The following is a 72,089-nucleotide window of genomic DNA, read 5'->3' as shown; positions in this document are numbered from 1 at the left end:
ACTACATAGAAGGAGAAACTTTTAGACAATGATTTATTCTAGATTTTTGAAAAGTATATACTGAGGGAATTTAAGACTGACAGATGTTTAGTTGGGTGATTAAGGTTATTCCAAAGGTTATCTAAAAGACATTGTTGACTCAGATCTAGCTAGATTCCTGTTAAAGGTTTGAACTTGGCTCTGCCCTCATAGATGAGAAGAGCAAATCCTCCAAAATTCATTGTCTTGTTATTCTCCATTATCTACACAAAAATTAAACTGGTTATTTTCTTTGTCTAAATATATTTTTCTGCTTAGCCAATCTGTTAACTTATTATCAATCCCCTTAATATGTTCAAATTCTACTTTATATCATTGTCCTACTATATAATCTAAGAATTTTCCCATCTTCTACTACCAAGTTTACGCTCATTAAGTTTATTGTGAAATTTGAAAATAGCCTCACAATTAGTTCTAATTGTGAAAGGCTTGTGTAAAAATAATCTGAATTTATTTATTACATAAACTACCCCAAATATTTCAAAGTCTAAACTAGTCATAGTTGTACCTTTTTCTTTAAATTTTCCAAAACTATATCTGCAAATACGCTCTTTATTCTTACTATAATATTTATTAGGTTTAGCTAGTAGTACTGTTCCCCATCCTTACTGGCTTGCATCCATTTCTACGACTATATACTTTGATTCTAATGGGAGTTGTAAGTCGGGTAGCTTCCTATATATATATCTTTAATTTTTCTTACGAAAACTATATCTTGTTGGTTAAAATACTTTTATCCTATGTGTGTGGTCTTGTAATATAATGGTCCTATAATCTTACTTAGGTTAGGTATGTACATTCTTACGTAATTTAGAATTCCCAAAAATGACTGAAATTGTTTTGTATCTTCTAATTTATCTGGATAATATAAATTTTTCTTCACTATATGTGGTTGTAGTCTTGTTTTTCCATCTCCTAACTCCATTCCTAAAAATTCGATATGAGATTTATTTAAGACCATTTTTCTTTTACTAATTATGATTCCATTGCTTATAAACTCTTCTAACACTGTATATAAATGATCTATATGATTATTTTTATTTCGACTAAATACTAATATATCATATATGTATACCAACACAAACTTATATTCATTAAATATACTATCCATATTACGTTGAAGTATGGAAGGTGCATTTTTAAGTCCAAAAAACATGACTAGCCATTCATATTGTTGTTGTGGGCAACAAAAGATTGTCCAAGGTATGCTTTCCTTATCAATTTTTTTCTGCCAAAATCCTAACTTGCAATCAAATTTATTAAATATTTTAGCTATTTGTATTCTATTTATGAGTTGATCTTTATCTGGTATATTGTACGTATCATCTTCTGTATTATCATTTAATCTGCTGTAATTTATAACCACTCGAGCTTTCCATTTTTTTATCTCTGCGTGATTTCTTACCATAAATGTAGCACTTCGATGAGGGCTATTACTGGGTCAAATTACTCCAAGATCTAATAATTATTCAATCTGTATTCTAAATTCTTCTATATCTACTAGCATATGATCTATTTGTGCTGATGTAATCCTGTAGTTTTTATTTTTTATATCTAAACTAGTTAATACTTTATTTCTTTCCCAATATTTCATGAGTTGTTCTCCTAAAATTTCTATTGTTTCAGCTAATCTTATTATTTCTGATGGAAAATTGGTTTTAATAGGCTTATTTTTGGCCAACTTTGAGTCCAAAATTGAGTGGGTCCCATACGTCTTTTAGGGTGGGTCCAAAGAGGTGACGTGTTCCTTACCACATAGTAAGTCACACGGTGAAGACGGTTCATCAAAACCATTTATGAGTGAATGTGAACTTGACATCGTTTTCGGGTTCGTGGAATAGACAATTAACGAATTAAATGTGGGTTTTCTTGTAATGCTTGTCCCACATTGAAACTTGAAGAGAACTTATGTGTGTATATAAGTTCTAGGTGACAACACTTGGGTTGGGCCCCAAGGGCACCCCAAGTTTGTAGAAGGGAAGAGTTATAGACAAATGGAACCTTGGCTCAAACCACCATACACGCGCGCTACCGCTGCTGTCCATCCGGCTGGGCCGTGCAGGGTGCGGGTGTGGGTCAGATCGGTTCAAATATTAATTTTTTGGAGAAAAATTTATTTGAATTTTTCCAAAAATTCTTAATGAAATTAAATTCTAATTTTGTGCCAAAATCGAGTTTAATTTTCTGTCCAAATTTTACCTCCTTTAGTCTGAATTCCTAACAGAAATTGTTAGATAGATTCAGACAGTTTTATTACAGAAACTGCCAAACGGATTCAAAATAGTTGTATAACTACAATAGTTAGCAAATCTGCCCAGTTTTCAAATTTCAATCTGTTTAAGGGTTTTGCACCTGTTCAAGTTCAAAAACATACCTGTTTGGGCAAATTGTTAGCTTATAAATAGAGGCCATTTCCAGCAGTCTTTGGCATCCGAAAACAATATGAAAAATGTCTAAAAAAATCTGTGCCCTTTCCATTTTGCTCTTTCTTTGCATAATTCTTCATATTAAATTTTAGGGAATACTTTGAGAGTATAGATCACATGTTTTGTTCGTTGTACAAATTGTTTGGAGTACTGCTACAATTTGTGAAGATCATTGTATCCTGGAAGACAGACGCCATTTGTCCGTAAGCACCGTAGCAGGGCGAATTTGTCTTAAGGACAGAGTGTCACACACTCGACTTGATCTTTTAAATATTTATTCGGTTCGGTAAAATAAATTCTGTAAGTAATTTATTTATTTTTTGTTTGATTTGTTTCAAGTTATTTATTTTACACAGAAGATTGATCCAACAATCTTAAGACAAATTCGAATTATTCTGTTTACAGAATTTTTCATTTGTTTCCTTTTCTTTTTCTTCTTCTTACAAAAATTATTTTCTGTGGTTTTACAAAATAAAATTCTACTTGGAAAAACAAATAGTAGTAATATACTGTCTATTTTCTTTTACAACTAGTAGTAATATACCAGTGTCATTAACAATTCAAAATATTTATTTGTGAAGTTTATCATTAATTAATTTTGATTTTTAGAAATAATTTATGAGTGTTCATTAATTAAAATTTTATTTCAGTATTTTAATTATTTAAGTGTTACAAAAATTTAATTTTCTACGTGGAATTAATTTGTTTAAATAAAATTTTATTTTTATTTTCAATTTAGTTGAAAATAAAAGTTACAATTCATGTTTCTTTTATTTTTACAGAATTTAATTCTGTGGTTTTGGTTTAAATTTTTTGTGTAGTATAAAATTCTAATTATAATTTTGTTTTATAATTTAGAATTCATGGCTACTGAAACTGGTCAAACTAATGCTCAAACAAGTACTAGTGTGGTGGCTGCAATTGCTCCAACCCCTCCTGTTGTGACTGTACCAGTCAATCACGGTGAAAAGCCAGAGAAGTTCTCAGGAACTGATTTTAAAAGATGACAACAAAAAATATTGTTCTATCTTACTGCTCTCAACTTGGCTCGTTTTCCCCTTAAGTGTGCTCCTACTTTGAAAGAGGATGAAACTGATCGGCAAGTGGTTGCTGCGGTCGATGCTTGGAAATATGCTGATTTCCTTTGCCGAAACTACATCTTGAACGGACTTGACAACACATTATATAACGTCTACAGTCTTATCAAAACGGCAAAGGAACTTTGGGAGTCTTTGGAGAAAAAGTACAAAACAGAAGATGCTGGCTCAAAGAAATTTGTGATTAGCAAATTCCTGGACTTTGTGATGGTTGATCCTAAGACTGTGATAAGCCACGTTCAAGATCTCCAACTCATTCTGCATGACATTCATGCAGAAGGCGTGTCTTTCAGTGAATCTTTCCAAGTTGCGACCTTAATTGAGAAATTACCACAAGGCTAGAAGGAATTCAATAACTACCTCAAACACAAGCGCAAAGAAATGTCTTTAGAGGAATTAATTGTGCGTTTGAGGATTGAGGAGGACAACCGCAATTCAGAAAAGCGGGCTGGTAAGCATCCAATGGAGTCAAAGGAAAATGTGGTGGAACATGCTCCAAAAGCCAAGAAACATAAGTTTTTTGGAGAAAGTTCCTCACAAGGCTCTAAAGGAAGGAAAACTAAAAAGTACAAGTTTAATGACAAGTATTGTTGGAACAATCTTCTATGTAAAATAAATAACTTGAAACAAATCAAACAAAAAATAAATAAATTACTTATAGAATTTATTTTACCAAACCGAATAAATGTTTAAAAGATTAAGTCGAGTGTGTGACACTCTGTCCTTAAGACAGATTCGCCCCGCTACGGTACTTACGGATAAAAGGCATCTATCTCCCAAGATACAATGATCTTCACAAATTGTAGTAGCACTCCAAACAATTTCTACGGCAAACCAAACTTATGTTCTTAACTCTCTGAATTTTCTCTAAATAACTAATATGAAGAATAATGCAAATAGAGAAAAATCTAGACAGTAAGAAAATGATTTTTTCAGACTATTTTCAAATGCCAAAGACTGCTGGAAATTGCCTCTATTTATAGGCAAACAATCTGTCCGAACAGGTGTGAATATGGATGAACAAATTGGTTTTGAATTCAACATGTGTAGTTTTAAATTTGAACAGATAACTGCAGCAGTTGTGAATCTGTCCAGAAACTGCTAGTAGATTTAAATCTATCTGGCAGTTTTGAATCAATTCGGGTTTCAACAGATCTAGAAAACTATTTGGACTGTTTAATCTGCTTGGAAAAATTAGACTGGAAGAGGTTATATTGGACAAGAAATTAAATTCAAGTTTGAATTAATTTCGTTAAGAATTTTGGAAAAAGCTCAAATAAATTTTCTCAAAAAAGTTAGTATTAGAACCGACCCGACCCACGCCCGGCACGGCTTGGCTCGGCTGGCCGGTCGAACAGGTGACGGCGGCGGTGCCTACGCGCATGTGTGGTGGTTTGAGCTAAGGTTCCATTTGTCCATAACTCATCCCTTCTACAAACTTGGGATGCCCTTTGGGGCCTAACCCAAGTGTTGTTACCTAGAACTAATATACACACATAAGTTCTCTTCAAAATTCAATGTAGGACAAGTCTTACAAGGAAACCCACATTTATTCTTTAATTGTCCAATTCCACGAACCTGAAAATTACGTCAACTTCCCATTCACTCATAAATGGTTTTGACGAACCGTGTTCACCGTGTGACATGCCATACCGCAAGAAACACGTCACCTCTTCGGACCCATCTCAAAAGACGTGTGGACCTCACTCAAATTTGGGCTCAAAGTTGGCCCAAAATAAGCCTATAAAAACCAAATTTTCCAACAAGTGTTACATTTATGACAAAGAGGGATATCGGGCTAAAGATTGCCGTAGCAAACGCAAAGGCAAAGGAAGATCAAGCAAAAAGCATGCTCAAGCCAATATGACCGAAATGAACAAAATTTCCAATGGTGTTGATAACATAAATCTTTTTGCGGTTGTTTTCGAGGCAAACCTTATTGGAAATCTAAAGAATGGTGGGTGGACACTGGTGCTACTCGTCGCATCTGTGCCGACAAAAAGATGTTCACATCTTATTCTATAGTGGACAACAATGAACAACTTTATATGGGCAACTCCTCAACTTCCAAAGTTAAAGGACAAGGAAAGATTTTTCTGAAGATGACATCTGGAAAGGAACTCACTCTTAACAATGTGCTGCTTGTATCGAACATTCACAAGAACCTTGTTTTCAGATCTTTGTTGAGTAAAAATAGGTTTAGGCTATTTTTTGAAAGTGACAAGTTTGTACTTACCAAAAACGGGATGTATGTAGGAAAAGGTCACATGTCTGATGGCCTTTTCAAAATGAATGTAATGACTGTTGTATCCTCTGTTATTAATAAAAATATATCTTCTTCTTATTTGCTTGAGTCTTCAAATTTATGGCATGGTAGACTTGGATATGTTAATTATGGATCTTTGCATAGATTAATTAATATAGAATGTTTACCTAAATTTGACATTGATTTAAATCATAAATGTGAAATTTGTGTTAAAGTAAAATTATCCAAAACTCCTTTTCATACAATTGAAAGAAGTACGGAATCACTTGAATTAATTCATAGTGACATTTGTGACTTTAAATCAATTCAAACTAGAGATGGGAAAAAGTATTTTATCACTTTTATAGATGACTATACTAGATATAGTTATGTTGATTTAATTCGAACCAAGGATGAAGCTTTGGAAACTTTCATTCAATTCAAGAATGAAGTTGAAAATCAACTTGATAAGAAAATTAAGAAACTTAGAAGTGATAGAGATGGTGAATATGAATCACCTTTTGATGAATTTTGTAAAGAATATGAAATAATTCATCGAACTACCACTCCTTACTCACCTCAGCAAAATGGAATTGCTGAAAGGAAAAATAGGACTTTAAAAGAAATGATGAATACCATGTTAATAAGTTTTAGATTACCTCAGAACTTGCAGGGGTAAGTAATACTTTCTGCTAATTATATTTTAAATAAAGTACCTCGAAAAAAAGTGAATCAAACACCTTATGAATTGTGGCATGGAAGAGTACCATCCAACAAATACTTAAAAGTGTGGGGGTGTTTGGCTAAAGTGCCTATTCCTAGTCCTAAAAAGACTAAGATAGGTCTTAAAACCATTGATTGCATTTTCATTGGTTATGCCAAAAATAGTAATGCATATCGGTTTTTGATTCATAAGTCAGTACATTCAGAAATGCATGTAAATACTATTATTGAATCTCGAAATGTGCCTTTCTTTGAACATGTGTTTCCAAATAAAACTGAACAAGAGACTAGTACTAACAAAAAATCTTATGATGCTATTACTAGTCATGATCAAGAACAAGAGCAAGAAATAGATCAAAATGAGGAAGATAAACCTAAGTGTAGTAAACGTGCTAGAATCTCAAAATCTTTTGATCTAGATTTTCTAGCATTTTTGTTAGAAAATGAGCCTTTAACTTTTAAAGAGGCTATGTCTAGTCCTAAAGCTCCTTTATGGAAAGAGGCTATAAATAGTGAAGTTGAATCCATCCTACAAAATCACACTTGGGAATTGGTGAATTTACCACCAAGTTGTAGACCTCTTGGGTACAAGTAGATTTTCAAAACAAAAATGAAAGCAGATGGATCAATTGACAAATACAAGGTAAGACTTGTGGTCAAAGATTTTAGATAAAAAAAAAAAAAAAAGGTCTTGATTACTTTGACACATACTCACCGGTTACTAGAATAACGTCCATTAGAATGCTAATTGCTATTGCATCATTGTACAATCTAGAAATTCATCAAATGGATGTGAAAACCGCTTTCTTAAATGGTGAGTTAGATGAAGAAATTTACATGGAACAACCAAAAGGATTTTCTGTTCCAAGAAAAGAAAAGAAAAGAAAGTGTATAAATTGGTTAAATCATTATATAGTTTAAAACAAGCGCCAAAGCAATGGCATGAGAAATTTGATAAAGCAATGATGTCAAATGTATTCAAAATTAATGAATGTGACAAATGTGTTTATATTAAAAACACTAGCAACGGTTATGTTATAGTGTGTTTTTATGTGGATGATATGCTCATCATAGGTAGTAATAATGACATGATTAAAACTACCAAGAAAATGTTGAATAACCATTTTGACATGAAGGACATGGGGATTGCTGATGTAATACTTGGTATTAAAATTACCAAAACATCAGGTGGTTATGCTTTGTCACAATCACATTACATTAAGAAAATACTTGACAAATTTAGCAAAGATGATGATCATCTTGCTAGAACACCTGTGGATGTTAATTTGTTTCTTTCTAAGAATGTACAGGAAAATATTTCTCAATTAGAGTATGCCCAAACTATTGAAAGCTCAATGTACTTGATGAACTGCACTCGCCCAGATATAGCTTATGTAGTAAGTAAATTAAGTAGATATACGAGTAACCCAGGAGTAGAACACTAGAAAGCAATTATAAGGGTTCTAAGATACCTCATATTTACTCATAACATTGGGCTAAATTATACTAGATATCCAACAGAACTTAAAGGATACTGTGATGCAAACTGGATATCGGATATTAGAGACTCAAAATCCACCAGTGGTATGTCTTTACTCTTGGTGGTGCGGCTGTATCTTGGAAATCTTCCAAACATACTTACATTGCTAGGTCTACTATGGAATCATAATTCATAGCTTTAGATAAAGCTGGGGAAGATGAAGAATGGCTTCGCCACTTCCTTGAAGATATTCCAATGTGGCCAAAACTGGTGCCTGCTATATGCATACATTATGATAGTCAATCAGCAATTGGTAGAGCACAGTCATATATATAACGGTAAGTCACGACACATTCGTCGTCGACATAACACCGTGAGACAACTACTCTCTAATAGAATTATTTCTATTGAATATGTGAAGTCTAAAAACAACATAGTGAATCCACTAACCAAAGGGTTAGCAAAAGAGTTAGTTGAAAATTCATCGAGAGGAATGGAACTTAAGCCTATTAAATAAGAGTTACCACAACGGCAACCCAACCTAGTTTACTGGAGATCCCAAGATCTAGGTTTAAGGGACAACCGAGTTGTGTATGACTCAGAAGGATCACTGGGGAGTCAAGCTCCTACCCATTTCTATGATGAAATAGTGATGTCTGCAGCGTTTTAGGTTAAGTAGTACTTTTAATGATTCTTATATCTAGGTATACCTAGTGGAGTATGGTAAGATACTCTTAAGAATCACCTATATAAGTGTGAACTAGGCCGGTTCTATGAGATTTGTGAAGGGCTACAAGTCTTTAGAGAACTCATGAAACACTAGGTTGTTCAGGGCCAAAATGAACACAATAATGAAAACTAAATTGTGTCTGGTAATATACTGTGTGAGTTCTATTGTCTTGGTTTACACAAATGGCTGAACAGTTCAAGACATCATGTTCACTGATTAGCTAGTAAATTTGATAGTGTCTCACAAGGGAAAGTTTAAAGCCAAAAGCTACCTATCCTTTGTAGAATATTTCTAATTTCTGTACTCTCTATAATTAGATCATGTTGTTGCATTTTCTCTCCATCAAATTTCATTCATGTGGGAGATTGTTGGAAAATTGGCTTTTATAGGCTTATTTTGGTTCAACTTTGAGCCCGAAATTGAGTAGGTCCCACACGTCTTTTGGGGTGGGTCCAAAGAAGTGACGTGTTCCTTGCCGCATGGTAAGTCACACGGTGAAGACGGTTCATCAAAACCATTTATGAGTGAATGGGAACTTGACGTCGTTTTCGAGTTCGTAGAATAGACAATTAAAGAATTAAATGTGGGTTTCCTTGTAAGGTTTGTCCCACATTGAAACTTGAAGAGAACTTATGTGTGTATATAAATTCTAGGTGACAACACTTGGATTAGGCCCCAAGGGGCACCCTAAGTTTGTAGAAGGGAGAAGTTATAGACAAATGAAACTTTGGCTCAAACCACCATACACGCGCGCACACTGCCGTTGCCGTCCATTCGGCCGGGCCGTGCCGGGCATGGGTGTTGGTTGAGTCAGTTCAAATATTAATTTTTTGGACAAAAATTTATTTGAATTTTTCTAGAAATTCTTAATGAAATTAAATTCTAATTTTGTGCCAAAATCGAATTTAATTTTCTATCCAAATTTTATCTTCTTCAGTTTCAATTCCCAACAGAAATTGTCAGACAGATTTAGGCAGTTTTATTACAGAAACTGCCAGACAGATTCAAAATAGTTGTATAACTGCAGTAGTTAGGAAATCTGTCCAGTTTTCAAATTTGAATCTGTTCAAGGGTTTTGCACCTGTTCAAGTTCAAAAACATACCTGTTCGGGCAGATTGTTTGCCTATAAATAGAGGCCATTTCCAGCAGTCTTTAGCATCCGAAAACAATCTGAAAAACATATAGAAAAAATCTGTTCCGTTCCCATTTTGCTCTTTCTTTGCATAATTCTTCATATTAAATTTTACGAAATATTTTGAGAGTATAGATCACAGGTTTTGTTCGCCGTACAAATTGTTTGGAGTGCTACTACAATTTGTGAAGATCATTGCATCCTGTGAGATAGACGTCATTTGTCTGTAAGCACCGTAGCGAGGTGAATCTATCTGAAAGATAGAGTGTCACACACTCGACTTGATCTTTTAAATATTTATTTGGTTCGGTAAAATAAATTTGGTAAGTAATTTATTTTATTTGTTTGATTTGTTTTATTATTTATTTTACACAGAAGATTGTTCCAAAAGTTTCATCTAAATCTTTTTATGTTCTTCTATATATTGGTTTTTGCTTCAACTTTCCTATTTTTGCAAAAATTAATTCTAAATTAACAATTTGATTAAATTCTTCGAAGCTCCAAGAGTCGGTTTTTCCCAAAACTTCTAATTCTAGATCTTCTATTTATAAATCTTCTAAATAATTATTAGCTATCTTCTCACCTGATATATATTTTTGTACTAACTCAGGAATAATATTTCTACTAGGAAATAAAAGACTAACGGGAACTAAATCTACTCATATTGTACCACCACAGTTCGCATGCAACTTTGATGAATGGGCGATTGTGCTAAGGGCATAAGCTGTGGGTGTATGCACAGTTTGTTTGAAGGAACTAATGCTATTATGGCTGATGAACATGCCACCTTGTAGAATGAGTATAAAATTAAGTCCTAAGATGAAAGGATGATTTTGCCGAGTATTCCCAATTCAAATCTGGGGTAAAGGGAACCATTCGATATGTTGAGTTTGATATCCTATATAATGGAAACTAATTTGTGCTCCATTAATATAATGTACATATGTTTTTCCCAAAACTTCTAATTCTAGATCTTTTATTTCTAAATCTTCTAAATAATTATTAGTTATCTTCTCATCTAATATTATTAATATTATTTATAATTTACCAATACAATAATACCATTCGAGTGAAACCAACATGGCATATAACGAGTTGGGATTAGATTGGTTCCAGTTGGGCTATAGCGATCCCGGTTGTCCCTTTACTGTTCTGTTGTATTCCGGACTCGGTTCCGTGATGTTGGTGGTGGTATACCTTGTTGTCATCCTTTAATTCCACTTGATTGAGTTTTAGGATGTATTAGGCAGAGTTGTTACAGGTTGGCTAGGCTTTGGTTTCAATTCTTCATTGCCCAGTTTTTAGGAGGTCCGCTCAAGCAGGTCTTCTTACGCTCGAGCGGAGATTAGACGCTCTCAGTTTTTCGTGTCCCTGTAAAACTTCTACAAGTGTGATTTTTACGCTCGAGCGGGTTTCTTTACGCTCGAGCGGTGGCGCTCGAGCGGGTACTTTGGTGCTCGAGCGGGTAGTACCTTTGGGTGTAAGTTCTGGGAGGGGAAAATCTACGCTCGAGCGGACTGGTTTTCGCGCTCGAGCGGATGTACTTTGTTCTTGTGTCTTGGCGCTCGAGCGGACCTAGTTTTTTGTTCTTGACGCTCGAGCGTTGTGTTCTCCGCTCGAGCGGGAATGTCGTATATCAGTTGGCAGCTGGGCATTTTAAAATCACTTTTTACATTCTCTCTCTCTCTCTTACTTTCTAAAAAGACATTTTGAGAGTTCCTCTCTCTAGAAACTCCCTTCTCTCTAGGGTTTGATCTAGTTAGAGTGTTTCCTTTTCCTTCGGCCTTTGTAAAAGTTGGGTTGATCGTCGAGGGCTACACTTTGATCCGAGAATATTGAGTTTTGGAGCACGTTGAGTTTCTTCATCTTCTTTCCTTGAGCTCTGAATTTGAGGTAGGGGTTCCTACTCACTCCTATGGTCTTTGACATAGATTTTTGGTTGTTTTGATAAAGTGTTGAAGTTGGGTAATTTTGGGACTTAGGGTTTCAAAATGTTGAAAAAGGGTTTTGTGATTTTGATTTCAAGAATGTGTATTTTGAGTTTCAAAATAATGATATTGTTGTTGGTTGTTGAAATATAGACCATTGGGTCAATATTGGGAAATGAGGTAGAAAACCCTAATTGGTTGTATAAATTAATTGGTATGATTAATTTGAGAAAATGGTGGTTATATGGAATTGAGTTGAAAATAATGAAATTGACTCATTATATGGTTGAATAGTGGAGTTAGATTTATTAATCGCTCACTTTTGAAAACATTGATATTTTATCTGTTGGAGCTTTTATTATCTGTTTACAAATAATTGCTTGGGCTACCGGTGGAGGGTAGTTTTGATTGTTGTAGACAATGCATGATGATTAGGCAAACTAAAACTAATCAATTGGATATGTCATAGAGTATGACGGTTGATAGAATACATTAACGTTATGTATTGATTGATTGTGTATATGACCTTTGTGTATATACGTTGTGTGTGTGTGGGAGGAGATAGGGGATGTACTCCACGGTTTAGGGGAAGATAGGGGATGGACCTCTAAACCGGATGTTATTTGGGAGGAGATAGGGGATGGACTCCACTGATACAGCTCATATGCTTGTCAGATAATGTGTTGATATAGCTCATATGCTTATCTTGGAAGTGTTGATACAGCTCATATGCTTATCATTGGAAGTGTGGATATAGCTAATATGTATATCGGTTGAAATGTGGATACAGCTTGTATGCTTATCTATTGAGATGTTGATACAACTAGTATGTTTATCTATTGTAAAAAAAAATGGGAAAGGTTTAATATGAGTCACTGTCTCATAAAAGTGGTTGGCCAGGTTCTGAGCCATTGATGTAAATTGTGAAATTGATAAGAAATGGAAATTGAAATGAAACATGAACATGGTGGTCATGAACATGGAAATGGGTTATGAATTGGTTTATGGAAATTGAACATTTATCAATTGCTAATGTCTTAGTCATTGCTCATACTATGTTTAGCATATCTCTACTGGGCGTTGGCTCACCCTTTATGGGATATTATTTTCAGATACAGGTAGTATGCCACCTCCAAGGACATAGCTTGGATGATGATAAGAGTTGAAGACTCCTTTTGTTTATTTTATTTGTATTACATGTATATCAAGTCAAGGGCTTATTTTGTATAGAGTTAGTACTCTTCTTTTGTGTAACCAAGTGTTGACTTGGAAAGCTGTAAGCCCATAGGGCATTTGCTTTTGTTGTTAACATGTAATACAGTGTAAGAATTACTCTGATGAATAGAAATGGTTGGTTTCCTTTATATCAATGCATGTCTAAAGTGTTGGGTTTTATGTATTATTTTGAGGGCGTTACAACTTGGTATCAGAGCGTACTGGGTTCGAATACTTTGGGTACGTGGGAAGTGATTAGTATCACAATGGGTTTGTCTCGCTTGTTAGAGACTTATGTGTGACATTATGTGTTTATTTGATAACATGTTTATGTGACTACTTGGGTATGGGATTTAGTTTCTAGGATGTTGATTGGATCCTTGGATTTCTGTGAGTCTTGTTGGAAAGGTACTTAATCAATGCTGTTTCTAACCGGAACTCTAGTAACGCCTCGGGACTATCATTATCCGGAAATGAAATTCGTAAGTGCTTATATGTTTATGTGCTTACGTGGAGTGAATTACAGTTGTCCATGTATTAGGACGCGAGTGTTTAGTTTTGGCACATTTATGAATGTGCTAACGTTCTTCGTTACCTTTATTAGGATGTCAGGACGAGGACGTGGTAAACGAGGCAGACTTTGAAGGCAGGAGATGCCTTTACCGGATGATATTCCGACACAGCAGGAGGGGGTTGGCCAGGCTAATGTGGCCGAGCCAGTAGGTCAGGAGGCTATGGGCGCTTTAGCCCGAGGGATAGCCGATGCTTTGAGGGAGTCTGTGGGTATTTTCCGAGCTGAGAATCCAGTTCAGGCTCCAGTTCAGACCCAGGTTGTTGAGGCAGGGCCTTCCTTCTTAAAGAGGGAATTCTTCCGGTCCAATCCGGACGAGTTTGTTGGGGATCTGAAGGAGCCACTTAAGGCTGACGAGTGGTTGGAACAGATGGAGAAGACATTCGAGATGCTTGGCATCGAGGACGGGGCTTTAAAGGTGACCTTAGCATCCTTCCAGCTGAAGGGAGATACGGGTCAATGGTGGAAGTACGAGAAGGGCAGTGTTAGTGGTGCATGGGAGGCGTTTGTGAATGCTTTCCAGGAGAAGTTTTTATCTTCAGCTGCTAGGGAGAAGCTGAGGGAGCAATTTTGCCAGCTTAGACAACAGGGCTTGTCAGTGGCCGAGTTTGAGGCTACTTTTACTAGTCTGTCCAGGTTTACACCTGAACTTGTGGCGTCCGAGGAACGCCGTTGTTTTGAGTTTGAGCGGAAGTTGAGGCGTGGACTCAAGTTGAGGGTTGGAGGGTCCTTTATCCGAGAGTACAGACGTTTGGTTGATGCTGCTGCTCATATGGAGATTATGATGCAGGAGGAAGACGAGGGGCAGAGAGGCTTCAAGAGGAGCCAAGATGGTCAGGGTGACGGCCGGAGACAGAGGGGTTCTAATCCTCAGCAGTCTCACGGTGGTTCGGCTAGATCGACCTTTCCAGTGCCGAGTGCGGGCTCTGGGAGAGGTAGTCAAGGAGGCTTGACTTGTTTTGCGTGTGGCTACCTGGGTCACAAGTCTTCGGTTTGCCCGCAGAAGGGAGGGGGTCAGCGAGCTGCTTCTTCTTCAGCTAGACCTCAGGGCCAGAGTCAGGGCAGGGGCCAGCCTTTGTCTTGCTATCAGTGTGGTCAGCCTGGGCACCTGAAGAGGTTTTGCCCACAGTTGAGTGCCACTTTAGGAGCGTCTGGTTCTAGGCAGACGCAAGGTTTTCAGCCAGCTCAGTCTGTGCAGGCCTCGAGGGCCAATCCGGGAGCTTTGTCATCCCAGTCAGTGCAGCAGTCTTTTGCTCCTAGAGGTGAGCAGATAGATCAGGGGCCTACAGGGCGCGTGTATACTGTTACCGCGCAGGATCTAGTACCGGCTCTATCAATAGTGAGAGGTACCTTTCTGTTTTGCAACTCGGTTGCTAGTGTTTTGATTGATACGGGTGCATCTCATTCTTTTGTGTCTGCTGCATTTGTATCTGTTTTGGAATTGGAGTTGGCACAGTTAGCATCTCCTATATGTGTGGTATCGCCTATTGGTGGTGAGTTGATCTTGAAACAAGGTGTTAGAGGTTGTGATATAGAGGTCGCCGACCATAGGCTTCATTTTCCCTTTGTGGTCATGCCCATGAAGGGTTTTGACGTTATTTTGGGTATGGACTGGCTATCGTCATACCGGGCTGTTATTGATTGCTACCGCCAGAGGGTCACAGTTTGTACCTTGAGCGGGGAGTGTTTCCATTTCTTGGGGGATCGGGTTGGTAGTGTGTTGCCACCGATGTATGATCCGCGAGGGCGGAATAAACTTAGTGGTCTATTTGCTAGTTTTATGAGTGGTGAGTGTGATGAGACCCAGATTGTATTGCCGCGGGTGGTTTGTGAGTATTCGGATGTTTTTCCCGAGGATCTCGTTAGTTTGCCACCTCACCGAGAGATAGAGTTCTCTATTGATTTAGTGCCCGGCACAGCGCCGATTTCTATGGCACCTTATCATTTTGCCCCAGCCGAGTTGAGTGAGTTGAAGATTCAGCTCCAGGAATTGCTAAATAAGGGTTTTGTTCGCCCTAGTGTTTCACAGTGGGGAGCACCGACCCTCTTTGCTAAAAAGAAAGATGGTGCCTTGAGATTGTGTATAGACTACCGGATGTTGAATCGAGCTACGGTGAAGAATAAGTACCCTATGCCCCATATAGATGATTTGTTTGACCAGTTGAAGGGTTCTCGTTGTTTCTCTAAGATAGACTTGAGATCGGGTTACCACCAGTTGAGGGTCAGGGAGAAGGATATTCCAAAGACGGCATTCCGTACACGGTATGGCCATTATGAGTTTCTGGTGATGCCATTCGGGCTTACCAATGCACTGGCAGTCTTTATGGACTTGATGAACCGGATCTTCCGGGAATTCTTGGATCGATTTGTAGTCGTTTTCGTGGACGACATTCTTATCTATTCACCTTTTGAGGAGGTGCACGAGGAACACTTGAGAGTGGTGCTCGAGTTGCTTAGAGCCCATAGGCTGTATGCCAAGTTTGGGAAGTGTGAGTTCTAGCTAGGAGAGGTCAAATTCTTAGGCCATGTGGTATCCGGGGAAGGGGTGTCTGTTGATACATCCAAGGTAGAGGCAGTGCAAGATTGGGCACAGCCTAAGAGTGTGTTTGAGATCTGCAGTTTTCTGGGATTAGCTGGGTATTACCGTTGGTTTGTGAAAGACTTCTCCAGGCTAGCTTCGTCGTTGACTAGATTGACGCGAAAAGGGGTCAAGTTTGTGTGGAGTGAGACTTGCGAAAAGTCGTTCCAAGAGTTGAAGGTTAGATTGACCACCGCTCCGGTTTTGATTATTCCGGAGAGAGGGTTGGGTTATGCGGTTTATTATGATGCCTCACGAGAGGGTTTGGGTTGTGTGTTGATGCAAGAAGGGAAAGTGGTAGCTTATGGCTCACGTCAGTTGAAAATACACGAGAAGAACTACCCTACACACGACCTAGAGTTAGCAGCCGTGATCTTTGCCTTGAAGATTTGGAGGCACTACCTTTATGGTGAGAGGTTCGAGGTGTTCTTGGACCACAAGAGTTTGAAATACCTGTTTACACAGAGAGACTTGAATTTGAGGCAGAGGAGATGGATAGAGTTCATTGAGGACTATGATTTTGAGTTACACTATCACCCGGGAAAGGCCAATGTTGTGGCCGATGCCCTTAGTAGGAAATCCATTAGTGGCGTAGCTTGTATAGCCATCCGGGAATGGGAGATGTTGGGTACACTTGGCGAGTTTGACTTGCTTCTGGGTGAATCAGCTGAGGCTGCGGCCTTGTTTTTTGTTGTTGCGCAGCCTACACTTGTGACCCGAGTATTAGAGGCACAGAGAGGTGACCTTGAGGTAGAATCCCTCCGAGAGAAGATCTCAAATGGGAAGGTTGAGAAGGGTTTGACGGTGTATCCCGACCTGAGTGTGAGATACCGAGACCGTTTGTTTGTGCCGGAGTCTTGCCGAGAGGAAGTACTCCGAGAGTTCCATCATTCACGTCTTGCGGTGCATCCGGGAGGCACTAAGATGTATCGGGATTTGGGTCACCAGTTTTGATGGCGGGGTATGAAGAGAGATATGGTTGTTTTCATATCGAAGTGCCTTACTTGCCAGCAAGTGAAGGCCGAGCATCAGAGGCCAGCAGGTTTGTTGCAACCCTTGCCTATTGCCGAGTGGAAGTGGGAGCATGTCACTATGGACTTCGTTGTAGGTCTTCCAAGGACTCAGTGGGGTAGTGATGCCATTTGGGTGGTTGTAGACCGGTTGACCAAGTCGGCGCACTTCATTCCTATGCGCGTGCGAGATTCGGTAGATCATCTCGCCAACTTGTATATTCGGGACATAGTGAGATTGCACGGGGTCCCAGTGACGATCGTCTCAGATAAAGATCCTCGTTTTACTGCTAGGTTGTGGCAGAGTTTGCAGAGTGCCTTGGGCACTAGGTTGACCTTTAGTACGGCTTATCACCCTCAGACTGACGGGCAATCTGAGCGTACTATTCAGATCCTTGAGGATATGCTTCGAGATTGTGTCCTTGACTTTAGTGGGACGTGGGAGAGGCACTTGCCCTTGGTGGAGTTTGCCTACAACAACAGTTTTCAGTCTAGCATCGGTATGGCACCGTTTGAGGCCTTGTATGGTTGACTGTGTAGGTCTCCAGTGTGTTGGGCCGAGGTGGGTGATGCACCTTTGTTGGGTCCGGAATTGGTTAGGGAGACGACGGAGAAAGTTGAGCTTATCCGTAGAAGGCTTGTTACAGCCCAGAATCGCCAAAAGAGTTATGCCAACCGTAGGAGAAGGCCTTTGGCGTTTGAGGTAGGTGATCATGTCTTCTCGAAAATATCACCTAGGCAAGGTTTGATGAGATTCGGGAAGAGTGGAAAGTTATCCCCTCGGTTTATTGGTCCCTTTGAGATCCTTGAGAAGGTTAGCGAGGTTGCTTATCGTTTAGCCTTACCACCGCAGTTGTCCGGAGTGCATGACGTGTTTCATGTAAGTATGCTTCGGAAATACAAGCCGGATCTGTCCCACGTGTTAGATTGGACCGACTTGGAGGTAGATGAGGATGCCTCGTATGAGGAGAGACCGATTCAGGTCTTGGATAGGCGGGATGAAGTCCTGCGTGGCAAGACCATTCCTTTGGTAAAGGTTTTGTGGAAACATCACGGAGTGGAGGAAGCCACTTGGGAACGTGAGTTGGAAGTCCGCGAGAAATATCCGGACTTGTTTGTTGATATGTAACCATGTATTGGTAATTTTGTAATATTATTGAACTTTAAGAACATTATATGTGTCTTAAGTTGTAAAACATTGTGAATGTTTTGGTTAATGGAAGTTTGTTTTAACATTGCGCATGTTAAGTATATTGTGGAAATGCAAGTATGAGGATAATGTTGCATGTATTATGGAATTGTGGAAAATGAGTTGAAATTGATAAATTTCAAAAGAATGCATGTTGATAATGCAGGTTGTTATGAATAATGTGATATGCCTCTTGAAAAGAGATGGGATTGACCGGTAATGGGTCGGGTTGTTTAATATTATGTTGTAACATTGTTGAAAATGGAGAAAACCTGTTTTTGAAAAACTTGTGTTTAATTTCGGGGACGAAATTCTTTAAGGAGGGGAGGTTATAGCGATCCCGGTTGTCCCTTTACTGTTCTGTTGTATTCCGGACTCGGTTCCGTAATGTTGGTGGTGGTATACCTTGTTGTTATCCTTTAATTCCACTTGATTGAGTTTTAGGATGTATTGGGCAGAGTTATTACAGGTTGGTTAGGCTTTGGTTTCAATTCTTCGTTGCCCAGTTTTTAGGAGGTCCGCTCGAGCGGGTCTTCTTGCGCTCGAGCGGAGATTACACGCTCTCAGTTTTTCGTGTCCCTGCAAAACTTCTGCAGGTGTGATTTTTACGCTCGAGCGGTGGCGCTCGAGCGGGTACTTTGGCGCTCGAGCGGGTAGTACCTTTGGGTGTAAGTTCTGGGAGGGGGAAATCTACGCTCGAGCGGACTGGTTTTCGCGCTCGAGCGGATGTACTTTATTCTTGTGTCTTGGCGCTCGAGCGGGCCTTATTGCGCTCGAGCGGGCCTTATTGCGCTTGAGTGGACCTAGTTTTTTGTTCTTGACGCTCGAGCGTTGTGTTCTCCGCTCGAGCGGGAATGTCGTATATCAGTTGGCAACTGGGCATTTTAAAATCACTTTTTACATTCTCTCTCTCTCTCTTACTTTCTAAAAAGACATTTTGAGAGTTCCTCTCTCTAGAAACTCCCTTCTCTCTAGGATTTGATCTAGTTAGAGTGTTTCCTTTTCCTTCGGCCTTTGTAAAAGTTGGGTTGATCGTCGAGGGCTACACTTTGATCCGAGAATATTGAGTTTTGGAGCACGTTGAGTTTCTTCATCTTCTTTCCTTGAGCTCCGAATTTGAGGTAGGGGTTCCTACTCACTCCTATGGTCTTTGACATAGATTTTTGGTTGTTTTGATAAAGTGTTGAAGTTGGGTAATTTTGGGACTTAGGGTTTCAAAATATTGAAAAAGGGTTTTGTGATTTTGATTTCAAGAATTTGTATTTTGAGTTTCAAAATAATGATATTGTTGTTGGTTGTTGAAATATAGACCATTGGGTCAATATTGGGAAATGGGGTAGAAAACCCTAATTGGTTGTATAAATTAATTGGTATGATTAATTTGAGAAAATGGTGGTTATATGGAATTGAGTTGAAAATAATGAAATTGACTCATTATATGGTTGAATAGTGGAGTTAGATTTATTAATCGCTCACTTTTGAAAACATTGATATTTTATCTGTTGGAGCTTTTATTATCTGTTTACAAATAATTGCTTGGGCTACCGGTGGAGGGTAGTTTTGATTGTTGTAGACAATGCATGATGATTAGGCAAACTAAAACTAATCAATTGGATATGTCATAGAGTATGACGGTTGATAGAATACATTAACGTTATGTATTGATTGATTGTGTATATGACCTTTGTGTATATACGTTGTGTGTGTGTGGGAGAAGATAGGGGATGTACTCCACGGTTTAGGGGAAGATAGGGGATGGACCTCTAAACCGGATGTTGTTTGGGAGGAGATAGGGGATGGACTCCACTGATACAGCTCATATGCTTGTCAGATAATGTGTTGATATAGCTCATATGCTTATCTTGGAAGTGTTGATACAGCTCATATGCTTATCATTGGAAGTGTGGATATAGCTAATATGTATATCGGTTGAAATGTGGATACAGCTTGTATGCTTATCTATTGAGATGTTGATACAACTAGTATGTTTATCTATTGTAAAAAAAAAATGGGAAAGGTTTAATATGAGTCACTGTCTCATAAAAGTGGTTGGCCAGGTTCTGAGCCATTGATGTAAATTGTGAAATTGATAAGAAATGGAAATTGAAATGAAACATGAACATGGTGGTCATGAACATGGAAATGGGTTATGAATTGGTTTATGGAAATTGAACATTTATCAATTGCTAATGTCTTAGTCATTGCTCATACTATGTTTAGCATATCTCTACTGGGCGTTGGCTCACCCTTTATGGGATATTATTTTCAGATACAGGTAGTATGCCACCTCCAAGGACATAGCTTGGATGATGATAAGAGTTGAAGACTCCTTTTGTTTGTTTTATTTGTATTACATTCATATCAAGTCAAGGGCTTATTTTGTATAGAGTTAGTACTCTTCTTTTGTGTAACCAAGTGTTGACTTGGAAAGCTGTAAGCCCATAGGGCATTTACTTTTGTTGTTAACATGTAATACAGTGTAAGAATTACTCTGATGAATAGAAATGGTTGGTTTCCTTTATATCAATGCATGTCTAAAGTGTTGGGTTTTATGTATTATTTTGAGGGCGTTACATGGGCTTCCCAATTAGAAGGTGTTGTTGACTCTCTGTTGGCCAATTACAGATATTGTATCTATAATCCAAACCATGCAATGTATAAAACTCATCGAATATTTCATCTCTGCAAAAAATTACAGTAATTGGATATCGATAATCACTTGATCACATTATATTTTTATTAACAATTTATTTTTAAAATTATATTTGTCGTCAATAAAAATATGATTTGATCAAGTGACTATTAATATCTTATTAATATAATTTTTTATAAAATAAAATATTTGACAAGATCTATACATTAAACAGTCCAAATTATTGATGCGGATTCCATGGTGAGTCCATGGAAGCCCGACATCTCTCTTCAGTCTGATTTGACGAGAGAGAATGCTCTCTCTAATGTATTTTTGTTCGGAAGGGGAGCAAATTTGCCCTGGTTCGGTTTATATCGGGTCTCGCGAGCTCTCGTCAAAATTCGGGCGGGGTCACAGGCCAAAGATTAGGCTCAGGCCCAGAGAGTATTTGAGCCTTGGACGGGCCGGGCCTAGCCTCAAGCTTGGGTAGGCCTGAATATTTTCTTTTTATTTTTTTTTTATTTTTTTATCAAAATTTTATTATTTTCCACAAGAAAAGACATTGGACATCTAGCGAGCGGGACCGACGGACTGGATGTTGAGTGGGCCGATGAACTGAACACACGGGCCGAATTAAACATTAAAATGATAACCCAATCAGACTGAGCTTAGACCCGAACCCACCCAGGCCGTGGGCCATTTTTACAGTCTAGGAAGGGAGGCTTTTCCCATATTAAGCCTAATTTGTAGCTTAATTCCCAAACTAGGCCTAGTTTGGACGGAATTTCCAAACTAGGCTAAAGCGCTATTACAAATCGCGCTTTCACTGTTTGGAGCCCAAAATGTGATAAATAGTGAAAGCGCTATTGCAAACCACGCTTTTAATTAAGAAAGCATGGTTCCAAATCACGCTTTTAACAAAAAAAAATTTTCTGAAGAAAACACTATTTGAAATAGCGCTTTCAATGTGCATATAATTTTTTTTTCTGAAGAAAACGCTATTTCGAATCACGCTTTCACTGCATTGTTGAGAAAACGCTATTTCGAATCGCGTTTTCACTATTGATTAATGAAATCGTGGATTGAAACCACTCTTTTAAACCCCATATAAAACACCAAGCTTCCTCATTTGCAATCACATTTTTTACACTTTGGAGCCTTTCGACTCTGCTCTCAGACTCCCTCTGCTCTCAGTGAAGCCAAGCTCTCGCTCTCGCTCTCGATCTCCCACTCTCTCACTCTCAATCTCGCTCTACTCAACTCTCACTGTCGCTCTCGCTCTCCCTCTGCTCTCACTCACTCTCTGTCTCTGCTCTCTCTCTCTCCGTGGTATGCCATCTAGCTCTGTTTGTATAATTTGAATTTTATGTATTGATTTATTGTGTTTGTGAAAATGTGAAAATGTGAATGTGTGTTTGTGAAAATGTGAATGTTAGGGTTTTATCAGTGTGGTTATGAAATTATGAAATCATAAAATGTTAGGGTTTTGAATTGTCAAATCAGAAATTATGCTTGTGGTTTCAGAAATTAGGGTTTGGAATTGTTTGAAATCAAAAATTAGGGTTTGGAATTTTTTGAAATCAGAAATCGGGGTTTGGAATTAGTGTTTGGAATTTTGTTTCTGAATCAGAAATCAGAAATTATGCATGTGAATAAACTAACCTATATTTGTTGAATTGGAATTATGAAATGTCTATATTTTGAAAATTGAAATCAGAAATTGGAATTTTGAAATTATGCTTGTGAATCAAAATGTCTATATTTTTTGAAATTAGGGTTTGGAATTTTGAATTGTGCATAAATCAACCTATATTTGTTGAATTGGAACTTTTATTTTTTGCTTATTAAGAGGAATTAAAAGGAAATTAGGGTTTAAAAGGAAATTAGGGTTTGAAATTAATTTTTTTTGAAATTAGTTTACAGTCTTAAAAGTAATTTTTTTTAATTATGAATAAAATTAAAAAAAAATTGAAAGGAAATTAGGGTTTGAAATTAGTTTATTAGGGTTTAAAAGAAAATTAGGGTTTGAAATTAATTTTTTGGAAATTAGTTTACAGTCTCAAAAGTAATTTTTTTTTAATTAAGAATAAAATTTAAAAAATTGAAAGGAAATTAGGGTTTGAAATTAGTTTATTCAAAGGAAATTAGGGTTTAAAAGGAAATTAGGGTTTGAAATTAGTTTTTTTGAAATTAGTTTACAGTCTTAAAAGTAATTTTTTTTAATTAAGAATAAAATTAAAAAAAAATTGAAAGGAAATTAGGGTTAGAAATTAGTTTATTCAAAGGAAATTAGGGTTTAAAAGGAAATTAAGGTTTGAAATTAGTTTTTTTGAAATTAGCTTACAGTCTTAAAAGTAATTTTTTTAATTAAGAATAAAATTAAAAAAATTAAAAGGAAATTAGGGTTTGAAATTAGTTTATTCAAAGGAAATTAGGATTTAAAAGGAAATTAGGGTTTGAAATTAGTTTTTTTGAAATTAGTTTACAGTCTTAAAAGTAATTTTTTTAATTAAGAATAAAATTAAAAAAATTTAAAGGAAATTAGGGTTTGAAATTAGTTTATTCAAAGGAAATTAGGGTTTAAAAGGAAATTAGGGTTTGAAATTAGTTTACAGTCTTAAAAGTAATTTTTTTTAATTAAGAATAAATTTTAAAAAATTGAAATTCATATAATTGAGAATTGAGAATTGAGAATTGAAAATTGAAATTCATACTATGAAATTCATGAATTGAGAATTAAGGTGGACTGACAATTCCAATTCGAGGTCCACATGCTTACATATATATGATCATTTTTGTTTCAAAAAATAAGACTGTAAACCGTATGATTGAATTCAAAATCTGAAAATTGAAATGAATCTGAAAAAATCAAAAATTCAGAGATTTGAAAAAAAAAAATGAATTTAGTGCATAACTGTCCATATAACTGATATAGGGGTATTTTTGAAAAACCCAAAATATGAGACGTAAACACCCAGAGAAGATTTCTCTTTATAATAGTACTACATATATATACACCTTTATTCAGTATTTCACTTGGTAATATCAAGGTGGGGTTGTATACTTGAGATATGGTATTTGAATTTGTCGCCTATTATACTATATGAGAAATGGTATTTGTCACCTGATTTATTTCACTATACTATTTGACCCTCTAGGTGTATTTATTCAATTCAAGACATTGTGCATATTTAATGAAGGGCAAATTTCACTTCAATGTGCATGTGCAAACTACCCATATAATTTGGAAATAACTATAATGTTCTTGTGGTTTGTGGACTAAATGAAGTACACCGTCAGACGTTCAATCCAAGTTAACATTAAGTGTGAAACATGTGCTACGTCATAAGGGGGTTATGAGTAAAGCAAAGTGAGTTAAAGTCAATTTCATCTTTTAAAAAAATGACAAATATAATGTGAATTTCAATTAAAAATACTAAGTGTATGGAAAGATTAACATTTTTTCATAAGTTAAATTTCATGAAACTAATTTCTGCTAAATGAAATTATTAAAAAAAAATATTTAATTTTGACTCTATTTTATTCAAAAAAAAATATTTTTATTGACTTCAAAATATTAAATGAAAAGATCATGTTCTCTCAAATATTTAATTTTGACTCTATTTTATTCCAAAAAAAATATTTTTATTGACTTCCAAATAATAAATGAAAAGATCATGTTCTCTCAAAATATTTAATTTTGACTCTATTTTATTCAAATAAAAATATTTTGGTTTAGTTTCGTTCGGTTTATTTCACTGTATTTGGGGTCAGGCGCCCATAATATGATTACAAATTCTTAGGATTTACTTTCATTTGGGTTTCGTTAAAGATTTCCACTTAGTTGTTAACTATCTAAATCCATACTTTTGGACATACCTTATTGCAAGTGTCTGCATATAAGCACAAAACTTAAGAAATTTTGGAGGTGTCTGAATTTGTAATACATATAATAGCATTATAGTAGAAATTAAAATTTCCTCACAAAACTTAAGAAATTTTGAAAAAGTTTTTGAAATGGGTATTGAACGAAGTGACTTATCGCCACTTCCGCTTTGTGACTGTCCACAACCATTGAAAAGGAAAATCTGAACATTATGTTTTAATAATTTTTATTTTGATTTATATAATTAGAAGTCATTATTACACTAGTTATAATATATGCATGAAAAGAGTCTTAAAATATTCTAATTAATAGTTCATAGCAATTTCGTAGGTAAGAAGTACAAAAAAAAAAAATGGCACTTTGATGGGTAAGCCTGTGTTTCATAATACATTGGTACGGATGGCCCGATAGATTCACATGGATAACTATCCAAAATTTACTACATAGATTTAAACTCTGCCATGACTGTAATCTTTGGAATTGTCCCTTTATATAGATCTTGTAAATCAAAATGGGTCACTAGCTAAAAATCTTGTAGTTTTGTTATAAACAAACAAAATTGATCATAAAATTGAATAAAAATACATATATACGCATAAAATTTTATAGAGTTTGTTACTATTTTTAAAAAATTTATCCATCTATATACATTTTGTGTACAGTTCTATAACCATTTTTGTTTTCTTAGACTTATTCAAAATCTGAAGTTATTGCTGCTACGTTATTCAAAATTTATTTTTCGCCACTAATTCAATAAACATTTTTGTATAGGACATGTATACATGTGTATGAATTCCAAAAAAGATCATATGAACAATGCATATCCAACCTTAAAAAGAATGAGAAAAAAAAAAAACCAATGACAACAAACAATTAAGACAAGAAGTATAGTTGTTTTGATGTTTTTTTTTAATTAAGACAAGAGAGCAATGACAACAAAGAACCTTCACGCAGAAAAGATAAGAGTCTCTACATAGGAAGTAAATAAAAACTCCACGTAGAGATGAAATCTCAGCTATTGTTTTATACGAATAAAAATAAGTGAGAAAAAAAATGAGAAAATAAACACTAATAAACAAATTGAGACACAAATATACAGCTAACAAAATATAAATTGAAGTAATGTTTCATCTTTACTGTTCCTTCAACCCTAGAAAATATAAATTGACAAAAAATGGGAGGGTTGATTTTTATAGGAAAATGTCACTTATGATATAAATGTGACTTATAGGAAAATATAAATTGTCTCTTCACTCCCACAATTTCCTTTCACCAACTGTCCGCCTAAACAAATTCAAATAACGAACATCAAAATAAAAGCAAGTTAATTTACAAAAATCAAATCAACACTGAAATGTTATCAAAACAAAGAAGAAGAAACATGAAAAAAGAAAAATTTACATTTATCGTGTGCAATAGCATGATGTTAATCGTAATAAATAATAGAAAAAGCAGAACACAGGAGTTCCATAGACAAGTAATTCGAATTAAATGATTTCAAGTTCATATAATTATTTTACAAGTAGAATTCGATATATGTATATTGTTGATATTTTAATATTTATTGTTTCATTGAAGCAAGTATATGGCAACTGTTCCAATTATCTTCTACTGGGGGGGAAACATAATTCGGGATCCCGATGAAGGTGTGTCATATGATGCTGAGCCGAAAGGGATATATGGGGTGCAACTTGGCACCACACTTAGCAATTTGGAGGAGATGTTTATGCCCAAGGTGGCAAGTTACGGGGAAACAATCCGATTGATCTTCAAATGTAGATATCCTTATCGCCAGTGGCAAGCAACCAGCAAATACAAAATATTACCGATCAATGACGATGAGGCGTTGAACACCGTATTAAGTATCGGTGGAAGTTTCCAACTACCAAATTGTTTGGAAGTGTACATTAAGAAAGAGGTTGTACACAATCTTCCGAATATGACACAGATGGATTCTCATCCGTTCACTACATTGCTGACACATGGGATTGACACGACAGCGTTTCAGTCTCCTATGTACAAATCAAATGAATGTTATGCATCGGGCTGCACACAACAGACATTTCATGGCCATGGTGGAGAATCAAGTTCACGTGGTGGATATGAGACTGAATTTCACAATAACACCGAAGATGTGCCCACCTACAGCCATCATACCACTCCAGTTGAAGTTGCTGGTAATATGGCTGAAACGGTTAATTCTGTGCAGTTTGCTGACAGTGACATGTATGGTCCTGATGTCGCCCTAGACATTGACGAGAATGAAATGTGTGATGAAGAAAATTTATTGGGTGAATCAGATGATGATAATGATGAAGAAGATGATGCCGACGCTCCCGTTTATATTCAGAATGCCCCCATTCCACCTAGACCTGAAATTCCTTTCTATGAAAACATTCACATGGGTGGTGATTTTGACATTAGTAACCGCGATGTCGTTTCGCGTAACCGAATTTGGAATGCTAAAAATCCAGAGTTGGACAAAGGGATGGTTTTCGTTGATAAGAAGCAACTTGTACATGCTGTTAAATTGTACCATGCAACAAATAATCGAGAGTATAAAGTCGTAACCTCCAAGCGAGACGTTTGGGTGTGTACTTGCAAGCACGATTGCAGATGGTGGTTGCATGTATCTCTTAGTAGGATACATGGTCTTTTTGAAATAAAGCAGTATAGGGGTCCTCACAATTGTTTATACCCACGAATGAATAGGGACCACACTAATATTAGCTCCAGTTACATTGCTTCTCATCTTTTGGGACAAGTTGCGGTGAGTATACAAAATAAATGTTTACATTTATATACATATTTGTTTGTTTAAAGTGTTCACACCAAAATAATCTGACTCATACGTATTGTCGTATGTAGAATGAACCTGATATGCCCATTAAGAATGTCATCGAAAATATCAAAAAGACCATGAACTATAGTATATCATACAAGAAGGCGTGACATGCAAGGGCAAAGGCAATTAGAATGGTATTCGGGGATTGGGATGAATCATATATGATGTTGCCTAAATTCATGCATGCATTACAAACATCTAATCCTGACACCATCGCGCAATGGAAGCATAGATATATCGGAAGTACAACCATTATGCCTGTTTTTCACTTTGTTTTTTGGTCTTTCAAACCCGTCATCGATGGATTCAGACATTGTAGGCCTGTTATAACTATAGATGGTAAATTCTTATATGGGAAATACACTGGTGTGTTGCTTGTAGCAACGATTGTCACTGCCAATGGCAAAGTATTACCGCTTGCATTCACTGTTGTCGACAGGGAGAGTTTGGAGACTTGTTCGTTCTTCATTTCAAATATCAAGGCACATATTGTCATGGACCGACAGAGAGTGACTTTGATATCTGATCGAGCTGAAAGTATTTTAGCTGCTGTGAGGCGGCATTGGCTGAATCCCTCGCTCCAATATCATCGGCACTGCCTTTGACATGTTTGTAGTAACTTTAACACTAAGTTAAAAAATAAGGAGCTGAAACAACTTCTATGGAAAGCAAGAAGTGCTCATCAATGACAAAAGTGTAATGGTTACTTACAACAAATACAGGCTATTGACCAAGAAGCCATCAATTGGGTTCACAAGATGAATCCTGTGGAGTGGGCCCTTTCGTATGACGGTGGATATCAGTGGGGGGTATTGACCAGCAATGATGTAGAGTGCTTCAATAGCGTCTTGAAAGGTGCAAGGAACTTACCTATCTCAGCTATGGTTGAATTTACATTTCAGCGACTCGTAAAATATTTTGACGAGATGGGAGCCCAAGCTAAAATAGATGTACAAAATGAGTTCCAATACCCTAGAGAGAATAAAAAACTATTGAGGATGGCATCGCAAGGGAAAATACTTTCAAGTTGATATCGTATGACAGGTTAGTTTGTAATATAAACTAAATTGTTGTTATTATGTTGTTAAGTTAAGTACACCTAAAAACATGAACTTGATTAGTTTCTATTACAATTTTCTGATAGGCCACGCCACATATTTGAGGTGCAAACATCTTTTCGCCATGGACGAGGTCGCAATACACAAATTGTGCGGATGAATCAACCCACGTGCAGTTGTGGGAAATATGAGATACGACACTATCCATGTTCCCATATGCTCGCTGTAATGTCTGAATGCAGTGACAATCCATTCGAGTACGTTGATCTAGTATATAGGCTTCCTGTATACATAAGGGTTTGGGAAACTAAATTCAATCCAATACCGCATCAAGATTATTGGGATGATCCGCAGTGGACCTTAATGCCTAATGTACTTCGTCTGCGAAAAGTAAAACGGGGTCGTGCATCTATGTCTCGTATTCTGAATGAGATGGATGTATCATATAGGCGTTTGACCGCTCGTTGCAGTGAGTGCCAGCAGACAGGTCATAACAGGCGAACATGTCCAGCGCGACTTGGTCGATGAAGACTATGTAATACTTACATATTGTAATAGATCATTTTTTAATTCTTTATTTGTAATAGATCATTTTATTCTTTATTTTGTAATTTATTATTTGTAAACGAGGTCGTACATTTAAATAGATCATTTTTTATTTGTAATAGATCATTTCTATTTTTTAAATCTTTATATATTGTAATTGTTTGATTTCCTTGACAAAATTTACAACTAACATAATAAACAAATAAATTAAACTAAATGACAATGCAAAAACAGTTAACTATACAACATAGGCCTATGTTTTTTATTCTCTACTTGATTGAAAATGTCTATTACAAAATTTTAGTGAAAATCTCATAGTTCTTCTACCATTTTAAGATTTTAATATTTCGACTGCTGCAACCATTTTTTACATTTACAATTTATGAATCAGATCTACGTAATTTACAAATTTTATACTTTATTGGAACTTTTACCATTACAAAATCAATAATGAAGTTTTGTCAAAGATGCCATAAATGTAATTAGCAACCTCTTATTGGAAAAAAAAATTCTTATTCCATTTTTTCACAAATATTTATGTACGAAAACTATCCACATGTTACTGGTCATTATTAAGCTTATGTAACTGAGACCCTAAAATGATTTTGTAAAAGATTTCTATATTAGTTATAGCATAGATAACGATAGGTTCTGTTGAATTGCTTATTATATTTAATGGCACATAAATTGATAAATTTAGATTTTAGTGAATTGCTTCCATGTTAATGGCACACAAATTGATACTTTTAAAATAATCGACCACATTTGTTTTTCAAGTCGTCATGTACGGAATAATTTGAGTTTAATTGTTATAGTTAAATTACATGCTCACAAATACAGTTTTTTAAAATGTATTTGTTTTTCAACCGTACAGGCTTCATGGCACATCTACCTAATGAGGTCCCACTTTTTAGTCATCCACATCGGGCTGACAGTATATGGGAGGACCCGGTATGCAATAACATTTGTTGGACTTTACGCTTACAATGAAAATACCCTACATTTTGTTTTATATTACATGATAATGCTATAATTTAAACTACTCATTTTGTTATGCAGGACCAGGCACGCACCGTGCTGACATGCCGGCCGGGAGATTCCGGCCTGTGGGAGCGTCCATTGGACCATAGAGTCTTGCAGTGTCTACTACGCGCGAGATTCTATGGTGTCTATCGTATAGGCCATATCAGACTGGACCACCCACTCATTACTGCTCTCGTCAAGAGGTGGCGCACAGAGACTCATACATTTCATTTCCCGACCGGTGAGGCCATCGTCACATTCCAGGACGTATCTGTCCTATACGGTCTACAGATTGATGGGCGAGCAGTTACTGGACCTGACCCACCATTGACGAGGGACCAGTAGATAGCCCTATGTGCTGAGCTATTGGGAGTAGCACCTACACCTGCAGACTTACAGGCAGGTAAAGTGAGGGTGAGGTGGCTGTCCGAGCAGTTTCAGGGCCATCTTCCAGATCATGCTCCAGATGAGTTAGTACAGCAGCATGCCCGAGCATATATTCAGTGGCTTATTGGGGGGTACTTCTCCCTGATAAGTCACAGAACCTACTCAAGCTGATGTACTTGCCACTGTTGAGAGGCATTGACGTGATCGGCCAGTACAGCTGGGGCACTGCGGCTTTGGCATACTTGTATAGGATGCTATGTCGAGCAGCTTAGGTGGGTGCGAATCAGATTGGAGGACCCCTTGTCTTGCTACAGGTTAGTAAGAATTTTATTACATGTCAATTTATATTGTATGGCATATATCAGTATTGTAATTGCGTTCAAACTATTACAGATTTGGGCATGGGAGAGATTGATTCGCATTGCCCCGTTTAGGCGCCAACTGGTTGCTCCTGGTGAGGTTCCCATCGGCGAGGGAGACATGCAGCTGCCGGCCGAACCTGGAGGTAGCAGGTAGAGGGTTGACATGGGCCACGAGGTCGTATTGACCCACGTAGTCGTCGTGCATAGAGACCAGCTTGACCGGATGATAGAGGGCGAGGTATGAAATTTAAATACCTAAATTTTAATTGTCATATGGAGTGTATATGTTCATGAGCGATTTTTAATAGACTTGTCATTATTGTAGTTTATCTGGCAGCCTTATGCTGGGGTCCTCGGTACTCTCCCAGACTATTGCCGACTAGGTGAGGAGATATGGATGGCAAGAGTGCCACTCATTTGTTTTGACGTGGTTAAGTGACATCTCCCTGATCGTGTCCTCCGACAGTTTGGTCGGGTCCAGTCCGTGCCGGATCGGTGTGACACCGAGTGGCGGTTGCATGCAACTGATAGACGTGGCCGAGCCGGCACTGACTGGAGTGTGCATCATATGCGATACATACAGCTGTGGGATGCCCGTCGCGACAATATTGTACAGGCTGACTGGAGCGATGGCGTCCTCCCCTCTCCCGACCCTTACATGTTGTGGTATCGGCGACATACACACCTACTAGTCAGTAATCTGAGCCACCTGTCTGAGGCCGAATATCAGGGAGTTGGGCCTTCCCTCGAGGCATTGGTGAGTATCATAGTATGTGTCAGATAATTGTTAATATCATAATTGATTTACTTTCAGTCAACTATAGCCTAATATATCTGATTTTTTGTTCAGGTGGTTCGAGCTGGGAGGTCATATCACTTGGCTGAGGATGCCCTTTTCAGACGTGATGGACAGCTTGGTCTGCAGGCCCTTGCAGAGATCCGAGAGTTATTGTACGAGGGGATCTAGCATGCCCATCGGGTAGATCGTCTGCATTTTGGCGACTACGGTGTACACAGTGCAGCAGCTGCTCTAGACACATCAGTCCCGTCCACGTCAGTGCTTTCCACTTCAGCGCCAGCCACAGCAGGTCCTTGGACTTCAGTCACCCCACCGCATGATACCCCATACATTTCTCCAGATTCCCCACATGTACATCCTACCTAGCATGTTGACCCTGATTGGACACCACCCCGGTTCATACATGATGTTGTTACCCCACCCACCCAGTTACCACCTGCTTTTCTGGGGACTACTTCGACCGCACCCATGAGTACACATGATGCAATTCTCACTGACATCTCCCACGTTGACGATGAGGCCCATATTGAGCCCCCTCCCAGAGCGCGAGGGAGAGGCCGAGGTTATGGTCGTGGGGGACGTCGCGACCGAGGTCGGGGTGCGGCCAGAGGCAGAGGTCGAGGTCCAACTGCAGATCGTAATACAGTTGCACCAGATGAGGGAGTTTCACAACTCACAGCAGTATCCGATCTTCAGGCAGAGACAGGATCAGAGGCAACAGATGCAGGAGAGGGGAGGTCACACTCACAGGCTCCACAGGCAATCAGTGGAGGGCCACATGCAGGGGAGGGAATGCTAGATATCAGAGAGTGTACCGCAGGAGACCGAGAAGGGAGGTCCACGGTCGGGGTTGTGGGACTGGGGGCAAGTTAGGGCATTAGCGGTTGTGATATGGTTGTATAGTTTTTTTTTTTTTTTTGGTAGTAATTGTTATAGTTTTTGTAAATCAAACTTGTACAGCTGATGTAAATGTGTCATACTTATTTATTCGCAATTATAATTTCACAATTTTTTATTCTTACTTATTTTGATGAATCACACAAATCTCTTTCACTTCTCTACCTCTCTCTCATTCTCCATAGTCTCTGCATTATTTATAGTAATTTACTTTTTTTCCTCAATTTTACAAATTGAGACAACCATTTATAAAGCAAAAAATTTATCGAACAAATTGAGACATCAATTTATAAAATTGAAGTTCAAATAAATTTTAAGAATTAAACTATAAATCCTAAACCCTGAAATAAAAATAAATAAGGTAGCGTTTGGTAACGTTTACGTTTTTGGTTTATGTTTACAAAAAAATTAAAAACTGATTTTTGTTTATTTTTAGAAAAACATAAATTACAAACGCGTTTGGTTTGAACAAAATGTTTAAACAACCCATAAAAACGTAAAATAAAAAATATGTTTGTTCAGGCCTAAAAACAATTGAAATATCTCCCTTCATTGATAAGTCGTGGATAAGCATTACAAATCCATTACAACATAAATGGTTTGGTCATTCATCCAAACAATTTCATTCATTATCATCATCATCTGATATCTCAATATCAGATTCATACATAACATCCATGCTCCAGGCGAAGTACTGGTGTGCATCATTCATTAACCCATCTTCAGCATGCTCATTTGCGGTCTTCATTAGTGAGGACCTTTGCAAACGTTAGGTCATGCGATTAACTTCGTCGCGGATACGATGCAATGCCCTTTGCAACAACTGTGGAGTGTCAGTTGGCATACGCATGGCTAACCGGCGAGGAAATTTAATATTAACTTCAAGACATAACTCAACGAGAACGTTTGCTCGAGTTATGCGAAATTCCCACTCAGCTCTCATGGTATTGACGGTGGCATGTGAGTAACGCAAATTTGGATTTAATGGGTATTGAAATTCATCTCCATCTGCAACCCAATAGCGACCCATTGCTGAATATAGATCAACCACCGTATATCTCATGATGATATCGCTCAAAATAGCTGTAAAACTTTTGTTGTGATATGATGCGATATTTATACCATATATATACATGGTAGCTGTATGTATGAAATTATTGTAAACAACTATGACAATTATGCATCAGAGTTGTCACGTCAAGTTTGATGACTTGAACAACTATGCATCAATTTGATAGGAGTTGTCACTTTGGATTTAAATTTTACAATTTTTTTACTTTTTAAGTGTATTTATGTTAGGTGTGTCTAAATAGTAAAAAAAAAAATTGCTTAAAATATTAAAAAAATTCAGTAAAAACAATAAAAAAAAAACACGAAAATTAAGAAAGTAGAATTTTCTGAAAAATCTTTTCTGAAAAATGAAAACAAGCAAGCTGATCAACCGACTAAACGTCTGAATTAGTTAGATTTCTCTGCCTGAAATTGGGTAAAAATGTATTTAACAAATATAACTGAACACAACCTCAATTTTGACTACAATATTGCATTGAAATATACTTACAATTTCAAGTACTAAAGTATTTTAATTGATTATAATATTTTGTCTCAACCAATTTATGAGCATTTCCTGTTCGATCACATGCATGCCACTGACCTTATACAGTGCATTCGGCTGCCAGGACTCCACTTTTGTCAAGTCATGAACGAATCAAAGGCCTGTAGTATCGGCTGTTGTGCCGCAGATGGTGTCAGCTTGGCTACTGTAAAAATGCAACTTTACCTTCTTTCAAAGGGAAGTTGAAAATTAAGAGGTTGTTTAGGATGATCTAAATAAGTGTATTTTTTGTTACAATATTTTTCTACAATATATTTTTCTTCCCATTGTTCAAACCACTTTTTCTACAATATTTTTTACTTTTATGTATTTATTAATTTGTTGAAATATTTTTTCACAATTTTTTTTACTTTTTAGGTGTATTGAAATATTTATTAATTTATTATTATTTTGTTCTGACACCCTCTCAAAATTTGTATGAATTACAGAATTCACATGGGCACAGTACGTAAGTATGTGACTTTGTGCAGCAATGCAGTGATGCATCTGACTTTGTGCAGTGATATAGTGATGCATGTGACTTTGTGCAGTGATGTAGTGATGCGTGTCACTTTATGCAGTGATGCAGTAATGCATGTGACTTTCTGACTTTGCCATGCTTGTATACGTTGTGACTTTTTTCCTCACATTACGTGATGCATGTGACTTTGTGCAGTGCAACTTACATGTTTTGTTTTTTCCTCACATTTCAGAATTCATTTAAGTCACATTAATACGACTGTGAAAAGAAGCAGAAAATGCATAACAATGAAAATAGGATGACTGTGAAGTTCATTAAGTGAAAATAAGATAAAATATAGGCTACAAAGTTCCAATTGTGTTTACATATCAGGTGACCATTTTATTATTTTGATGAAAAAAACAACGATAGTTTTGTAGGTCGAAGTGAGTTGGACGGTTGTGTATTTACTTGCACTCTGTTTCATAGTTGTTCATGAACAATATTACTTTAAAACAAAGAAAATTAAAGCCATTGTTTCATTTTATGATTTCATTTATAATTTTTTTAAAACACCTATGTGTACTGAAATCGTCAATTCCAAGTGACTACTTACTGTATTACAAAAGTAAGCATGAAAAAATAGTTTCATGTGGCGATGTGATAACTCACTGCATTTTGTTTTATTTAACAACTTACTGCTCGAATATGAAGGGATTGCATTGTGATCCTCTGGCCTACAATTATGATTTTATCTAACAACCACATCCGTGACTACATCACAGGTACACAAAGTCACGGGCACTCAAAATTGCATGAAATGAATAACATGAAATAATATCACGTGTATCATTTCTTCTATAGTGCCCCAGCATGCATTATCATCACCAGATCATCTCTAGTTAACCCCCACTATGATGTCTATAAATATCCTAGTATGATGTTTGTTGAAGTCATAACAATAGTAATATATCTACAATTACTATTATTATTAATTTTTTTATTTTATGAACAATGTCTTCAAGAGGTGCAGGAAGTTCACGCCGACAAAAAAATCCGAAAGTGTGGCTGCTACCTTCATTTACCTATGACTACAAGAGCGAAAAGTACTCGAGTCCGAAGGATTATTATGCTAGTATCCGAGCAGAATGGGCATTCAGGGTAACGGAGCAAAAAGGATTGTTTAATGATCTACGTAACTTTGGGGCACCGGTACCTCATCGTCGTTCATTAACCATAGTTAGACGAAATGTGAGTGACTATGAAAAAGCAGTTAGCAGAATTAAGAAGGAGAACAACAGAATGTTGATGCGGAGATGTCGACATATCATGCTTCAGCTAGCCACCGAAATGGCAGAAGCAAGCAACAGAGATTTGACAGTGACTGAGCGAAATAATGTCTTAAACAATGAAAAATATCTCTCTGACTACTACATGTCAGATGAGGAATGAGAAATCAAACACCATTATCTTTAATATATGTTTGTATGTATGTTATGTTGTCTTGTGTCGTATCTTCGTTACTGGAGTGTAAGACAATGTTGTTATTCATCTAACGTACGGATGTATTTCAAGTATTTGTTTTATGAACCTGAAGTTTATGAAATAACTACATTTATAACTACACATTTATTAGTTCATGACTTTCTTTATTGAATTGCAATGAGTTAATGAATGTTCTTGATTAATGAATGGATTAATGTATGTTGAATTATGTGAATACTTAAAACACATAAAACAGAACAGGTAGCTCGGTGAAAAGCTTCCCTTAATTGGGGCTCATGAAATAAGGATCAATTTACAAAGAATTTCAATCTCCATCAGGAAAGAAGAAAGTGTCACCTTCCAATTCTTGGAAGTCTAGTAAAAATGATGACTCTGGTAGCGAATGAGGGGTTGACAGAAAACTAAACTCGATGAAACGAACTACCGCCTTCAATAACACATAAAACAGAACAGGTAGGTCGGTGAAAAGTTTCCCTTAACTGGGGCTCGTGAAATAGGGATCCTCTACGTAAAGAATTTCAATCTCCATCAGGAAAGAAGAAAGAGTCGCATTCCAATTCCTATAAGTCCAGTAAAAATTATGACTCTGGTAAGGAATGGGGGGTTGACAGAAAACTAAACTTCAGGGGCTGGACAAACAAGCTCAAAGCCAAGTGGTTGGTTCAGTTGGGGAACTAATAAAGTTCAGACAAACGAACTACCGCCTTCAATAACACATAAAATAGAACAGGTAGCTCGGTGAAAAGCTTCCCTTCATTGGGCCTCGTCAAATAGGGATCCTCTACGTAAAGAATTTCAATCTCCATCAGGAAAGAAGAAAGAGTTGCATTCCAATTCCTAGAAGTCCAGTAAAAATTATGACTCTGGTAAGGAATGGGGGGTTGACAGAAAACTAAACTTTGGGGGCTGGACAAACAAGCTCAAAGCCAAGTGGTTGGTCCAGTTGGGGGACTAAGTTTAAAACCCAATTGGTTTTACTTGATTTGGTTGAGATGAATCACTATTTACAATTAATTATACCCAAACAGATTGTTTTCGGCACCTTTTTAAAGAAATTGACGATTCTCTTAGTATAGAAACTAGAATTCTAACCAGTTCTAATGACGCTGATTTGTTATTTTTCGGATTTATACCCAAAGAGAACAATACTTCCGAAATTACTGTGTAACACCAGTTTTCTGGACAGATTTGAATGCACCATGATATTCACAAACATTGGTGGCCAAGTACTCCTACCTAACCCACGTTTCACTCACAAGATCCACCATTATTTTAAAGTTGATTTCAAAAGTTGAGATTGTAAATGTTTCCCAAAATATTACAAATTGGATATTCAAAAATTGATTTTAAAATAATTCCAAATGACAACAAAAATTCAAATAGTCATACTTTTCAATGAAATACAAATAGTAGGTCGTAACAACGAATGATGCATAGCTAAGTGAAACACAACATTGCCTACATAAGTTTCATTTTTTCACACATTGAGTAGTTAAATCGTGGAGAGACTTGTCAGTATATGCAAATGGATTGTGAAGTCATGTGACCTGGTGCACAGGCTTTGATTTTCTCGATATTTTTCTCGATTATTTGATATACAGTGACAACTCATCTCAATTCAGAAAGTCATATGGCAACAGTCAATTCACTGATTTACCTTATAGTGAGCATGCCCTTATTTTGTCCGTATATGCAGATGGATTGTCAAGTCATGTGACTTGGTGCACAGGCTTTGGTTTTCTCAATTTTTTGCTCGATTTTTTTATTACAGTGACAACTCATCTCTTATTGATATATGTGGGATTCTCAATTCAGAAAGTCACATGGCAATAGTGAATTCACTGATTTACCTTACAGTCAGCATGCCCTTATTTTGTCTGTATATGCAGATGGATTGTGAAGTCATGTGACTTGGTGCACATGCTTTGGTTTTCTAGATTTTTTGCTCGATTTTTTTTATTAAAGTGACAACTCATCTCTTATTGATATATGTGGGATTCTCAATTCAAAAAGTCACATGGCAACAGTGAATTCACTGATTTACCTTACATTGAGCATGCCCTTATTTTGTCCATATATGTAGATGGATTGTCAAGTAACGTGACTTGGTACACAGTATTTGCTTTTCTATGTTTTTTCAGTCTAGTGACAACTCATACCTTGTTCGTATATGTGGGATTGTCATGCAGAGGCATCTTTCTGAAGCCGTTCATAACCAACTATATAAACGACTAAAGGTGAAGACACAACCTTACAACTCATTTCGCCCTACGAAATTATCATTCATTTGTTTTAAAAAATTAGCATGGCTACATGGTTCATGAGAGGGAATGGAAATCGCAGAGGTGGTAGGAACTTGCAAAGGGGTGACAGTGCACGACGAGGAGGGGGAATGAGACGTGGCGATGTTGAAGACAATTCATGGGAGGGAGTGGGAATACCTGTTTTAGATTATGCTTGTGGTTATCGTGATAGATTTGGGAAGCGACATTTTTTGATGCCCAAGTATTATCCAGTTCAAGGAGGTTCATGTATGGATCCATCAAATAATCAAACAAGATATGGTTTAGCAGACGTTAGACTTCTGAAATGGCCCGCACTGTTTATAGAGCGAGTGCAAATGGAAAGATTATGTCAGGAAAATCGACTGAAGGTACCAAAAGCACGTTCTGTTGAGATCGAAAAGGAAGATCTTGATAATGTTGATCGACTATGCGAAAAACTACAACGTTAGATTTCTCAAATGGGCCGTAGGTTAGCCCGCGATATGCAGCTATACATAATTAAGAAGGATGCCCAGAAGAACAGAATAGAACCAAATGTTGCGGCTATCAAGGGTATCATGGAGGATCCTGAACTTGTCTCTGATGTTGAGCTTTCGGATTATTCAAACTCTGAGCCACCTGCTGATTTAAGCGCGAATTAGGTGTTACTGTCTACACTTCGGCAATATTAGGTCATACATTAATATGTAATGTTTGTGTTAGACTAAGTATAACTGTTATGTTATGTTTATGTTTATGTTTATGTATTGTGTCTGTCAAATGTTGCGGCTATTAATATGCAATATTAGGTCATGAATTAGGTGTTTGTCTATCTAACTGTTATGTTTATGTATTGTGTGTTCAGTTCAGGGTATCCAGGATGTATGTAATGTGTGTTCAGTTCATGGTGTGCAGAATGTATTTTTATGGGAGACTTATGTCTGTACTACCTATGTAACTGAAAACTATTACATTTGCAACTTCAGTTATGTTATACTATCAAGTTTGGGTGTAGGGATTAAGGCAAGAATCCAAGGCCTACAAGTACATAATAAAACCCCATTGAATGCATTTCAAGAAGACAAGAAGAGATGCTCAAAGATGGATATGAAATGCATTCTTAAAACAAGCTTTGCATGAGCGTAAATGGTCTCGACATTTCTTTCAAACTAAGTCAGGACAAGCAAAACATGTGCTGGGAGTTAAAACTCTGTTTTTCATCTCGGGAAAACATGTTGGGTACCAACCAGGTCTTGGCTGAGGTCATACACCTCTTGGCCGAAGTATGGTCTCCTAGGCCTAGGTGCGCATGCAAGATAACTAAAGTGCAGGTGATCATGCAAGGTAGGCCGAGGTGAGATACGATGCTTGACCTAAGTGTGATATCTAGGCAAGAGTGGGTCTCAGTGACCACACTTAGGAAAATGAGGTCTGGAAATCTGGGTTTCCCTCTTGATGAACATGAAGAACATGAAGGACAAGAACATAAAGAACATTAATGCTAAAATCATAACTTCTTTATTCAAAATCTGAGATTTCATGAGATGAGTTCGAAAACATGGACCTGGGTACCCATACTTGAAGAGCTTATGAAAACAAACACAAAAACATGGATCTTGATACAAACTTTCGGATCAAAACATGATTTTATTTCAAGAACACAAGAACATCCTTTCCTCTTTCTAAAACAAGCTTTAAACAAGCTTTAACTGAAAACTATTACATTTGCAACTTCAGTTATGTCTATCTAAATTTTATTTTTTTAATGAAAACGGGTACAAAACGGTTTTACTAAACTGGTTTTCTGAATTACATTCTCACCTTGTAACCCAAAACAAAGACAAAAGAATAAATATATATATTTAAATGAAAACAACTTTAGTAAAGCCAAAATAATTTTCCGAATAACACCTTCTAACCAAAAACAAAGACCAAAGAAAAAAAAAATTACATGAAAACGGCTTTAGTAAAGCAAAAAAAAAAAATTATTAATTACATTATCACCTTCTAACCCAAAACAAACACAAAACAATAAACAAAAAAAATTTACATGAAAACAGCTTTAGTAAAGACAAAAAAAATTTCTGAATTACACTTTCTAAACCAAAACAAAGACAAAAGAAAAAAAAAAATTAACATGAGAACGGCTTCAGTAAAGTCAAAAAAAAATTATGAATTACATTATCACCAAAATAATGACAACAGAAAAAAAAAATTTACAAAAAAAAAATAAATATAATTTAAATGAACAGTGAAAGTGTGGTTTCAATCCATGCTTACTATAGTGAACAGTGAAAGCATGAATTTTGTAAATGAACATGATTGGCTTAATAATATCTAAATGAACATGATTTTAAAATTATATATATGAAAAATATTATGTAAAATTAATATATGAAAAGAGGCTTTTCCTATAAAAATTTAAATGATATATAAATTGGCTTAATTCCCAAATGTTTGGTAATTAATTAAAAATATTATGTAAAATTAATATATAAAGAAGAGGCTTTTCTCATATGATGTAACACAAATTAATATATGAAAAGAAGATGTTTTTCCCATCTTATGTAAAATTTCTGAATTACACCTTCTAAATCAAAACAAAGACAAAAGAAAAAAAAAAATTTTACATGACAATGGCTTTAGTAAAGCCAAAAAATTTTTATGAATCACATTATATCACCAAAACAATGAGAACAGGAAAAAAAATAAAATATTTAAAAAAAAAAAATAAATGAACAGTAAAAGCGTGGTTTCAATCCACACTGTTGCTCCTCAACAGTGAAAACGTGATTCCAAATAGCATTTTCTGAAGAAAAAATAATGCACAGTGAAAGCGCTATTCCAAATAACGTTTTCTTCACAAAAGATAATGCACAGCGAAAGAGCTATTTCAAATAGCGTTTTCTTTAGAAAAAAAAATTATGTTAAAAGCGTGTTTTGGAACCACGCTTTCTTAATTAAAAGCATAATTTGTAATAGTATTTTTACTATTCATCACATTTTGAGTTTCAAACCGTAAAAACACGATTTATAATAATACTTTAGTCTAATTTAAAAATTCCATCCAAACTAGGTCTAATTCGAGAATTAATCTACAAATTAGGCTTAATATGAGAAAAACCTCCTAAGAAGGGGCTGAAAACAAACAGTAGGCGTGTTGCGTAGAGCGAGGTAGAGCCGGAGGTGGAGATAGAGAATTGATGAATGGAGTCATCAAGTGGTCTAAAAACCCTAAATGTTATAGCCACCACCACTCCCCTTCATTTTCGCACCAGATTTTCCCTCTTCCGCCAACTTCACTTTCCCCAACTCATCAACAAATTCAACTTCTCTCTCTACTCCCCTTCTTCACCCTTCTCTCCTCTCTGCTCTCTCTGTATGTATTCTCTCTCTCTCTCTCTCTCACTCTCTCTTTATATATATATACCCTCTCTCTATGTATGTTGCGTCTTAATGTATTGCATCTATTTTTGATTTTGCAGCTGAAAGAGGCGGCGTTTGTCTGCCTAATGGGGTCGGTGAGGCACTCGGCGAAGCCTCACCCAACAAGCTTCTTCAAGTGGTATTAGTTTCTCCTCAGGTACTACTTGATTCATCAATAGACTGTTCTTGGAAATTTTCATTATGCTTTTTTTTTTTTTTGAAAATGCTACGAGGGTGTATAATATGCAAGCATAATCAAATCATTTTATGTTATCATAACCAAATACTTTTGAGGCATAATCAAAGATCTCTTCGGTTATAACTACAATTATAACCACAATAAATCGTGAGTCATAACCAAACACCACTTGAGGGTCATGTTTGCACAAAAAATGGCTAACGCAGAAGGTTTGGGATGCGGCCATGCCAAGGCAAAGTCTTGCCTACATGAGATTGAATCTGACTTCTAACCAAAAGATTGTGCAAGGCCCGAGGGGACAAAAACCTTCTGGTTCTTTGTTTGCATCAGTGAAGAGGACTTCAAATCTCCTAAGGGTTGGTAGTTAGGAAGTAAAACTAGTAGAAGGAAGCAACAAGCAAGAAAATGTTAAATTTTATATACTCAAATGGATTGAACATACAAAATGACAAGAACAAGTTTGAATAAAATGAAATTGAGTTACAACTGGTTGTAAGCACAATTAAAACAAGAAGAAAATGTCACTGATGGCCGAAAACAAACTAAGTTGACACTGATGCCAAAGATGGCACTGATGCCCTAAAACTAAGCTGTCACTGATGCCTTTTATGACGAACTAAAGCTAGAGACCAAAGCTAGGTTGACACGGATGTCTGCTTGAGTGTAATTGTTTGATGTGTTGGTCTGGATGCCATGAGCTTGACTTCACAAATGGCTTTTATAATGGATGAAACCTCCTTCAAATCATGAACTACATCCTGGAAATCAGGAACAACCTCTGGCTATGGCCCAACCATTTATGTTAGTGGGCTACTATGCTGCCTCCTGAGTAGCCATGTGTCCCACTTGACCCCTTCTCTTATGCTTCATGTTAAGAGTGCTCCTTAGGAATAGGGGCTTGTTGTAACCTCCTCCTGATCTTGATCGTTGGACGGAGGGCATGGGTCCTGGATTCAGTCCAAGAGCATCCCATAAATATAGGCATCGTTGAGGAGATTTGAAATATGACTGTTGGATGAGGAGTAATGGAACCTCCTTCAGCCCAGACAGCCTCTTGCAGCTTCAATTAAAATGTATATATATAGTATATAATATGTAGATATATGCATGTTGATAGGCTAAGAAGTACAGACACTTCTAAGCGGATGATGTATTCTTGTCGTGACGTGTTGTGTCCGTGTTGGACACCGACACTCTTTGGACACTTTCCTGACACGTGTCCAACACTCTTCAAAACGTGTCCCATTTTTTAATTTTTTTTAAAGACCTGGACACTCTTGGGACACTTGGAGGACACATGTAGCTATCACTTAAACACATGTGCCTATGGATTAGACACATGTGAAACTAATTATAAATTCGAATAAAATAACTTATGCTGTAATAATAAAACAAAAACCATCTAAATTTATAAAAATTAGTGTCATATTATATTTTTTAATTATTTTTGAATGATATATTCATGTATACAACGTATAATAAATATATAAAATTATATATTTTTTGCGTATTCCCCAAATGTTGTGTCCTGTATTTTTTAAAAATTGGCGTGTCTATGTGTCCGTGTTGCAGCTATGTCATGTCACGCGTCTGCGTCCGTGTCCGTGTCCGTGTCCGTGCTTCTTTGTTAATAGGCCTACCCCCTTATTTTCTAGGGATCACGTCAGTCTTAGGAGGTGATCCCTCATGATTGCTCTCTATCCCTAAAACCTAGGGATAGTTGAACTGTCACAAGGAGTTTAATAAAACGCTCCACTTTCCCTCACAGCCCTGCCACACAACCACCTTCTATTGGGCTGTCAAATTTGGTCTGAAGAGGTCATAACCAAAATAACATCCACAATAAGTCATAATCAATACTACAATAGGTCATAACCAAATGCCACAAAGGAAATGACTAGGCATCCGGTACATGTGTATTATGAAATTTTCCTTTATTTTTGTTCCTTTGAAGAGTTGTAGTAAGTTGTCTCTCATGTGCTAGATGGTTGCTATATTTTCTGTTTTACTTGGTTTGGTTTTTGAGAAAATTGGGAAAAAGGGGAAAGTAGATGAAAATTTTGAAACTCACATCACATTTTGATCAATGCATACCTTGTTCGGACTATGTTATTAGTTGCTTTATACTTAGCTAAGCGAAAGTTCTCTTATTGATACAATAGTTTACTGTTACACCGATTTAAATTTATGGGATTCAAATACATTATTTTCTTTTAATTGTTATTCTATTATTATTGTTATTTTTGGGTTCTTATTCTTTGTCAACAACCAAATGGAGAAGGGTTTCATTTTCAGAATTTCTATTAGTTGAATCTAGTAGTTTTGATGCTGCATTATTTTGAAAATGCTGATTCTGTTGTTCTTTATGCTTTTGCATATGGCCATCATGCATACATGCATGCATCTCCGTTTGGATGGGGGATTTGGCGAGAAATGATAAAAAATGACGAGAAAAGAAACTTTTTCCCATGTTTCGTTTATAAATTATGTGAGAAATAGTGAGAAAGATAACTTTCTTATTTTATCCATTTCATTTCTCACCAAAAGTGGGGAGGAACAAGCTAATGGGGGTGGCTCTAAATGCACACCAAAAGTTTGGTTGGGCACCTAATTTCTTTAGACACCTTAACCCTAATTTTGACATTTGACTTTTTTTTTTTTTTTTTTTTTGGAACACCCCCAAACACTTTAATTAATTCCACTTTTTCTTCACACCCTTTTGCTACAATCACTGTTGCTGCCCTAGTCTCCTCTATTGCCGCCGCCTTCTTCAAATAACCACCACCCCTTGTTAGCTATTCGTCGCCCCCTTCCCTACCTTATTCGTTGTCTGCCCCCACCCCACCCCACCCCACCCCACCCCACCCCACCCCAATTTTCTCCTCCTTCTCCTCCCCCTCCTCCTCTTCCTTCTCATCCTCTTCCTGAAACCTAGATCTAAAAACCCTCAATTTTCTCTTCTTCTTCTTCTTCTTCTTCTTCTTCTCATCCTCTTCCTAAAGCCCTAGATCTGAAACTAGGTTTTCAGATCTCTTCTTCTTTGGTTTTAGGAGGAAGAGAATAAGGAGAAGAGGTTGGGAAGGGGGGTTCGTGACCGGAAGAGGTGGCAAAGAAGAAAAAGGAGGAGCCGGCGGTGATGGTGATGGTGGCGGTGGCGACGGGAAGAAGAAGAAGAAGAAAAATGGGGGAGTTGCAAAGGAAGGGGGTTGTTGATGATAGTAGCGACGCGACGGTGAATGTTGGGTGGGTGTTGGTGGGTGGGGAGGGTCTAGTGGTGGCGCTGAAGGGTGAAGAAGGGTTGGGACGTGGCAGGATGGGGTGCAAAGGGGGTGGCCAGAGCTTGAAAGGGGATGGCCTGAGTTGGGTGGTTAAGTGGTTGGTAGGAGGTAGCAAAATTGTATTTAAAATTGTATTTCATTTACTTGAGTGTCTAAGGGGTTGTTTGGGATGACCTAAATAAGCGTACTTTTTATCTTTTTATGAAAAGATGTGCAGAAAAGTAGAGAGATGATGTGATGGAAAAAAGATAAAAAGATAAAAAGTGTGTACTTATTTAGGATAGCCAAACTTGACCTAAATTGTATTTAAAAAATTGAAAAATGGGGTGCCCAACCAAAGTTTTGGAGTGCATTTATAGCCTTCTTGTTGATTGATTATAAAATATTTATAATACCAAGATTACCCCTTAAAATACAAAGAAATAAATGTAAGTTCGCTTATATCTCTCCCTTACATGTTTTGCTTTCTTACCCATCCAAACATGATAGTGAGAAAATTCAATCATTTCTTTTCTATTTTTACCTAGACGAGAGGTTATTATCATTTCTTTTCTTTTTTTACCCCACGATCCAAATCAGAGTGCCTAATAAGCAATTATTTCATCAATCTGTGATTGGAATCCTTTTGAAGCATCAAAACAATGTCTCGGATAGCACTTAGGGGCATGACTAGTCAAGATAGTGTACATAAAACTATCATGAAATTGAATAAGATGCAATGTCGTAGAAGGAAGAACTGTCAAGATGCATCATGGCTTCAATGAAGGATCCTGTCCTTTAAGTTAACTCCTCAGAGTATCTTTTTACTATAATCAGGAGATAAAAATCTAATTCTTCTAGTCACAGAACCTATTTTTCTTTGATTTATAATCATGATTTTGCCTGACTTAACAAATTTCTTGAATGTATGCAGAAGTCACAAGTAGAGCTATTTCTTCCCTTTCGGTGTTTACTCTTGATTTGGTTTCTACAAAAAACTCTGTACAGTTGAGCATGATCATAAACTGCCTGATTTGATCTGAGACTGAGTCTCAGATTACTGGCTAGTGAACCCATTTGGTAATAAACATTTAATTGAACTTCAGGATGATTTAATTGTGCCTATTTTTTGTGCCATATATTTGACACCAGTTTTTTTTTGTTTGTGTGTATGTGTGTGTGTGTGTTGGATTTCAATTATGTGACAGATTTTTTTATAACCATTATATTCGTGCTGAGAAGACAACCTAATACAATCATCTGAATATATCCAGCAATTTTTCGGAGTGGCCATGCTGTTAGAATGACTTGCATGCCAAGATAAATTGAGCATGAAGAAATTCTGTTTTTTTAGCTGTTTGCTTAATATTTAAGTCTTGGGTTGTGTGCGCATGTCCCAAAAGTCAAGTAAAGAATGACTTTTTCTGATTGGATTGGATGTGGTTTGTGGTCTGCAATTATTATTATTGTTATTTTAAATTCAAGTGTATCATAGCTGTAATGAAGGATTCATGACTCAATCAGCAAGACTTTTGTTATTCATTTGAATCTTTTTCATGTAATAGTTTGACTCAGTGTTACTAGAAAACGATAATACCCTAATGAATTACGTTTTGGAACACGCATTCCGAAACATGGTACATTTTCGTTCCAAAACAATAAATTTAGCAACCTAGGTCCCGTTTATTTTTAGAGGTAGAATGGAGGGGACTGTTGGTGAGAGGACTGCTAGTGAAGGAATTAAGAAAAATTGTGTTTGTTTGATAACCAATGGACTAGTAATAGTTCATGTTTATTAACCATGTGAAATCTAAAGAAGAGAGAGCTTCTCTTTGCCTTTCTTTCCTCCTCCTCCTGCTGCTTTTGCTTCTGCTTCTGCTTCTGCTTCCAAGAATGAGCTAGGGCAAAGATGGGTAAACAAGTAAATCACTCCCCTAATACCAACGGACTAATTTTCAGTACCAAGTGTTGGGGCAGATTGTGAATCCCAATATGCAAGGCCCATCTTAAGCCCTCCGGCTTATGAATGCCTTCTCCAAATCTGTAAATAAACAGAACATTAAATAGGTCCCACCTCTATCCTAATCTCATCCCTCCCTCTATACCCCAAAACAAATGGGGCCTAAAGTAATTTCAAAAGTTTTTTCTAATATATTTCCTTACAGATTTCTTAGGAGGAAAAAAAATCAAATATAATGAATTAAAATCTAAAGTGAGTGAAGTTTTAACAGGACACAATGTAAAAAATAAGTCATAATGCTCATATAAAATGTGTTGCTACATGATTAATTTGAAAAGAACAGCTACATTTTATTGGATGCTTAATTGTTAAAAGAAAATTATTATAGAAGTACCTTAAATTATTAAAGTGTAATCTATATAAGACTACTCCTATCGTACCACATTTTAGAGCATGTGGTGTACCACGTTTCCATTCTTGTTCCACGTACGAGAACGTTCTGCGTTCCAGGTAACATAGGTCTGACTATTATATCAGTTTGGCGAAAACTGAAGATAACAATGATGGCAGCTGTCATGGATGATTTTTTTGTTGCTTACCTACCATAATGACAATAATTTGAGAGAACAGTTAATGGATTGACTTTGCAAATTAACTCGACTCTTGCATTGTTTCTTATTTTTATTTTAGAAAGAATAAAAAATTAAAAAATTGACGTGCATGTGATGTTTCTATTGCTGCCCTCCCTTATATGCTTGTTTTCCCACTCACTTGAAGCAATATATTTAGGCATGGGGTATTTTTATTTTGGTGTGGCCTGATATTCATGGTGACTCCAAATCACCTGCTTCAATGTTTTCTTTTGGGTTGCAGACAACCACAATATCCCAAGGCTGGCTCTGAGAATTCTCTTGTCCTTGGCAGATTCCTGGTAACACCGGATGCATTGCCAGAACTTGTGCAGCATCAGCTGTTGGACTACACCTAGTTGGGGTAGATATACCTGCTGTCGCCTGCACTTTACTTGTGTGTTTGTTCTTTTAAGTAGAATGATGATATATATACTTTTAGCTTTTACTCATCTGCTTAAGAACTGCTGCTAAATTTGCTGTTTATGCATTTGTTTTTGTTCAGCCATTAGGGTTTCAGGTGGATGATGCAAAACTAAAGCGTGCTGGATTGGATTATTGGCCGTATCCATAAAATGTTTTTTAGCTATTGGTTTTTCCTTTTTGTTCCCCAGAAACTTTCTCAATTGCTGTTCCTTTCTGTCATGTTTTAATTTTGTACCTCATAATGATGAGAAAAAGATCCTCTAGAATTGTTTTTTGTTTTTTGTTTGTTTTCCACTTTAATAATTCTAATGACTGTGAAGTTGAGAATTATGTACCTCAGCTGGTCATGTGCCTACAGCTGACTGAAGTTTAGAATTATGTTACTCATACTGTTTTTTTTTTTTTTTTTTTCATGTTACTATTTTCACCATTCTTTTGTACAGTGAGTTGAGGTAGATTGTGTTGCTTTGTATGCTGGCCTATCATGGTTGGCATTGTACCCCTTTATTATTGGTTGTTGGAGTTCTTTTTCAAAATCATGTGATGAGTTCTTCAAACTGATGAGTTCTTTCTTGAGCTTTTACCCAATTCTATCAAATTTTTGTTGTCACTGTGTCCTTATTTCTGTAACACATGCAAAAATTGCTTGTTGCAAGAATTAACGTTCTAAATTAGATATGTAGTTGTCAAAGTGCATGATTCATGGGCAGAGTTTCGGAATTATTTCGTTAAACAGGTTACTCTTCTTATTTAATGGAGTTGAAGACCACCTCTCTCTCTCTCTCTCTCTCTCTCACCTGCTGCATATATTTTTATGTTCCCTACAGGATGGGGAAAAACGGCTGTTGGCATTTACTAAGAGAGGAACAACTATTCATTCAGTAAGTTGCCTGTCCTTTTTACCTTCACATTTCTGGCTTTCACTTTGATTAAACTGTAAATACAATGCCAATAATGATGATATTTTTACCTCTTGACATTTGTTCAGTAAACTTTAGAGCCCTTCCAAGAGGACTCACATGCAAAATGTAATATTTTGTTTATACGAAACTAGAGAAGTTTGGTATGCGGGCCTTCCCTATTTGGAATATGAATATGAATATATATCATTCAGGTCTTTCTTTATTTTTATTTCCACCCCCCCCCCCCCCCCCCCCCCTTCTTCAATTTCATCAAGGGTGGCGATAATGGTTTTCACCCATTTTATGCTTCCATGCAAATATATTCCATTCGACAATTTTGACCTCAGAACAAGAAGTTCTGGGGTTCTTGGGAACATCAAGCCACAAACTTTCCAATACACCTCCAATCGATGAAGTAAACACAAGTACTAGGATCCCTTTCCTAATAATTTCATGACTGGCTTCCTTCATTTGGCTATTGCTTGACTTTGTACCCTCAATTTGTTGTCCAACAAGCTCTCTGGTGATCTAAGAAACACAAACACAGACACAGACACGATACGGACATGCGAACATGTAAATTTTCAAAAAATAAAGGACAATATGTTGGGGACACGTGTAAAAAGTATAATTTTATATATTTATTATGTCATATTTTTAAATATTTAATATGTATTTTATGTCAAATATTTAATTTTATCAAATTTATTAACTTTAGGCATGTTATTTTAGTAAAAAATTTAATTTTTTTTTGAAAAAAATCCTCAGTGTGTCTCAATGTGTCCGTAGTAGCGTGTCCCAAGTGTCTCAGCGTATCCGATTCTTTCCAGCATGTCCGACATATGTCGGACACTCGTACGTGACCTCCGGAGAGGTGTCCGTGCATCATAGCTGGTGATGTTAGTCTTCCCTCTTGGCAGTCTCTTCTTCTTGAACTTGACCAACAACCAGTTTAGAGCAAGAGCAAAAGATAGACACAGAATAGATGCAAACGACATAATTGGGCTGAGAGCGAGTGGCTGTTGAGGAGAGTCTTGGGGAAAAACAGAAAAAGGAAAAAAGCAGGAGAGTGAATGAGAATCAGATAAGATCATAAGAGAGAGAATGTGAACCACTTTGCTGATAAGGGTAAATATCACATGGCGTATAATTTGCGCAAAAGTGTAAAAGTGCTGCGTGACATTATCGCCACCCTTTCATCAAATGTGTGAACAAAATTTGTATTAAGTAGATATAGAACATACTCAGCTATTGTACCGCTGTAGGAGTTACTGTTCAAAACAACACAAATACGGAACTGTTTTCAATTTCGGTGACATTGTTGGTGTTTGCTCAATTACAAAGAGATCTTATTCCTATGTAGCTATGGTGAGGTGGGTGAATGTGATTAGTTGACGGTCTGGGATGATTGCTGATTGCTAAAATGTTAATTTTTTCAAGCTTTTCTACTTGCTTTGTGTTGATCCTTTGGATCATTAGGAAGGGTTTGATGCCAACTAACATTGGAATATTTGCAAATTGGATTCTTTGGTGCCTCATATATTGGAGACTTAACATGGAACTTTGGAACCCTGTATCACCCAATGACAATGCTTTACAAATAAGCTTCATTGATTGTCCAGACCTCATTTTAGATGATTGAGTTGGTTGCATCTTTGTGATTCTGTGACCCTGCTTTGATCACTTAAGCATCAATTCATGCTCAAGGAAGCAGAAAAAGAGGAATGGGTTTTGTTTGAGAGAGAGATCAAGAGATCAAAATGGCAGACCATTTCTGTGGCATAGTTTGTGTGTTTTGTTTATGGATGGGTCACAGCCATACTTGTTCAATGTCTGCAGCATTGGTGGGAGTAGTGTAATTTTAGGAGGCCATTTAAACATGCTCACATCTTCCATCAGTCTGCTTTTTAGATTATTTCGTAGTCCTCCTGGATTCATTCATAGTTAGTTAATACTGTTAAGTTGAATTTCTATTATTGCAGGACTTTTCCTACAGAAGAGGTGATTGGCTTGTATTTGGCTCAGAAACTAGCGGCTTACCACCAGAGGTTGTGCTTGACTGCAAGGGCGAAGAAGCATTTGGATTTGGTGGTGGTACCATTCGAATTCCAATGGTTGAAACTTATGTGAGGTGTCTCAATCTATCCGTCAGTGTTGGCATTGCTTTATATGAGGCTTCTAGACAGTTAAACTATGAGCAGCTGCTAAAATCATCTCCTTCACAAACTTGTATGGATGCTGCTGCTGCTGCTGCTGCTGCTGCTGGTAACTCATTTATTGCTGAAGATATTTTTGCTTAAATTCCATTCTCTACTTTCATTGCCAAATTTGGGAAAGCAGAGACATGGTTGTAAAGGTTCATCAAACTGGGTGCTCCAAGCAAAACCATATTTTCATATAAATTTAATTTCCACTTTCATTGCCTTGAACTTTTGCCTGACTTATGCCAGGGTGTTGCTAAATGCATTCACAATCGTCTCTTTACTTTGCTCTTGCATGTAGTGGGAGTCGTGTTCTTACATGAGGGGAGGGGGGCGTATAGAAAAACAGTTTTGCTACATCCACCAAATAACATGTAGCCTGACTTGCCCGAATGAGGTGGAGGGTGTGTGTGCTGTGTTAGCCCCAGTTGCCCCAATTTCTGTGTGGGCTTCATGCACTACTCAATCATAAAATCAACACACTTTTGGCTCACTTGACCACACTACCTCTCACTCGAATCGGTTTCTCTCTCACATCGACGTCGTCGATCACTGATTGTGACCACCACACACACTCTCTCTCTCTCTCTCTCTCTCTCTCTTGCTACCTCTCACTTGACCTCGCTACCTCTCTCTCACTGAAGACCACCGTCCACCACCGATGACGAGGATCACTGTTCACCACTCTCTCTCTCCTCTCGACTTGATGATGATGAAGATGACGCAGTGATTCTTGCTCTGGTGGGTGAGAGACGAAGTTGGTTGAGAGAAAAAGAGAAAAAAAGGAAGAGAGGAGAGAGGGTTTGCATTTGAGAAGAAGAGATGAGAGAGAGAGAGAGAGGAGCATTTGAGTGGTTTGGGCAAGTGGGCACTTTTTGAGTTTGAAGCCTGCCAACTCATTCGAGCGGATTCGGGCACCACTTTTTGTGTGGATCAAATATTCTTAGAAAAATTTGACCCATATATATATATATATATATATTTAGCAACATATCAGTGGGTGTAAAAAAATTTGATTCATGTATTTAACATCCTGTTACTCCCACGAATGCTAATATTTATGCCAAGATACTTGAGCCTCATTGAATTTGTATTTTTGTTTAATCTTATAAAAATTTATATTATTTATCCAAAATTTCAGCCAAGTCAATTAGAAAACAGAAGTTTTCTCAAAAAAGGAAAAAGGAAAAAAAAAAATTAAAAAACACAAATATTTCAACTCCAAATTTTCAAAAGCTGAGTGAACTTTTTCCATCTATTCCAAATTTATAAAATATATATATATTTGATAAATATATATCTTTTTAACATTTGGAAATTTGCTAAAGATGTGTATGGATGTTAAATTTGTGGAAGCAACTCAATTTTGCAAATCGGCTTGGCATTGGGTAGATTGACACAGTAGTTGTGTTTGGTTGTTCGGAGGAGAAATTGAAGATTCAAATTCATCTTAACTGGGTGACTATCCTTATTCTCCACCTTTTTCACTAAAATATTTCTCTAATGGATTTTTTTTTTTTAATTCTCGATTTTAATAGAGATTCTCTAATGTTGTATTTGAATTGCCAATTTGTATAGAGATTTTTTTTATATATTTTTTTTACATCGGGAAGAACATTTGCATTGCAAAATCGATAAAAAATCAGATCAATCTCGTACAGTAGTAGTAAAAGATCTCATAACAAGATAATAAACTTTCGTAGAAGGAAGAATCCTAACCTCCATAGAGAAAAAGAAAAAAACCTCACAAAGGAGGGGCATAACCTCCACAAGGAGGATTATTACAGTAAACAATAAAAAAAATAAAAAAGCAAATCAAAAACAATCAAATCCAAGTCGCCAAATGCATCCGAAACCTCATTACATCGTAACCTTCAACTTGAAATCTAATGACTCCACCTCCACTGGTCAAGATGGAATATTGAGGTTGAGATGGTCACTTAGCATGAAACGAACGCGTTAAACAGCGTCGGTCTTGGGATTGTGAAACATCAGTTCTGGAATATAGGAAAGAGGGAGAGGCAACTCCAACACCAGTGGCCAGAGAAAGATCTGAAAGAGATGAGGCAGATCTAGTGAGGATGAATTCATGGAAGTAGGAAGATGGTAGATCTGGGGATGGTGTGGTGGTGGCGGCGTCAAAAAGGATTGGAAGGAGAAGCTTTCAATATTATTAAGCAAGAAGACAAAGAAAAGAAAAAAAAAAATTAGTAGAAGAAGGAGAGAGGAGGCCGGTAGCCGAAACCCATCGCAACCCCCGGTGGCATACCTAGCAGAAAGCTTAGAGAATGAGGCTTAGAGAGAGATGCTCTGAGTTTAGAGAAAGAGCACAACTGATTTGTATAGAGATTTAGAAGTGAAAAAAGTCATTGCAAAATATTTCTTTAATATTGTATTTGAATTATCGATTTGAATAGACTTAGAAGAAAAAGACAAAAAAAAAAACTAATGTTGTACTTGAATTATTGATTTGAATATAGATTTAGAAGGGGGAAAAATTGAGGGATTTAGAACCAAAAAAAAAAAAAATTAATGAAACTGTCTAAAAAAAAAAATCTTTATTTTTTATTTGAGAAAATTGGTGATAAATCCAATTTAGAGAGTGTTTAAGGCATTAGGTCCAATGAATATTTTTTCTTGGTGAGAGATCTACACTTTGTGAAATAGTTTGGTGAAAAGTCTTTTTATTAGTTTTGATGGACATTTTGTTTTGAATTTTACCCCTTAATTTATTTGTTGACTTTTTTTTTTTCTGCTGACTTTCATTGGCTATCTGTTTTTTTTTTCCTCTATATGTTCAAAAAAATTTCTATCTGTTCAAATTTTTTTTCTATCTGCTTAAATTTATATCTATCTATTAAAGTTTTTTCCTATCTGTTTAATTTTTTATGCTATCTGTTCAATTTTATGATCTTTTCACTTCAAATTTTATTTCTATTTGTTTAATTTATTTCCCTAAATTTTATATGTTCAAATTTTTTTTTCTATCTATCAAAATATCAAGCCAAACCAAATCCTATCTCAAATCCTATCTGTTCAAAAATTTTCTGTCTTCGAACATTACCATACTGTCAACAAAAATCACCACTACCATCGCCATTTTTGAAATCACTAATACTTTGAACACTCCATTGGAGGGCATTGTCAAACAACTTCGAAGATTTCAGAGACTTAGACAGTGATCGAATAATTTCATTAATTAAGACTAGGTCATACTTGGACACTTTCTCAAAATCGCCAAAGAGTTGTCCACACCTGCCAAATTTCCAAAATGATACGAACACTATTGCATTGTATTTGTTTCCAAAAACAAAAAACACAAGACCAGTATCTTTAACACACTTAATAACTATTTAACTTATTGTATCCAAATTCCAAAAGTTAAACATACCCATTTCCTTATTAAATATTACAAAACATTTATGCAAAACGACATTTACGAAACACTAGTACCCAAACATTATTTTTCTTCACTTCTTCATACAAGATGGACAACAACATTACCCTAACCCTAGAGTTTGTTGTCAAGGTTTCGGAGAGTTGCATGAGGAATCACAGAGAGCTCAAATAGCGTTCGACAAACTATGATCTCCTTTTTTTGGAATCATGGAGAGCATTCGCATTCGAGTACATCGCAACAGCTACAATTGCGAAACCACGATTTTGATCTCGTTTCATCAAGCTTCTCTGTCTTAAATTGGAGAACCTTGATATAATCTGACGACGAAGGCAAAACCCTAACAATGGTTCTTAGCTAGTTGGACACTACAAGCTGCTTAGCCACTGCACTTTTCTGCTGCTCTAGCAAAATGTTGTCATTGATTTCAACAAATATTGTTTTGAATCTCTTTTTTTTAGACTAAGGCCTCGTTTGGGAACATGTTATTTTAGCAACTTTTTGGCTAAAATATGAGGTAAAAAAAATTACTATGTTTCGAATGACTTTTTAGTTTTTTACGAAAAGATGTGCAAAAAGTAAAGAGAAAAGGAAATCTTTGACTTTTTTGTATAGATTATAGACTTTTTGACTTTTAGGTTAAAACTCTCGCATGCCAAACGAAGCCTTAAGTGTGATTAGGTTTGGGGATCGAAAGAGGAAGAAGATGAGGTTGATAATAGGGTTTTTGATTTGTTTGTATAATGAAGAGATCGATTGATCTGGACAGAGGGTAGATAAGCCATCAGCGGAACAGAGAACTGATCTCAAATCGGTAGGGGAGAGAAGATAAAGATAATGAGAGAGACAAGGCTGAGGAAGCGAAGGTAACATCGTAGGAGAGTGGGAAAGGAGGCGGTGGCGACGAAGAAAGCAGTGGCGAAGAAAGTAGCGCCGGGAGAGAGACAAAGAAGGAGTGTGTGTGACTTGAACCGTGTGTATATGATATACAAAAATACTAGAGATCCCAAAACTTTTATCAAAATTCTACTAAATGTCTCATATGGGTGTTGGACTCATATGGGACCTACATAGTGTGGGTCTCACATAGTGTGAGTCCTACACCCATGTGAGACATTTGATAAAAATTTTGATAGAACTTTTGAGGTCTCTGACATTACTCTATGATATATATATATATATATATATAAGGGTTTTTGTGGTAATTTTGTTTAAGCTTGTCCTTTTGAACAAAATACTTTAATGCCTGAACTTTTGGACAAATAAAATTAATATTTAAATTTATGGACCGAGTGCCCTTTTTATTTTTATATCTCTACCTAAGTCTATAATTTAAACATATCCTAAATGATCATTTTGTTTGCAATTGTTAGACTTATTTATTTTGATGATTTATTTAATTATGTTTTAATTTATTTGGACGAGAAAAATAGAATCAAAATTTATTTTGATGATTTATTTGAAAGAGAAAAGAGAATCAACATTTATTTTGATGATTTATTTAATTATGTTTTAATTTATTTGAAAGAGAAAAATAGAATCAAAATTTATTTTGTCTCATTATTTCTCACATAAACCTTTATCCTAAATGTTGTTAAAATGTATTTAATATTTGATTAAATCAAGAGTTCAAACAGCCCACAATAGAGGTTCAAACAGTCCAAAACAAAGGTTCAAACAGCCCAGAACAGCAGCAGGCCAAAAGGTCCAAACAGCCCAGCACAGCAGTAGGCCAAAAGGTTCAAACAGCCCAACATAGCAATAGACCAAAAAGTTCAAACCGCCTAGCACAGCAACAGGCTAAAAGGTTTAAGTGGAAGATATTCAAATTAGTAATGATGGAGTGGAAGATATTCAAATAAATACAACGGCTATAAATAGTTATAAATTCAAATGAATACAACGGCTATAAACCGCTATAAGTTTTATTATAAGCACCTACGAATTTCATTTCTGGATAATGATAGTCCCGATGCGTTACTAGAGTTCCGGTTAGAAACAGCATTGATCAAGTGCTTTTCCAACAAGACTCACAGAAATCCAAGGATCCAATCAACATCCTAGAAACTAAATCCCATATCTAAACAGTCACATAAACCTGTTATCGCATAAGCATATAACACTACATGTAAGTCTCTATCAAGCGAGACGAACCCATTGTAGTACTAACCACTTCCCGCGTACCCAAAGTATTCGAATCTGGTACGCTCTGATACCAAGTTGTAACGCCCTCAAATATAAACCCACAACGTCATACATTCATGATAAGAAAAGAGATTTCATATTACAATCATCAGAGTATTCTTACAAAAGGTATTACATGTTGTCAACAAAAGTAAATGTCCTATAGGCTTACAACTTTCCAAGTCAACACTTGGTTATAAAAGGAGAGTACTAACTCTACACAAAATAAGTCCTTGGCTTGATATACATGTAATATAACAAAAACAACAAAAGTGGTCTAACAGCCTCGACGCCTCCCAAGCTACGTCCTTGGAGGTGGCATAGTGCCTGCAACTGAAAATGATGTCCCATATAGGGTGAGTCAACGCCCGGTAGAGATATGCTAAACATAGTATGAGCAATAACTAAAACATGAGCATTTGGTAAATGTTTAACTCACATAAATCAATTCAAGATTCATTTCAATTACATGACAAATATGTCCATGTTTCATTCCATTTTCCATTACTTATCCAGTTCTCACTTTATGAGTCAGGCTCAGAACCTGACCAATAATTTAATGAGACTATAACTCATATCAACACTACTTCCATACTTCACAATAGATACACATTTTCACTGTATCAATATCACATAAAACACTTCCATACTTCATAATAGATACACGTATTTGCTATATCAACACTTCAATAGATACACAAATTTGCTGTATCAATGGAGTCCATCCCCTATCTCCTCCCAAAGAATATCCGGTTTAGGATTCTATCCCCTATCTTTCCCTAAACTGTGGAGTACATCCCCTATCTCCTCTCACACAACACAATGTACATAAGCATAAATCATATACATAACCAATCAATACATAAATTTGATATATTATTCCGACCGTCATATTCAATTGATTAGTTTTAATTCACCTAATCATCATGCAATGTCTACAACAATCAAGACTATCCTCCACCGATAGCCCAAAGCAATTATTTCTAAACAGATAATAATTATATCAACAGATAATTTGTCAACAATTTCCAAGGTGAGTGATTAATAATTCAAACTCCACCATTCTATCTCATAATGAGCTAATTACATTACTTCCAACTCAATTTCATATTTCTATAATAAATGTCATTAATTACACTAATGACCCAAATATACCCAAACATGGCATTTTTTTCCCTTTTTCTCAATATTGACCCAAAGGTCCAAATATTATCAACAACATTAATAACCTCCTATTTAGACCCAAAACACATATGTTTGAATCAAAATAGCAAAACCCTTCTTTCCAATATAATACATCTCAAACCCTAACTTCCCAAATCAAACTATTTGTACAAAAACTCGACATTTAGGTTAAAGCTCATAAAAATAAGTAGTTATCCTTACCTCAAGAGATGAAACTCAAAGGAGATGATGAAGAAATCTCGAAATGCTCCAAAACCCAAGATTTTCGGATTGATAGGAAGCCCAAGCCAAGCTCTACACTCTTTGCAAAGACACTAAGGGAGTAGATCACTCAAGCTAGATCAATCCCTAGAGAGAAGGTATTTTCTAGAGAGAGGAGCTCTCAAAAGAGGGTTTAGAAAAGTAAGAGAGAGAAAGGAAATGTGAAAAGTGATTCAAAATCACCCAGCTGCCATCTGATATATGACTATCTCGCTCGAGCGGAGAATAGGACGCTCAAGCGTCAAACACAAAAACTGGACCCGCTCAAGCGCAAAAAGACCGGCTCGAGCGCCAAGACACAAAATCAAAAAGCACCCGCTCGAGCGTAAAGGAAAACCCGCTCGAACGTAGATTACTCTCTTCTAGTATTTTTACAGACATTGAACACCTGCTCGAGCACCAAGAGGCCCGCTCGAGCGCGACCCGCTCGAGCGTGAAAAACGCACCTGTAGAAGTTTTGCAGAGGCACAAATGCTGAAAGTGTGTAAACTCCGCTCGAGCGCAAAGGGACCCGCTCGAGCGGACCACCAAAAATCTGGGCAACAAGGAATGGGACTTAAGCTCAACCAACCTGTTCGAAACACGCCCAATACATCCTAAAACTCAAATATAAGGAATTAAAGGATGACAACAAGACATATACAACAGCCAACTCCATGAAACCTAAGTCCAAGTACAACAATCAAAGAAGGAAGAACCAAGATCGTTATAACCTCCCCCCCTTAAGGAATTTCGTTCCCGAAATTAAGTACAAGTTTTTCAAAAAACATGATTTCTTAATTAACAACATTATTACAATGCAAAATTCAACAACTTGACCCGTTACAACAGTATTTTTGTAGAGGCATTTCACATCACTCGAGCGACCAAGAGTCTACTCAAGCGAACTCAACTTTCATTGAACTTGGCTTGAGTGACTATTGAGCCTAGATTTTAAGCATCTAGAACTTTGGTAGAACAAGCAACCACTCGAGCGACCAATGGTGCACTTGAATGAACTGTCTTGTTTCAGCAATTTTTGAAGAACCCTTCCACATGCATCTTTTCATTCTTATGCTCTTTTAGGCATTCTTGGGCATTGTTTAGGCATCATTAAAAATAGAATAAGATAGAAACACATTTCAAGAAATTGAATTAAGATGTAATGTTTGTTTAGTCAATGTGTTTCAATGTGTATCTTTGTTATGTGTTTAGTGTAGGTTGGTCACTCGAAGCTTAACATCAATTCAAGCCCACAATGAGTAGTATCTCTATAAATATATGTTTGAAATGTATTTTAAATTGTTTCAAGAATGATGTTTATGAAATGTTATTTTATACGAATGAATGAATGTCATGTTTGAAAAGTGTTTGTGCATCCATTAGTGAGGCCCTTGCCTAGGGGAAACAATATTGTGGCCTTTCGATTATTGAATTGATAGGGATCTCTAATGAATGACCCAAGTGGTCCTTTTGCTAGACCTTCATGGTCCCTTTGTATAGACCTTTGCGGTCCATTTACTAGGCCTTGATGGTCCCTTTGAGTAGGCCTTTGGCTCTCTTTGTTACTCTATTGGATGTACCACGTATGATGTTTGATTAATGGATTTTGATATGACAAATGATTAATTTGAATTCGTTATTTGATTATTTGGAAATGCAAGATATGATTTATATTGTATCAAACTTCATTCATTAACTTCTTTACTTTGATATTACTCATTGGGCTCTAGTTCACCCCTCTCCCTTATATATGTAGGTAAGCATGTGGATCGCCAAGTCTAGAGTTGCTTTAAGAGTCCACCCATTTTTGTAAAGCCATTTGTGAAGTGCCTCTGGGATGGGGCGTTACTTGGTCTCTAGCGAAGCCAAGCTTTGCCAACTCCTTTTTGTTTAGCCTTTTGTTTATGCTATTTGAGGAATATGTTTTTGTATATGAAGTTAAAGTTCAAGTTTGTTGTAAATATTACTATGGATGATGAATGAACTTTAAGTTAATTATGAAATTTGTCATGTAAGTACCGCTCAATGGATTTATTTATATTTTGTTATTACTTCCAATAAGTCTCATTTATAATAATATGATTTGATTTTCTATTCGAGGCCAAAGTTAATTTGGGATTATTGTCATGATCTAGACCTCTAGGGGCGGGTTCGGGTCTTGGCAGATCCGCATCAATTCGCACCGTTCAATCCGCTAACCTTAGATTAAACTTTAAATTTTATAATCCGCCTTTGAAACCGCTTCGCTCCATTGTACTTAATACATATATATTTTTTAACGTCTAATAAAATACCAAAGTAAAAATGAGTGTGAAAGAGATTTAAGATGTGAAATTTGTTAGAAAATTGTAGTTATATATATGAAATATCTTATGTAAAATTAGTTTGTATTAACTATATGAAAAATATTATGCAAATTAGTATTATATATTATGCAAATGTTTGATAATTGGTTAGAATATTTTTCAATCTGCTAATTTGCCCAAAATTGTCCAAACCGTAACTTTTCAATCCGCTATTCTATCAATCCACCATTCGGTTTATAGTTTTACTCTCAAATCGTCCGAACCGCACCGCACACACCTCTACTCTTAAGTAAGCTATTTTCTTCTTTAGTTATGACATTATTTTAGTTATGACTTATAAGATCATTGGTTATACCTCATGTGGTGTTTGGTTATGACTTTTTTTTTTTTTTAGTTATGACTTCGAAAATATAAAATTATACCATTTTCTTCTTTAAGATGTATATGGTACATACCTTTCAAGAAGTGTGTACTATAGTCTTTCCCTAAAGTCTTTGATGAGGCAGCATATTTTTTGTTTTGTTTTGCTTTTTCACTTTCCTTTTTGATCTAAATCTATCTCAGGTACCTCTTTTCCAAACAATTTTTCTTACCTTCTTAGATAGTGCTTGATTCATTAAAAAGAAGTGAAATAGGATGATCATTCGGCTTAGTTAAGCATACCCCTAAAAAATTCAAAAAGCTAAAAAAATTTTAAAAAAGTTAAAAAGTTATCACTTTTTACCAAAAAAAATATAAAATAATTAATTTTACATAAAATTATTACAAACAACTCTGACGTTCTCACAGACACAGAGCTGATTTTTTTGGAAAAATTACACAGGCGGGATGCACAAACAACAAAGTATTATTCAGCCAGTGAGGGCTATCACGGGTCCCGTTTTGATAATCTGAACCGTTCAATGTGTAGAACTCGTCGAGTACTATATGTTTGTAAAAAATTACGTTGGTTGGATATCGCTAACTGCATGATCAAATCAGTTTTGTATAAAAAATGGATGGTATTACAGTTAACGATTGAAAAAAAAACTAATCCAATCAAATAGCTATCGATATCCGATTAACATGATTTTTTACAAGCATGTAGTACTCGACGAGTTCTACACATTGAATAGTTCCGATTAGCAAAACGGGACTTGTAGTGGGCCCCTACGGGTCAAACAACACCGTCCAATTCAATGTCCGAAAAGAAGGGAACCATCTCTTAGCCTATACTCTACACATGCTGCCCTTTAGGACATCCCACTGTACTGCCTATTCTATTCTAATCTTCTCCTATATACTAATTTATGCAATTCTTTAATACACATTTTTTCGTAAAAATTCAAAAAGTTTTCTCAAACGATCATATTTTTTTCCTCAACTTTTTAGTTTAAAAAATCAAAAAGTACACTTATTTAGAACATCCCAAACAACCCCTAAAATATCCATCACGATATTTGTTGACTAAAATATAATAAAAAATATACTACTTACAAAATTATTATTCACCATTGTAAGAAAATGAATATTTCATAAGAAAGCTTAAGGAATGACTATTCTATTTAATTTCAATTCAAAATTAAATGACTATTTCATTAAAATCTCTATTCTTATGTTTGATGCACCAAAAAAATATAAATATATATATTATAAATGAAATCATCATTAGAGATTGAGATTTGACCCAATGGTCTAGTAGTTACACTTTAAGTGTAGTGAAGGTCAAGAGTTTGAGTCAATGGAACAGTGACGAACCTTTTTAGTTATAATCTAATTATACTACTATCTTTGTAATAAAAAAAAAAGTAAAGAAAAAAGCATTATAATAAGTGAATGATTATACCTCCTATTTCATTATAATAAACCAAATATAACATAAATAATTTTTCCTTGTATTTACAATGTAATGTTTATTTATTTATTATTAAACTAGACATAAAATGAAACGATGATTCCACTCCGCCTTAGCCAACCACTACCTAAGAAGATAGTCTTGCTTGCTGCCCATCGATTAACAAGCCTCTTGGTAGATCTTTGTAGCCAGCCATGCTCTCTATCAATCATAACCTTTTTATATGGATCAATGTGTTTGGTTTGAGTTTTTTGAATTAAATTTTTTTAAAATTGAGTTTTTTAATTTATATATTTTTTATTTTTAGTGAATATTTTTAAAATTTTAAACATTTTTTTTACTCTTTTAGATGCACCTTAGTTAGATGTATCTAACAAGTAAAAAATTTGTAAAAAAATATTTTTAAAAATTAATAAATACATAAAAATATAAAAAATATACTGAATTCTCGTATTTTTTTTTTGTATTTTTGGTATTTAGTAAATTTTTAAAAGATTTTTTTCAAATTTTTTTTTTTTACTTTTTAGGTATATTTATGTTAAGTATGTCTAAAAATTAAAAAAATTGCTCAAAATATTAAAAAAATTCAATAAAAACAAAAAAATACGAAAAATAAAAAAGTAAAATTTTTTAAAAAGTATTTTTGAAAAATGATAACCAAGCATGCATATTTGTACTAAATTCATTTTTTCAGCAGCAACTACAAACTTTTTTTCTTCTTTTTTTATTATTTAATTTTAGATATGTATATACATTATATATATACTTTTGTTATTTAGCTCAGAATTTTCACTCTTGAGAAGGTTTCTCCAGCCTAGAGTTGCAACTGAGCAAAATTTGTGTGTTCAAACTTCTTTACCAAAAATTAGTTGAGCTCGAGCTCGAGCTCGAGCTCGAGCTAAAGCTCAAGTTGAGCTTGAGTTTAGCTTGTCAAATATTTGAGAAACTTAAGCTCGGTTCAAGGCAACTTGATTACATAAACAAAGCAAGTTTGAGTTCAAATTTGAAAAAAAAAAAATGAAGCTTAAATTAATTTACTTATTAAAATAAAAAATAAAAATAAAAAACTGAGCAAAATTTACTATACTGCCTTGTAATTTACCGTCAGAATATTTTAACCCTTACAGTTTAAATATATGCAGAGAACATCCCGGGGGATTTGGACTAAATTGCAATTGTTAAAATTTTCTGTCTAAATTGACAGGATGTGTAGCGCACATGCTAACTTTGAGAGTTGGCATGATTTTTTTTTTTTTTTCAAAAAATAAAGTAAAATAAAAATGTCAAAAGATAAAGGTGCACAATACCTCTAAACCTTGCAAACCTAAACCCAAACCCTAACTCAACCTAACCAGCAGTCCCTGCCACACCCTCTCTGCCTCCCCTTCTCCTCTAAACATGTACATTTAATTTTGGTTTAGAACCACTTAAGGCGTCGTTTGGGAAGTGGTTATTTTAGAAATTTTTTGACTTTTTGACTATTTTAGTAGGTTATTTTAATTTTTGTGTTTGGAAAGATGAGATAAATTTTTAGTTAAGTTGTTGTATTGAAAAGTGTGTTGAAATGATGTTTGAATTTAAAATGACAAATTTGTCCCTAAATTATAATTTTTAAAAGGAAAATGTTTGAGGGCCACAATTTTTGTCGCCACAATGGTTCAAAACTGTCAAAACGACGTCGTTTTGGCATGTTTTGCATTCAAAACGACGTCGTTTTGACAGTTTTGAGCCATTGTGGCCACAAAAATTGTGACCCTATAGCATTGTTGTTTTTAAAATTGATGTAAAGGGGTAAAATGATAATTTAGCCGTTGATGATGACTTTTGAGGCTGTTCACTGTCCGGCGCTGAGCCTATTTTTTTTTTTTTGAAAAACTTTGAACAGTTTTGCTTTTTAGCTTATTTCTCATTTCAGGCTATAATAGTCTCAACCCACCATTCCCAAACAGCGCCATATTTATGCTTGTATTTCAAAGGAGGTTAATGTTGTAATGGAGACAAAGGTGTACAATATCTCTGAACGAATATCTTTCATCTTCTGAGTTTTTATTGTTTCGGATTGAATCTACATAGTGTGTTCATTATCAAGGAGATCGAATTTTCACAAACTTCATTTTAATTATTTCTTTTTTCTTAAACTAAAAAATAGAAGTTAATAGTGTCACTAGAGCAATTGTGGGATGAATTTTTTTTTGTCAAGATTGTAGAATATTAGTTAATTGTTTGTAAAGTTAAATTATAGCTTGAGGAGTTTGTCATTGCTTCATCAGTTCAAATCTCAACCTTCCCCTCACCACCCTAAGGGGTCATTTAGGGAGTGGCTTCTTTTAGTATTTTTTGTATTTTTGATTAAAACATAAGATGAAAAAACTGAGATGTCGTGAAATAACTTCTTTTTTTTTTTAATTTTTATGAAAAATCATGCAAAAGTAAAGAAAATGGAATATTTTTTTTTTGGATATTATTTTTTAACTTTTTTAATGATTGTTTTGACTCAAACTCTTTCATCCCAAAAGGACATAATTGTGGTTACAAGACCACGATTGCAGGAGGGGTTGCTTCTAGTGTGTACTATTTGTTGCACCTACAATTACATATATATATATATATATATATAAGAATACGTGTATATACATGTATTAATGTGTCGTTAATTTAGAAATTAAGTTAAAAGGTTGGTTGATTTTATTAAATTCTTGCATCAATAAGTTATATAAATTAGAAATTACTTTAAAAGTTCAAGCTTCCAAATCTAATAGAGTTTGCAGAAAAGTCTGCAAAAAAAAGAAAAAAAAAAAAAGGAAGAAGGGAAGAAGACAAGGGGTAAAAACATCATTTTACATCTAATTTAAACAAAGCAAGAATAACATTTTAGTTTAAAATCATAAAGGAGTTCTTTACCTATATTTACAATTGGAGGGTAACATGTTTCAGAGATAAACCGCACGGGGTTAAATTGAAATAGTGAAAATACACTTCAACGATATTTTTAAAAGAAATTTATAGATTAATGAAAAAATTTATAAATTTAATTATTAAACTGTATAAGATTTACCATGAAATTGAACTTCCCCAATTGAATTTTGCCCTAAAATTATGAGTGAAATATACGAGAATGCTTATATTATAATAAATTTCGTTAATTAAATATGTAAATTTACACAAATACCAAACACAAACAATAAAATAAAATAAATTAACGAAAATGTATTTGATTATTATTAAAAACAAATATAATTTATTTTCTTTATATTCACGAGCCTTTTCGAGTCGAGTTTGGAGCTATTCATGCTTGACTCGATTAATAAATGAGTTTCAAAGTCAAGCTCGAGCTCATTCATTTTAATAAATGAATCGAGTTCAAATGAGCTTTAAACGAGCCAAGCTCAAACTGTTCCAGTCTAAGCTAATAGCCAAGCTCAAGCTGTTCCAATATAAGCTAATAGGAGGAAGATACATTATATACAAGTGAAAAAGCTCATCTTGCAGCATCTTCTCTATAATCAAGTTTGCCAGAACCTCCTTACTCTTTCCTTGTTTCCTTTTTATTTTGAGTCTACTGGCTTTGATATGCATTAGCTATACTTATTTCAGATATGATTTGACTTCTTCTAAGATGAAATCTCTGTAATGGGAAACATGTTTCCTTGACACCTTTTACAAACCTTGTATTATCTAACTATATATCAACTCTTCTTTAATTAATAAAGCTTTTTTATTTGCCACCAGGAAAGGAAAAAAAAAAAAGTCCCTTTTGGAGCACATTTCACTGGGGTGATGACAACTTTTAATTTGCAATACTAGGGTTCGTAAATGGCCAAACACCAGCTCTGTTGACATGTAAATGTAATAAAGCTAAGACTGCAAGTAGATCCATTTGATTAACAGTCTCAGAAACTTTTTACCGTAAGATGAAAGGTCCTTTGGTCCCTAGAAAGTCACAAAATACAACCAAAATTATGGTATTCAAATGAAAATGTCTTCAAGTGATCTTATCTTATCTTATCTTTTGAGTCTGATGAGGTTACCAATTATACTGGCACCAACAACACCATTAAGCCACCAGGGTTAGTCCAATGGCGAGCACCATTATAAAATTTTCCACCTTAAAATATTTCTTATGATTTTACCCGTGCTATGTGAATGTGAGTCCATGATAGGACGTAGAAAAAATACCTTCCAACAAATTGCAAAATGATCAAAATTCGTTAAGCCTTGGATTCTTGCGGGTATTCCTTTTAACTTCTTCTACACTGTTCGGATTTTAGATCTATAAAAGTAAAAGAACCGAAAACGAATATGTATTTTTTTTAAATCATTTTTTTTTGGGGGGGTTCAGTTACCCAATAAATATCTCAAGTAATTTAATTTTCTGTTTTCATTTTCCTCCATTGACAAATACAATATCCAAACATAGCATTAGAGTATGATAGGATATCCCCTTGAATTTGACTGGCCTCATTAACATTTGCATAGCAATTAAATGTTTCCATCATCTTGAATAGAGCCATTAGTAAAATGGCAGCCTTACGTCCAAGTGCCATGCGAAAACTAAAAGGAACCATTCCAAGTAAAAGGGGTATCAGATCAATCCCTTATTGTGTCTCTGGTTGATTTTGTCCAATATATATATATTTTTGTATTCTCCCTGATTTGGTTCAGACTTGGACTCTAGACCAGTATAAGCAGCAAGAACGAAGATAGTTAATTATTAGCTTTTAAAATAGTTCAATCAGATCTACTCCAATTCAAGGAACTCACATTTCAGATTCAAATCCAATATTCCAAAATCCTTCAGGAGTCAAAGGAGGCGCATACCTATATCGATGCCTCGAAACTCCATCATGATGTTCACAACGTAACTGCTTCTTATTACCCTCAGCATCTTTGTCTCCACTGCCATCAGGAAGAACAGCATCATAAAATTTCCTGCATTGCTTGCATTCAATTCCTTTCAAATTTTCCCTCTCGGCTTTCTTTCTTGTTGGTTCGACATACTTGAAACCCTTCATGCCAGGCTTCGGAACTGGCATTTGCAGCTTCTGTGGGCCAGGGTCTCCAATATTGTCCTGTGTTTCATCATCTGAGCTGTCCAAATTCATGTCCTTTGAAACTGGATCTGGTAGATCTTGAAGTTCTTCCTTCATGGGCTTTTTTATGTTTCCTCTGATATTATCCAATGGAGTGTCAAGAAAATCATCGTGGGGATCAAAACCACCTCGGTGCTGGGCCCTTGTATCTCTCCAAGAAGAGATGGGACGTTTTGTGCCAGCTAGTGGGCCAGATTTCACATCACTGGAGCAGTTTGGTGCAACAGGAGAAGTGGAAATAGAGGGAGAGTTGGAGCTTAATGCATGAGTTAATCTCATTCTTTTGTCATCCTCCAAGTTTTCCTTCTCTTGGGTGATCTCACAGGCAACCATCAAAGCATTTGGACCTATATCCCCATTATCCATTACAACGGATAAGAAGATTTGTTAGTGTTAAGGTTAAATGCATTTGCTATACATACTTATGAGCAGTGAACTTGGAAATTTGTGTGTGTGTGTGTGTGAGAGAGAGTGCATGTATGCAGTAAGGTAAAATTCATTTGCTCTACTTATGACTCATTATTATGCATAGGGAACTTGCAAATTTGTGTTTGACAGACACAAAGTATGCATGCAGTAAACGAGCTTTAGCAGTTTTATTCTAAGAATCATAGATACTGACATAAACAGAGATACATATATGTAGTAGATATGGCATTTCTCTAAAAATTAGGGCACAAACACATTGGGGACATGCATAATAAAATATATATGTATAAATATAAATGTATATACATAAATCCATATACAAAAATCAACATTATTTAAATTAAATTAGGGGTAACACAAATAATAATAATATTATCAATATATCAAAACGACAAAACCACCAAATACAAAAATTTCATTTAATCAGCCATGACATTTTTATTTAATTATCATTCAAATTTCTATAATTTTTTTTTTTTATTTGCATTAAAAAATTCCGTACTTCTACCATTTGACACATAATCAAAAAACTGTCAATCAAGAAATTTGCCAACTACACAACATTATGAAAGTGGGAAATAATGTTTCTAGTTTTCTCTCTATTTTTAGATCTAATGGTTATCAAGTAATAGCTTATTTTCCTTATCTTCTTTTCTTTTTGAGTATTTATTTATTAAAGTGTCCTAAAAGTCTCCTCAGCGTGTCTAGAATGTGTCCTTAGTGTATCCTCAATGTGTCTGTAGTTCAAAAATAATTTCAAACACTTTTTCATGTGTCCACCACCTGTCCAGCATGTCTAGACTATGTCTGTGTCCTAGATGTGTCCAACACTGATACGTATGTCTGGGTGAGGTGTCCATGCTTCCTAGGTTTGTCTGATTTGATCATTTGTATGCTTAACATGAACGAATCCAATACATTCTTTAGTACATAATAATGAAGCTCAAAGAGTACATTATAATGCTAATAATAATAACATCAAGGCAATAAAGCATACTTGGTGACGTTACTGGATTATGCCTGAATGAATCGCTTTCATCTTCTATTTTGTTTTGGGGGAGCATACTCTCCACAGTAAGACCAAATTTTGCACGCAGAAAGTTGTATTGAGATTTCAGACTTTTATAAGCAATAATGACATCCTTTCTTTTCTTCTTCTCAGACAGTATCTCCAAGTCTTTTGCTTCAATCTGCTGGAGTAATTTGCCATGCAATTCCATTCCTTCAGACGTCTCGTTGCTTCTCTCTCTGAGACCCATGTGAAGCTTACCAACTTTCTCCTCTAAACCTTCTATTTTAGCCAGAAGCAGTTTTTTCTCTTTCTCAAGCTCTTCCAACTGCTGTCCAGTCTTCAACATTTCTGAACTATACAAATCTATCTGCTGGAGTAACTGTTCTTGCAATTTTCTTCCCCCCTCCACTTGTTCAATTTTCTTCCCGAGCTCCTTTTGAAGCGCATCCATGCTTTCCTTCAGACTTTGTACTTTTCCTGTGAGTAATTTCTTTTCTGTTTCAAAATTGTTCAACAGCTGTTCATTGTTAACATTCTTTAAGAGGTGTAATTCAATATCTTTGAGTAACTTTTCCTGCAGCCCCTTTTCCTTCTCTACTTGGTCAGTTTTTGCACTAAGCTGCTCTTGAATCATGTAAACATTTTTCTCTAAACTCGCAAGTTTGGCAAGAAGCTCACTTGTCTTTTCTTCCTCCTCTTTCAATTGTTTTTCTTTTTGCACTATCAAAGTTGCCTTTGATTGAACCAATTGAAGCAACTTATTCTGGAGTTCCATTCCCTCGTCAACTTGCTTTGACTTTTTCAGTAGCTGTCCTCGAATTTCCTGAGCTTCAATTTGTTTCTTCAAAAGCAGTTTATTTTTCTCTTCAAGCTCATTCAAGATCTTCTCATTATTAAGCATAGCAGAGGAGGAGGAGGAGGATTTTGTTTCAACAAACCGTGCCTTGTCCATCTTGAGAGACTGATTTTCTTCAAGGACCAGTTTCATTTCATGCTGAAGTTTATCTATTTGGAGTAAGAGATCATTCTCCTTCTCTTTCCATGCATCTTCAGCAGCATTCCTGGCCTCAGAATAAATCTTCTGCATGCTTTTAGAATGAGATTGAAAATTAGGGAAGAGCTGGCTGCAGAAAATATATTCTATCTGAGAAATCCTGTCTTTTGCTTCCTGAATTGTGGCAACAAGTATGGTACTAAGCCCAGAGACATACTTTGCATCACCACTACTATCAAGTATGGTACTACCCCCCAGCAGCTGTGGAGATTTTTGGAGATCCCCTTCTTCCATTCCTCAGTTGAAAGTTGTAGATTGAGACAGAGAGCAACTAACTGCACAAAACAATTACTAAACATCATCATCATCATTATGTACAATGTAAAATCCTCCTCCTCCTCCTTATACTAAATATATTTCCAATGCACAAGCTTCAAAAAATGAATTAAAAACTTTGACCACATCCTATGAAATCTCTGCAAAACTTTTTGTGACAAATTGGGGGGAATCACTAGCCAAAGCTAAAGCCAAATCGCGGATCGATCGCGACATAGAACGTGGGTTTCGGCATTCCGATGAACAATCAAAAGCATATACATATACATATATATATATATATATAGAGAGAGAGAGAGAGAGAGAGAGAGAGAGGGGCCAAGAAGAAGTTACTTACATACAGGTCACAAAAATGACAGTTTCCGGCAATCTATCTGTTAATTTCGTCGTTGTCATTGTTCACCATAATCGAAGCCCTACTCCATTGATTACCATCTCGTCGTCCACTTCAATCGAAACCCTAGTTCATCGAGTTAGCAACGAAACAGATTTTCTTTGCTCTCCCTCCAAGTTTTGAAAAGGCTGTTTTTTGTTTGCGATTTTAAAAATTATAAATAAAATAATTTTATTTAATAAAATTAATTAAAAAATAAAAATTTTAACTACAAATTATTTGAATTATTAATTATAATAAATTTCTAATACTATTAAAAAAATTAGTTGATTTTATAATTTATTGAAAAAATTTCATTTTTATCCCTATACTTTGCCTCGATTTTTAATTATGCCTCCAGGCTTTAAATAATTTCAATTTACATCCAAAATTTTTGAAAACGTATCAATTTTGCCCTTGTCATCAAATTTGAAATGGATAAAGTTAAAAAAATTACATTTTAACCCAAAATTTCAGAAGAAAGATTCAGACCCACCACCACAAACCGCCACTTCAAGCCCTTCTATCTCATTCGTCATAATACTACTTCGCCTCATTTTTATGTTGTTAGATTCACCGCATGACTTAGTTTTCGTATCACCTCTCACATGTCTCGTTCTTCTTCTTTTTGCATATTGTCAGAACTTTGAAAGTTGATAAAGAAAATAAAACTTTTCTTTCCCTTTCCGACTTTTCGTCAAGCCATCTTTCGGACTTCATATCTTTCTCAAGTTTTGATAGTTTCACTTCATTCTTTCGTCATTCTCTTCACCTCACTTCTTACTTCGTCATGCACTACCTTGATTTCTCATTTCTCCTTACTTTCACACTTCTTCGTGTAATGAGCGGTTTCGGTATGCCGAAAGTTGTCTAAAAACTAACTTTGAAAATTTCGAAACATTCATCATTTGTTTCTTTCTCCTCCATCTTCATCATTATTATTCTTCTTCCTTTTCTTCTTCTCCTTCTTTACTTATAACATAATGTGGAGCATTGTTCTAGGTGGTAATGGAGCTAGTAATGGTAGTAATGGCAGTCCGATGGTAGCGATTCGGTGATGGCGGTGAAGTTCGTGGTAATAGT

The 72,089-nt window shown here is 35.9% G+C and overlaps 2 protein-coding genes across 4 annotated transcripts; one reads left to right on the top strand and one right to left on the bottom strand.

The window, feature by feature from the left end:
- Positions 1-41,742: 41,742 nt before the first annotated feature.
- AGL26 (tRNA (cytidine(34)-2'-O)-methyltransferase) lies at positions 41,743-51,851 on the top strand. Of its 2 annotated transcripts, none has more exons than XM_028257431.2 (7): positions 41,743-42,002; positions 42,109-42,206; positions 48,390-48,458; positions 48,600-48,658; positions 49,196-49,256; positions 49,348-49,401; positions 51,405-51,851. In XM_028257431.2, the coding sequence occupies exons 1-7, from the start codon at positions 41,831-41,833 to the stop codon at positions 51,720-51,722; spliced, it is 831 nt and encodes a 276-aa protein (XP_028113232.2). In that variant the 5' UTR covers positions 41,743-41,830; the 3' UTR covers positions 51,723-51,851. The 2 variants fall into 2 exon arrangements, with proteins under 2 accessions (XP_028113232.2, XP_028113231.2); XM_028257430.2 differs by having other exon boundaries at positions 41,746-42,002; positions 48,390-48,491.
- A 15,605-nt stretch (positions 51,852-67,456) lies between these two features.
- Positions 67,457-71,164, bottom strand: LOC114311307 (protein gamma response 1). 2 transcript variants are annotated; one of them, XM_028257427.2, is made up of 3 exons: positions 70,971-71,164; positions 69,289-70,632; positions 67,457-68,209 (listed from the first exon to the last, which is right to left on the bottom strand). In XM_028257427.2, exons 2-3 carry the CDS (start codon positions 70,589-70,591, stop codon positions 67,530-67,532), a joined length of 1,983 nt encoding a protein of 660 aa, XP_028113228.2. In that variant the 5' UTR covers positions 70,592-70,632; positions 70,971-71,164; the 3' UTR covers positions 67,457-67,529. The 2 variants fall into 2 exon arrangements, with proteins under 2 accessions (XP_028113228.2, XP_028113230.2); XM_028257429.2 differs by having other exon boundaries at positions 70,975-71,159.
- Positions 71,165-72,089: the final 925 nt, after the last annotated feature.

This window comes from Camellia sinensis, chromosome 5 (assembly GCF_055761805.1).
Source record: "Camellia sinensis isolate YWXY chromosome 5, ASM5576180v1, whole genome shotgun sequence".
Lineage (NCBI taxonomy): Eukaryota > Viridiplantae > Streptophyta > Magnoliopsida > Ericales > Theaceae > Camellia > Camellia sinensis.
This window is presented reverse-complemented; position numbering and strand designations above follow the sequence as displayed.

Bases quoted from the DNA above. Each gene is read 5' to 3' on its own strand.
- AGL26 (XM_028257430.2), top strand. From the start codon at position 41,831: ATGGAGTCATCAAGTGGTCTAAAAACCCTAAATGTTATAGCCACCACC. The intron at 42,207-48,389 runs GTACTACTTGAT...TGTCCTTGGCAG, and splicing joins TGGTATTAGTTTCTCCTCAG to ATTCCTGGTAACACCGGATG. The intron at 48,492-48,599 runs GTGTGTTTGTTC...GTTTTTGTTCAG, and splicing joins CTGTCGCCTGCACTTTACTT to CCATTAGGGTTTCAGGTGGA.
- LOC114311307 (XM_028257427.2), bottom strand. From the start codon at position 70,591: ATGGAAGAAGGGGATCTCCAAAAATCTCCACAGCTGCTGGGGGGTAGT. The intron at 68,210-69,288 runs GTATGCTTTATT...ATGGGGATATAG, and splicing joins TAATCCAGTAACGTCACCAA to GTCCAAATGCTTTGATGGTT.